The sequence below is a fragment of the Trematomus bernacchii genome, unplaced genomic scaffold (assembly GCF_902827165.1).
Source record: "Trematomus bernacchii unplaced genomic scaffold, fTreBer1.1, whole genome shotgun sequence".
In the NCBI taxonomy this organism is placed as follows: Eukaryota; Metazoa; Chordata; class Actinopteri; order Perciformes; family Nototheniidae; genus Trematomus; species Trematomus bernacchii.
The window spans coordinates 35,741-107,663 of NW_022987313.1; the positions used below are offsets into that span (position 1 = coordinate 35,741).

The 71,923-nt window shown below is 39.4% G+C and overlaps 4 protein-coding genes across 4 annotated transcripts; 2 read left to right on the forward strand and 2 right to left on the reverse strand.

Annotated features, from left to right (window-relative positions):
* Positions 1-2,575: 2,575 nt before the first annotated feature.
* On the forward strand, positions 2,576-22,348 carry sfxn5a (sideroflexin 5a). Its single transcript, XM_034126107.1, has 14 exons — positions 2,576-2,718; positions 4,344-4,412; positions 6,030-6,107; positions 6,405-6,431; positions 7,129-7,183; positions 7,955-7,980; positions 8,144-8,197; positions 9,097-9,153; positions 9,278-9,343; positions 10,617-10,707; positions 13,667-13,782; positions 13,930-14,015; positions 19,555-19,672; positions 20,994-22,348. Exons 1-14 carry the CDS (start codon positions 2,671-2,673, stop codon positions 21,069-21,071), a joined length of 969 nt encoding a protein of 322 aa, XP_033981998.1. The 5' UTR covers positions 2,576-2,670; the 3' UTR covers positions 21,072-22,348.
* A 2,899-nt stretch (positions 22,349-25,247) lies between these two features.
* Positions 25,248-30,971, reverse strand: emx1 (empty spiracles homeobox 1). Its single transcript, XM_034123819.1, has 3 exons — positions 30,449-30,971; positions 28,373-28,557; positions 25,248-26,197 (listed from the first exon to the last, which is right to left on the reverse strand). The coding sequence occupies exons 1-3, from the start codon at positions 30,795-30,797 to the stop codon at positions 26,030-26,032; spliced, it is 702 nt and encodes a 233-aa protein (XP_033979710.1). The 5' UTR covers positions 30,798-30,971; the 3' UTR covers positions 25,248-26,029.
* An 8,708-nt stretch (positions 30,972-39,679) lies between these two features.
* On the reverse strand, positions 39,680-40,658 carry noto (notochord homeobox). The gene is made up of 3 exons (XM_034144680.1): positions 40,268-40,658; positions 39,985-40,172; positions 39,680-39,871 (listed from the first exon to the last, which is right to left on the reverse strand). Exons 1-3 carry the CDS (start codon positions 40,656-40,658, stop codon positions 39,680-39,682), a joined length of 771 nt encoding a protein of 256 aa, XP_034000571.1.
* Positions 40,659-62,751: 22,093 nt separating this feature from the next.
* cdc25b (cell division cycle 25B) lies at positions 62,752-70,752 on the forward strand. Its single transcript, XM_034124744.1, has 15 exons — positions 62,752-63,260; positions 63,422-63,504; positions 64,041-64,092; positions 65,419-65,466; positions 65,585-65,618; positions 65,999-66,133; positions 66,655-66,765; positions 66,852-66,989; positions 67,133-67,210; positions 67,370-67,561; positions 68,109-68,213; positions 68,302-68,364; positions 68,467-68,556; positions 68,921-69,166; positions 69,755-70,752. The coding sequence occupies exons 1-15, from the start codon at positions 63,046-63,048 to the stop codon at positions 69,893-69,895; spliced, it is 1,731 nt and encodes a 576-aa protein (XP_033980635.1). The 5' UTR covers positions 62,752-63,045; the 3' UTR covers positions 69,896-70,752.
* The last annotated feature ends 1,171 nt before the right edge of the window (positions 70,753-71,923 follow it).

Consider the following 71,923-nt stretch of genomic DNA (forward strand, 5'->3'; position numbering starts at 1 on the left):
GTGTTGCAAAGGGATATACAGTGCATTTTACAGCATATATGCCGTATTGAAATGCCAAATGCTGCCTTATTTTTGTTCTGTTTTGAAAATCTAGCACTTCATTTGAGGCAGGTTTTGAAGAAGATAAGCCATCTGTTCACTGACTGTTAGCTTTTTTTGTTTTACTTCTGTTAATGCTTTGTTACAATATTGTTTAGATCACTGCACAATATTAAATTGTATGCATACGAATAGAAAATGAGCAGATTTTTCTGTGTAATACCAAAAAAAAGCCTTGAAACTAAATCTATAGAGCAGATTGAGACACCATAAAGTATTCTGATATGATGCCACGTTTAACAGCGTTTATGGATGTTCTTGCACTACTTAATCGTCAGAACATTACTGTACCTGTCTGTTGATATCGGTATAGTTAGATCTACTTTACACCATACTGCACTTTCTAATCGCTCTGTGATTTAAGCACTAGGCCAATTTGACACCCACATCCTTGATTTTTGCCACTGAGCTTCAAGCAACAAAAAAAACATCCAAAAACCGTCTCTGGTCATCTCAGTTCTCCTGTGTGATCGCAATAGGAAGTGTGCAGATGACTGTAGAGACATATTAAAAAATGTGACTCTGCACTTATGAAGCGCAAGAATAACGTCCTCTTCCCATGTCTTCCATTTTAATTTAAGTTTCAACTGATTGTATTTTTGTCCTTTTGAGTGTGTAGCCGGTGGAATGTTCTTAAGGTAATATTTGAGATTGGAAAGTTTACAATTCGTGATGCAATTCTGTTTCACAAATTTTGTATATTTAATAAAGAATATTTTGTGTTTCTTGCTCACCGTATGTTTGGTTGTAAATCTTTATTTGGGGTGTATTTGTTTGTTTTTTCCACTGAGCTGATTATAATCTTGGTTTACAGGGTGGTTCTCTGTTTATTTAAGATAACTAGCTCCATTTTCTATTTGGCTGTCATTAGGTAAAAAAAACCTAGATTATGTTCAGCATTTTTCTTATTAGCAAAAATAAATGTTTATAAATATTTAGTCAATAGCTAAAGTCAGTAGCTGCTTGTTTGCTTTTCATGTCGGTCTTTTGGTTTCATGGAATAACTTATATATTTTGTATTTATTTATCTATTGTCAAACCCTAGATTTTAAAATGTACACATTGTACCAATCACAGTCATCATTTGCGCTGGGGACGCTTGTCCCCACCACTTTTTGAAATGGCCAATTTTGTCCCCACCACACAATTACCACAGCCTCGTTAGTTCCATTAGATTGAGATGGAATCCAAACACAGACCTTCAGGTTTCTAGACATCCATTTAACAAGGCCACCTGTAGAGGTTTCATCAAAATCTTAACATGTTGGTTTCTACATCTAAAGATCATCATCTGTGTTGCTTTTTAACAAAACCCGTTACAATATCTCAACTGCGAACTAAAGAAGCAAAGCAGACACGTACATTTGTTTAAAACATGTCTCTCCAAAATTCACTCCGCCATGCTGGGAATCAAACCACCAACCATCTTTTGTCTTCTGCTATGCTGATGTTAAAGGTGGGGTAGGTAAGTTTGAGAAACCGGCTCGAGATACACTTTTTGTTATATTCCATGGAATGCTCTTAACATCCCGATAGCAATGAATATCTTAAGTGCTTTGACAAAAATCTATTAAATGTCATCTGTGGAAGCCGTAATACTGTAAAAGTAACGACCAATCATTTTAGCCGGCTCGGCTAAAATAACTGGATGGCCGACCTGCCTGTCAGCCTTCCATTTGTGCACACACTTATCTCGTGCCCTCATTGGTCATGTGCGCGTTCGTGTGTGTTGGAGGGGCTCTGTAAGGAAGTGGCAGATTTTCTCCGGTCGTGTATTTTCAAATTCTAGCGATCTCGAGCTGGTTTCTCCAAAATTACCTACCCCACCTTTAAATCTGGAGAAATAGTTTTCTTCACTGCTTCACAAAGTGACGCCCATGGTACCAATTGTATATTCAATATTGTATTTATTATTTATGTAAAAATTAATAGTCAATGTTAAAGAAATACAATGCAAACAAGGGAGACATTAATAACAAACAAAAAAACATATAGTCATATCAAAAGTGATATATCTAGCTCCATTGGTGTTTAACACATGTTTTATTTAAATAAATACAATCCCTATAGTTATATTTATGTTCAGTTCTTCAGTGAGAAGAAACAATCAAAAATAAAAGAATAATGTGAATGTTTTCCTTCCTTCCTTTCCAAAATCTTTGATCATTGCTTCTGACTTTTTTTTTTTTACAAAACCACCACTAGAGGGCTATGTTATACTCTAAACTCAAAAACCTTCCTTCAATGATACCACCAGATTTCTCTTTTTAGTATTTGCTGTACTTTACACTCTGATATTAAACTTTCACCCCGTTAACTTCCTTATTAAGTCACCGTAAACAAAGCATGTATCCTGGGAAGTGTAGTCCGCTAACAAACGGTTAAAACGAAATCCTTCCTGAGCAAATCACCCTGGAAAACTACATTTCCCATCATGCAACATGGCCACTGAACAGCTGGATATTAACTGCTCAGCCCTGCAGCAGCTACAGGTTCATGAAGTGTTGGTGAAACTGTTTGAATTATTATCGAAAAGAAGAAAAAGATACACCTGTGTGTTAAAACTGCAACATGTCTGAATATGAGACATTTCAACATGGCAAGCCTCGTTTCGACCAGGTACATTTATTTTTAACACGATTCAAGTTTACCACATGCACTTTACGTCGTTTGTGCACCTGGCAGTTACATGTCATATTAGATACATTAAATAGTTTACCTCTGCGTTAACAGACTTTTACATATTTGAGTGTAAAAGCATAGTTTTCCTCTGCTTTAGCATTCAATCAGCTAGCTAAGTTGCACTGTCAACATTAGCAAACATGGTGTTCAGTAGTTTGAGACAGTCATTCTAGAAGTAAGTTAATAAAGTAAACTTGTATTATAGCTCTTGTTATAAAACTTGCACTTTGTCCATATTATTGTGTCTTGGTCAACTAAGTCCACTTTTGACCCTTGAACGCAACGCGAGGAGTAATGCAATCATTACACATTCACTATAAATACAGTTGATAGCTTACCATTTTGATAGCCAACAACTAAGCTAACAATTTGTTACCCTACATTTTATGGGGGTCACAATGGAGTATTCAAAACACAGTATGTTTTAATTCAGAATCCTCTTTATTGGCTAGGTTTGTTTGGCATATCTGACTCATTTACATTAGATCTTATTGTACATACACATATGCAATGGTGAAATATAACAAAAAAGCTGTAGCTACTCATGTAATGCATTTTGGTTGAAAACATTTTGAGATACATTGCTACACTAAAATGTTACTTATGATTCTTTTTTTAATGGTGGAATTTGTGTTCAATTTGTTCCAAAAGAGATTGTTTTTGTGTTTTAGCAGTATACTAGTATAGCAGCAGAAAGGCAGAACTGTGTACACTTTTAATATATTTGTATTCAGCAGAAGTTATAATGTGATATTCACCAATGTTATTATACATTACATATTTTCCTCATATTGTGCAGCCCTAAATGAAAGTACTAAAATCAGACCGAAATAATGTAATAGTAGATTATGTGAACAAATACCTGGTGGGAAATCTCACAGAATACATTGCAACACCAATGAGTACAAGTAAAATAACCCCTCTCTCGTACACTGCTTCTCATTTCTAGTAATTGAATTATAGATATTTAAAAACCACTCCCCCATGCGGTGTTCTACCAACCATCCATATGTTCAGAAAGTCACAAAGCGTGAGTCAGATACCAGATTTTCATCTAAATTAGCAGTTAGTGTAATTAAACTGAAGTTAGGGAGTGATGGTCGCCTCTCAACACTGCGTGGTGTGTTCCTGTATCTCAGAAATGATTCCTTATGCTCAGTTATGAATAAATGATCGAAAGGTTTTTCCTGGCACTTTGACAATTATAGAAATTAATTGTAAATGTGGTGTGAGTGGATTCGGGGTCCCTAAAAGATGCAGATCGGAAACAGTCTGTCGGAGGGATTAATGAGGAGGCTCCACCTGGTGTGTTAAAACATCTGCCACACTTCAATGTTTATTCGGAAACAGCTGGAACATCTCTGCCTCTGGTTGCTTTAAGGAAAAACACAGAATCAGATTTGTCTGCCTTCTTTCGAGCAAAAGTTTAGATTTATTTTACTTGTACAGAAATTAAGATTTTAGGCATTTTCTTATCCTGACCTATATTCCATTGATAACACGTTAAAAATGCAAACAATATGCAAGATAATGTTTCTATGATGTATTTCTTCTTCTCTTAGAACACATTTTCTGGGCGGTTCAGGCACTTCCTGGATGTGATCGACCCCAGCACACTCTTCACTTCAGAGGTACTTGAGCTGACAGGAATAACATGCGCTTTTTAATGGCAGCAGGTATCTTGTAGTCTAAGGAATGTATCTTTGTCAGAGTTCTGCTTTTTTGAACCATTTAAGTATATTTTGTTTGCATTTTGTTTTTATTGTAGCAAGACTGAGGCAGTGCTTCTTCGACATGTGCAAATCCACCCATTTGGGAGCATTTTTCATGAAATGACGCCTCATTGGTTATAAAGTTCTGTTGATTGCAGGTGACTGTAAGAGCTGAGGTTTTGTTGGGGAGTTTTCTGTGTTATAGTAAGGTAATTCAGGATTTCAGTCTCATTTTCAGTTTTTATTTGAGCTTTCATTTAAAGGAATACTTCACTCACAAAATGAAATATTTAAAGTTTTATCTGCAATGCCTCCACATTGTACAAAGAGTCAAAGAACAAAGAAAATGCTTGATGATTGAAGTAAAAGCGGATGCGAAACACACGCATTTCATTAAGAGTTTTTATTTTATTTTTTGTTCTACGTGGAAGCATGCGAGCAAAACTACATTTTCTTTAGTAATACAAGGTAACCCAGGTCCATGATTGAAGTATTCCTGAAACCTAGAGTAATCTATTCCACAGTGTAAGCACAATAATGTTATGTGAAACAACACAGAGCCTGCATTTACTGGAAACAAATGTCAAAGGCATTGAATTTGACTTGCTAATCACAGTTCTTAATTAATGTCCTTGACCTTGTTATGAAAATCATTGTTAGATGACTAATGTATTATCACACTCAAGGGTTCTCCGGAAGAAGAAAAACATGTTCAACCTTCTCGGCCACAGACCATTATGGTATTATTTCTCCAGGTCCTTGTTGTGTTTTGGTAATTTTTGTTCATGGAGTCATCAGTGCTCCGGTGCCTCTGGGTAATGAAGCTGTTAGAGGGCTCTTTGGTGACAGTAATAGCAGCAGTAGCTCCTGGGATGTGATGAGGTGTGGACATGTGGGGCAGCTGTGAGGGAGGAGAGTGTATGTTCTCACACACACACACACACACACACACACACACACACACACACACACACACACACACACACACACACACACACACACACCACACACACACACACACACACACACACACACACACACACACACACACACACACACACACACACACACACACACACACACACACACACACACACACCATGCACCATGCTGGGCCAGGCGTAGCCTCAACTTGCCCCTAATGACGAGAGTGGAACAAAGATCGCTGTGCAATCACACACACATGACCTCATATGCGCACATGCAGAAGTGTACACCTAACACTATCACACACACACGCAGTGAAAGAAACGGGAACACACACACATGCAGGCAAGCTCATTAGAACAAATTGGGCCACATGACCTTGTATTTTGCTCCGAATTAGACACTGATCACACCACAGAAAGCTGTTCATTACTCTTTAGGAAACTCATTTGTCAACTGCAAATCAGCATGAGAGTTTTAGTGAAGCACAATTATCTTGTGCGTTGAACTGTGTGGCTTGAAAAGTGGAATATAAAAAAAACATCCAGGGTAAGCTGTGCTCATTTAATTTTGTATTTTACTGATTTATTATCAATTTTTTCAATTTAGAAACGTCTGCAGGAGTCTGTGGAGCTGCTCGACCGTTTTAAACAAGGAACTCTGCCTCCAGGAGTTACTGATGCTCAGGTACATTCACAAAAAACCTAAGTTCACATTGAAATGTTCATTGTGTGTTAAAACAGGTGAAGTGAAGCATTTACACGTCAGCTTGTGTTTGTACGCTACTTATTTGAAAAAATGTTTGTATGTTTAGCCATAGACTTTGGCTGTTATGTGGGTTATCTACCATCTCTTTTAAGGGTAAAATACATGTTTAAGCTGTATAAAATAATTAAAATTAAGGTAAGGCAGTTACTAACAGAAAAACGTGTGAGGCTGTTTAGTCCATCATCATCTCATTGAAAATATGTTATGTCTCTTCAGCTTTGGCAAGCTCAGAAAATAAAGCAGGTAAGATTTTTCTCTTTTATTTACTTGTCTCATTCACTAACACAGATCACTATCTATTATCATCTCCAGTTGTTATGGTATGGCTTCAGTGGATTTCAAACAAAACATACTGCAGTCTTTACACTTAAAGGTAGGGTAGGTAAGAATGGAGAAACCAGCTCGAGTGCGCTAGAATTTGAAAGTACACAGCCAAAGAAAATCTGCCCCTTCCTTCAGACTTCCTTACAGAGCCCCTCCTCCAACACACAAGAACGCGCACATGACCATTGAGGGCACGAGATAAGTTTGTGCACAGATGGAAGGCTGACAGGCAGGTAGGCCATCCAGTTATTTTAGCGGCTAAAATAATTGGTCGTGCTTTTTACAGCGCCACGGCTTCCACAGATTACATTTTTTTATGTATTTTACTGTCAAAGCATTTAATGTATTCATTGCTATCGGGATGTTAAGAGCATTCCATGGAATGTAACAAAAAGTGTTTCTGAAGTGAATTACCTACCCCACCTTTAAGCGCAACACTTACCTGATTAAAAACATACAGCAAAGTAAGTCATTTCATTGTATTAATTAAATAGTTTTTCAAACAGTTAAAACTTTCCCTCATTCTTTTCATCCCACAGCAAATCTCTCTCCCTAATTCATTTGATCTGAACTATCCCTGTACTAATTATCCGGGTCATTATACTTCCTCTAACAGGCCATCATCCACCCTGACACGGGGGAGAAGATCCTCATGCCCTTTCGGATGTCAGGTACAGCGGCTTGGTGTGGGAGTCTAAAGGGAAGTGAGATGGAGGGGCTTGTTATGTGGTCCAACATGCAGGCGTCGTTCTCTCTGGGAAAGTGTCACGGCTCCACGGGGCTCTTCAGGTTGTCTCAGGCCAGAAAAAGGTCACACTCAGCTGGGCGCTGATTAAAACCTCTCTCCCACGGTGACCGAGAAGTTCTCGAGCTTCTCTGAAGGAGCAAATATTTTGGTTCAGACTCAAAGCACCATTTTAGCAAAGGGACTTTTAAGTGAGGGAGGGGTGGACCAATGAGGGAGGAGGAGACACCGACTATTAATATGTGAGGACCAATATATGTCAAAAGAATGGGAGTAAGCTGCAGAATCTTTTTGCCCTGCCTACCTGTGCAGACTAGACTGGTGTTTCTCAAACTCTCGTTGATAATTTCCCCTCTTTTGGAATATTTTTGAATAACTTTTTTGGTAGGAGAATAAATGCATTGGTTAGTAGCAGCATTCAGATCTTGTGACTAAAAACACTTAAACAATGCATTAAGAATCCCTCACTAAATTCATGTCAAAGCATTTCTTTGTCATGCATTATATTAAGACTGTATTGTGGTTACTTTAAACTGTGTGTCTTCGATAGTTCGCACTAACAATTAGGTGTGAAAATGTGTCCATTTCAACAACACATCAAGTTTTTTGCTTCTTCACAGTACTTACGAGTGCATTGACAATAGGGATATTTATTATAATGTCTGTTTTCTGGAGTTAAATGTTTCTCTTTTAACAGGTTTTATCCCATTTGGCACACCAGTGGTAAGACTTTTTTGCATATATTTCTTTTAATGAATCCATATTTTGAAGGCTACATGTCATACAATGATATTATCTTGTTTAGACTCAGATTGATCCTCCAATATATCATGCAGGCTCTGTTTTCTGATAATCTATTTGTAAAAGGGTTTTTATCTTTGTGTAGGTGGTTGGCCTCCTTCTCCCAAATCAAACGTTAGTGTCCACTATCTTCTGGCAGGTAAGAACCTACATCATCACCTGAAAAACTCTGAGTTAAATAACATAATCAAGAGCTCTTTTTAGATAGAATTTGAAGATGAAACCCTCTTTATTTGTCACACATTTTCATGCACACAGCACACACAGTGACATTTTGTCTCTGCTTTTAACCCATCCTAGTACTAGGAGGGGTGGGGGGTGTCCGGTGCGTTGCTCAAGGGCACCATGACAGGGCCCCGGAGTTGAACTGAGACCTCTCCAAGTACAAGTCCACACTCCATATTTTAGGTCTGTTTGGTATGGTCGACTTGAACCAGCGACCCTACGGCTGAGCCACTGCCGGACATTTTAGTTTCACGTAACTCATTTAATAAGACAACACATTAATCAACATTACTGTAAATGTTACAGTATTTTCTAGGCATACAATTTCCCGCTGCAGTCCTGTCAAGACGAAGTAAAAGTAAGGAAGTAACAGGTTGAGCAAAACAAACACCTGACGGGAAGACGCAACAGTAGACAGAAGCGCCAACAATGGAACACAAATTGCATACTAACAAATTATAAAACATCCACTTTGAACACACTTGAGTTGTCAAGCTTATGCTAAACGCAGTAAACAAAAGGTCACCATTTGGAAGTTATCAAGAAGTGACGTTTGTGTGTTCTTTTTATTTATAGAAACGTATATAAATTCCACTGCTAATCCGAAAAGGAGATGAACCTCTGTGTCTTTCCCCCAATCAGTGATGGGAAATGTTCCTGAACATACATACCAGATTCCCTTTAGGTCGAATGCCTTTGTGTTTGTCTTTTGCTGTTGTATTTTGTACTTTAAATCCACCGTAACATCAGTACATTTACTTAAAATGAACTCACTTCTTCTTCTTTCTATATGCCTCCCTTCTTCCCTTACAGGGGTTAAACCAGAGTCACAATGCCTGTGTGAACTATTCCAACCGCAACGCCTCCAAGGTACTGTATCAGTTAAGTGACTCAGTCCCATTTAGACCGATACTGTACTAACTTCATATAAAAACCTGTGCACAAGTTGCATAAAATGCTTTCATATTTTAATCTCACTTATTTTCCACTTCAGCCGGCTCCAGCCTCTAAATTCTTCCAGGGATACCTCGGAGCGGTGACCAGCGCAGTCTCCATCGCTGTGAGTTCCCACAATGCCTGGCTGGATCTCAACACACACACTATCTGAGCCACTTATTGATCCTTTTTGCATTTAAACCATGGGCATACAAATAAATCAGCATTATGATGGACTTTTGTCAGCTGCATATCGAACTGGATATTTCTTTATGTCTATAAAGTTTCTAAAATATCATGAGATTATTTCCATTTGCAGACCTATTTGTCTAGCATTCACTGCTAAGTAGGGATAAGCGATTCATCAGGTTTTCATAGAAAATTGCACTAGAATCCAAATTGCAGGAGGGGCATTATTTGTAAAAGCACATTTTGTTTATTTGAAGCGGAAAAAATCGGCATTTTTCTTGTTGTCCTGAGTTTCTATCATTGTTTATTGCACTTACTGTTAGTCGCTTTGGATAAAAGGTCAGCTAAATTAAATATAAAGTACTTCAATTAATTAATGGTCATAAATCTGGGCTTCAGTGCAGAGTTCAAAGGTTTACTGGTTGTTGTGAAGCGCTAAATCATTTGAATTGTTATGACAGGAAAATTGTCAAATGGTCAAAAGTAGAATATCAGCCTAACCCTCTGAATACCAGCCATCATAATACCCTTAGCAGTTCAACTCTTTGAACTCCTTTTTCCCCTACCTTTATGTCTTCTAAAGACTCCCATGTCAAAAGCCTATGACACACGTTCACACACCTGCCTCACACAGCCTTCAGTGTGGACACAGGGCTCAAACCGAGCCAATTACTGACCCTGCTGGGCGCTCATCCGGCTGCTGCCCTCAGGCTTCTGCACGGCAGCGAGCACAGAACAAAATCGTGGGGTGTCTGGAGGGCGGACCGGCGGCCGTGTGGGGGGGGGGGGCAGGAGCTCTCCAATTAAAGGTCCGCTCTGGTGACGACCCCCCGCCGAGTGTGTTATCTGAGAGCTCATAGACTTTTGACGACAGCCCTGTAGTGTGGTGAAATACAGAAGTGTTTTTGGTTGTTTATGAACAGTGCCAGGCATTTTTGTCACTTCAGAGCTGTCTAAATCTGAGTGCTACAGCCAAATAGCAGTAGGCGTAATATTTGTATAGGGCAAAATATATGTCAAAATATTCTGATTGAAGTTAAGTAGTGCTGCAGAGATTTCCTAGCTTACTCATCATTTTATATATTCAATTAAAATGTTTATAATTTGTATTTTATTATATATAACATTGTTGACACCTTTCGATTCATTTTTCATATTCAGTGTGTGTGTAGTATTGTCTGTATAATTTGTGCCTTGTTTTTCTTCAGGTGGGGTTGAACGTGTTGATCCAGAAATCGAGCCGCTTCAGCCCGACCACCAGGCTGCTTGTGCAGAGGTTCATCCCCTTCCCAGCAGTGGGTGAGTTCAAAGGGCTCAGGGAAACAACTATGGGATGGATGGATAGGGGTCAGGGGTCAATATTTCAAAAATAGTTTGGTAATAAGTGTAAGGGTCTCTTTGGTATGGAACACAGAAGTTAATAAAAGAGTAAAGGTCCATCGCAGTCTTATATAAAAAATGTCAAGAGCATTCACTCAGGTTGTTATTTAATGGAACGCATGTACAAGCATTTTTTGTACGTTTGTCGAGTTTGCAATGTAGATTATGTCGAGTATTGTTCTCACTGACGAGAGTAGGATATTGTTTCCAGACTTAAGTGGGTGTACAGGCGGGTTTAAGTGGAAAATATGTACATTTCTTTTCCCCGTATTTCATTAATTGAATAAGTCAGTTTTTTATGTTATGTTTTATGTTCCATGTGCATTTTCTGCACTGCAAAATATTTGTTATTAATTGATAAATTGTCTATTGAAATAGTTCTTGATTGTTTTATCTGACGAATAATCCGTGCAGCTTTCGTTACAGAATGAACAGACTCTTAACCTTTAATATTAATAACACCTTTATTACACCTATGTGACCATCATAAATGGCTTTTTTTTAGTCAAACCACTTCTGATTTGTTTCTGGTCCCCTCAATGTGTTCTCTCTGCGGGATACGGAGGTGTTGTGAGCTCGCTCCTTCAGACGTGTGTGGAGCCACAAAGCTGATTTTCATGCCACTCTCCCCCGCAAACACACACCCAGGGGGAAAGACCAATGTCCCAGAATGCTGCTGGCTCATAATTAAATTGTTTGCCCCTCACTCTCCCCCTCCCCTTATAACATGGCGGCTCTTTTAATTAAATCAACAGGTTTCTACAGCGCAGCCTTTGCCTGGTAATTGGCTGCTTGTTAGAACTCTGCTGCGGCAAACAAATTGGATAATTACCCCTAAAGTGGCGTCTATGGCAAGGCCTCATTTACCTGATTTATGTTTGGTTCATTGTTGTTGCTGCCGTTGTTATGCTTGGCTCATATATAAGGTAATTAAAATGGTTAATTGAAGCGAGCGAAAGTAAAGTGCTGTTTGAATTTTCACCTGCTTAATTTTGTTTGCTTACTTAAGGCTACATTTATTTGTAATAACCTAATCAAGTAGCGGCCTGTCATTCAATTAGATTATGAAGACTTTAACTGGAGGGAAAGACTGGCAAAAAAAAACATATTGGATTAATTAATTTGCTGTCTTTTTAGAAAATATTCATCAATATTTAATTATTATTAATTATCAAGTAATTATGTGAAAAGCTCTATAGTGCACTGCCACCACTAGTTATTAGATGACAATTAGAATGTACATAAATGTAATTATTTCACCTAATTACAAATATGAGCCAAATATTTCAGGATTGGGCTGTGGAGACTTTCCAATCATTTATTTTATAATTACTTTGATGCCTTTTATCAATTTATTTGCAAACGTTTTTTTGAGAATTTGATCCTTTTGCTGTGTTTTTATTCTTATTCCATGCCAAATTCCCACTATCTGTCCCTCTGTTAATTGGTCTGGATAATAAAAATCCCTTGTAGGTAGAAAGAGCTATTTGCTCAGTCAATTGAATTCCCCTCACAAAGCGCCCTGCGTGGCCTGCAGCCGTCAGTAAAGATAACTCTGAACGCTGTTGTCTTAAATTAAAAAGGCTTGCGGCGCCACCACTAAACTCTCTAAAATGACTTTTTCTTATTCCTATTAGAGTCAAGGAGAAAGGTCTGTCTATATTAACATACATTTGTGTTCATTTTGGCTTTCGTGAATAAATCACAGGGTAACGACATGGCTGTTTGTCGACCTTGGTCACGGTGTTTGTTGGTTATTTGACACACACACACACACACACACACACACACACACACACACACACACACACACACACACACACACGGGCGTAGCATTACGTTTGATGGATTATGACATGGCTGTGATGTGCTGATTTGGGTTTTTTAGTCAATAAAGCATGCCAGAATTCAGTGTCTAACAGAAGGACACTTAATGACAGGTGTACCACTTTTATCACAGTATTATTATTTTATATAATTAAAGGGGCCCTATATGCTTCTATGGGTTTCCCCTTTCCTGTAGTGTGTTATATAGGTTTTTGGGCATGTAAATGGGCTAAAATCCCAAAGTGCCCACCAGAAGGAGTCCCCCCCCCTGAACCTCTCCCTGCTGCACTGTTACTTCACAGGCTGCCTGATCTTTAAAGGTCACCTATTATGCAAAATGCACTTTTCGATGTCTTTTATACATAAATATGTGTCCCTGGTGACTCACAAAGTGTCAGAAAATACAACCCTCTCTCTTTTCTTCGTTACCCACATCTCTAAAAACGGGGGTACAACGGAGCTGATCCAGAGTTGCTGCGGTCATGACGACATTACTAAAATGTGGGCTGGCTTTACGTTGACCTCCTGGCATCAAAAACGTCACTTTATCAGAAACAATGCGCAACGTGTTTTGGATGTAATATGGTCTTTGTTTACATTAGCAAGCACGCTAACACTCAGAGCTAACGCTGTACTGGAGAGAGTATGTATAAAAAAGCAGGTAATAAAAAAAGGAACTCACCTTGTGGTAAACCTGCAAGAGAAAAAGCGTTTGAGCTCCATACTGTTTCAGAAATAATCCAGCAGCAGCTCGGGTTTGAAGTTACTGACCCAGAATCAGCACTTTAGTAACAGGGCTGAAATATAGGGGTATGAGGCATGGCTACAATGCATGATCTGTTTGGTATTTTTGAGCAAAACACTTCAGAGACATGTTTTTTATATATCGGAAACCTATAATATATGCCGAACATGTTTACAATAGGAGACCTTTAAACCAGAGTCACAGTGATGAAAAGACAATTCATTTCATTTTTGAACTCGTATATGTCGAATCCATAGATGTCTGATACCTCTTTTCATATTTAAAAACCTTCTCGCTTCCCTACAGCCACTGCAAACGTCTGCAACGTGGTTCTCATGAGGCACTCGGAGCTGTCGGAGGGCATCAGCGTGCTCGACGACAAGGGGAACGTGGTGGGAACCTCAAAAGTGGCTGCCAAACACGTAGGTTACTTTTTATCCAACGTCAACTCTTCATATGCAGCTTTTATATGGGATTGATGTAATGTCTGTCTTTTATTTTTTAAATAGTTGATTTTTCTTTCTGGCTTTCTTATTTAATGTCTTTATGTCTTCTTTTGTTTGTGACAGGCACTTTTAGAAACAGCTCTGACCAGAGTGGTCATGCCGATGCCAATTCTGATGCTGCCTCCCATCATCATGGCTGCACTGGAGAAGTAAGAGGATGTTTTATTAATATCAGCTTTTTTGGCTTCTCCTAAGAGATAAATGGGCTCTATAATGCCCATTTTTATAATGCATTACAAACAAAATGTGCTTATTGCGCTGAATAATTAAAGTTATAACCACGCAAAACTATTCATGATGCACATAATAATACACATAATAATCCATGTAATAAGTAACCTAAAGTATTGATTGTTTACTTTAAATGCAGTAAGTGTTATATAAAATAATCTATAGGATTACAACTAGTGGATTTACACACATACACTATGATCCTTACAAAATAAAAGCGCTAGTGTTATGATACTTGACCTGGTATTAAACACATTATCGCTAATCAAATCATCTTGAATTATTAGCAAAAACGTCAGTTTCGGATTCCTCTACCCCTACGACCTTCCATTGAAATCCATGAACCTTCTCCCTCACTGGGATTGCCAGCGTTGTGTGATGTGACTGTAATGATGTCTTAATGATGCAATTTGTTTATACGGATGTTTGGTGATCGATGGCCTGGCTGAGGAATGCGGCCATCTTTGTAAATCCCTGACAGCACTTGTCCCGACCGCTGCGAGCAGGCGGGCAGCCCAGGTGTGTTTGGGATTCCTGGCAGCTGCATGACTGCACGGGAAAAGAGAGTGAGAGAGTGTGTGAGAGTGAGCAGAGGGTGTGAGGTGGACTGAGGCTCAGCTATCCTCTGTCAGCTCGCCTTCACTGGCTCTCAATGGAGCGAGAACAAGGGGACAGAGACCCTGCGAGGCCCCTTCATGATGGATGACTCCGCTGAGAGCACATTTTGGTGACAGCCGGTTCTGTCCTGCATGTGCTTCGCTAGCTGTGAGAGGCTCCAGAGCAATACGTATTTTTAAATATGTATTTGTTTTTGTGAGTTTTAGGCTATGTTACGTACACAGCTACGTAGGGCCTTTATCATGTGCTACTCTGATATTAGAAGAGTACATTCAGTATTTTCCGAACAGGCTACATCTACCTGTGCTGAGTATCCTTTGGCTTATACTGTGATGTGTAGAAAAACTGCACATACAGTACAAGAAAAAGTGTTGCAAAAAGTGTACCTTTTTCATTTGAATTAAGTTGAATTAATTGCATTCAAGCCTAAACTTTGGCATTCTTGCTGTCATCATCTTGGTTTAACGCCGTGGCCATGTTGTTGTTTTGCAACCAGAAGTACAACCAAACGCTAGAGGTCTTAGTTGGTCCAAATGTTCAAAGTTAATTTCAAGAACTGAAAATACAGAAAATATTAATTTACAATATTAATATCTGAATGTACTGTATTGAATAAGACATGAAACTAGTGATTGCCACAATACAATTGTCAGGAAACTGTTTACTGAGGTAAAAAGTCAGGGCATTTCCTTATAGACTTCAATACAATGTAACCAGTGAAATCACCCCCTGTTGGATATAAGAAAGAATGCAGACACTTACGTATTATAGATATTATTCACTTTTCTGACAGAGCCTGAGGTTTCGGCTGGACCTTGCTATGTTATCTTTACAGATTTCTCCAAATATTCCACAATTTCATTTAAAGAACTTGATTAAACTGTATCTTACAGTCGAGTTGTGGTAGTGTCAGAAACTGGTTATAAAACTAAGGATCATTGCATTTGGACTAATTTGGTGTGTTGAACCTCTAATTTTACATGTAATTGTTTGGTTTCTCCCCTATTTTTATACAAATATCACCGTATTAATGATAATAGAACAAATCCTAAGTACAAAAGCTGTACATTTAAAATGTTCAGCTATTGGAGAAAAACAAATCTGTACCACAGCAGAATTAAAACACAAGCTTCTTCCGCTGCTGACACTGAAACATTTTCTATAATTCCGCTGCGTGTTCATCATCACCTCGCCGTGTTTGTTTAGTGTTGAAATTAGAAACCCATTATTGTTCCTGTTAACATACCTCTGTATACCCAGAACAGCAGGCGCAGCAGGACTAGAAAGTAACTCAACCAAAGGTGTTTGTTCAGAATACACAACATTCTTTATTTCGCTCAAATGTATTTAGGCCCTTAATGCAAACAGACTCACATTGAGCAAATATCTTGAATTATACATTCTTTAAATCAGGAAAATAAAATTGTCCTAAGTAGAACCTAAGCGACTACTGATGCTTTTTGAATTCATAAAAGTAGTGTTTTGTCCCAGACATTAAAGGTAGGGTAGGTAATTCACTTCAGAAACACTTTTTGTTATATTCCATGGAATGCTCTTAACATCCCGATAGCAATGAATACATTAAATGCTTTGACAATAAATACATTTAAAAAAATCCTCTGTGGAAGCCGTGGTACTGTAAAAAGCACGACCAATCATCTGAGCCGGCCCGGCTTAAATAACTGGATGGCCTACCTGCCTGTCAGCCTTCCATCTGTGCACAAACTTATCTCGTGCCCTCATTGGTCATGTGCGCGTTCGTGTGTGTTGGAGGAGGGGCTCTGTAAGGAAGTCTGAAGGAAGGGGCAGATTTCTTTCGGCTGCGTACTTTCAAATTCTAGCGCACTCGAACTGGTTTCTCCATTCTTACCTACCCTACCTTTAAGGAACAACATGACATTTTCTGATTGATATATTTAAATGATCATTTTGTGAAATCCTTTTTGTCAGTCTTCAATAGTTTGTGCATTCTTGCTTCTGTGAAATGTATGTGTTAAAATGCACTCCAAATAATTGTTTGAGGTACAGCTGCAACCATAGAGTGTGTATATATAAAGCCTGCAGCTAATGCAATAAAAGTAGAATTAAATACATCCCTAATGTCTTTGTAATACACTTCTCTCGTTCCTTTGCATAAGGCTAAGTGAAATTATTCCAAAGGGACCTACATGAGGTTGTCTCCAAAATATGTTCTATCTTTTAAAGGTCTTTGGCTGAAAAACAATTGCGAACCTCCGACATATTGTTGTTTCTCTCTTTGGCACTGTGTGTGTGTGTGTGTGTGTGTGTGTGTGTGTGTGTGTGTGTGTGTGTGTGTGTGTGTGTGTGTGTGTGTGTGTGTGTGTGTGTGTGTGTGTGTGTGTGTGTGTGTGTGTGTGTGTGTGATGTGTGTGTGTGTGTGTGTGTGTGTGTGTGTGTGTGTGTGTGTGTGTGTGTGTGTGTGTGTGTGTGTGTGTGTGTGTGTGTGTGTGTGTGTGTGTGTGTGTGTGTGTGTGTGTGTGTGTGTGTGTGTGTGTGTGTGTGTGTGTGTGTGTGTGTGTGTGTGTGTGTGTGTGTGTGTGTGTGTGTGTGTGTGTGTGTGTGTGTGTGTGTCCTAATTAAAGCATGGAAGCCATATGTGTTAATGAGCTCCCTCATTAAGCGGCAGCTCTCCTCGTTAGGGGGAGAGGCGTCGCTGGTGGAGGAGAGAGGGAGCGGCTCTCTCTCGAGCTCCTGCTGAGTTCACTGTCCTACGCTGAAGAGGGGATTATCGTACGGAGGGGAAGCGAGGAGACATTTTGGCGAGAAAATGTATTTCTGGAGATAGGTCTTTAAAGCGTCATTAAAAATAAAAGTGTGTTTTCTGAAGATTGACAAAAGGGTTTTCAAACTGTTACAATACATTTATCTTAGATTATTTAGGTTAACACAACAAACCAATCACCTTTCAGAATGTCAAACTAAGGACAATAAAAGCAAAGATTGACTGTAAACGTCAAATGAATGGCAAACTTAGAAATGCTGTTTTTATCACTGAAGCATTATTTTCAAATACAACAAAACAGGGTAATGTGAATAAAAAGATGCTATTGAAACTTTAATTGAACAGCTAACTTGTTAACTTAAAAAACGACTTCCTGTTCACCTTCTGGTCGTCAGTAAATGTACCATTCACACTTCGAAATTGAGCCTCTACGTGTACCATCTTTCTCACTATAGGTTGATCAGATGAAAACATTATGGCTCTGACATAGTGGATGTGGTGTTCCTGAGTCTGTTTAGCTGCACAGAGATCCTGAATAAAATACAGATCTTTGATTTAGACATTAGACATTAGACATTGCTGCGTCTTTGCTCAAATGAGTTGCACCATTTGTATAGATTTGCACTTCATTAGAAGATGTTTTCTGCCAGTAATTGGCCACATCTGATTCCAAAAATAGTTTTAGGCAAATAGGACAAATTGCCTTTGTTTACTGCTTAACTGTACTGCTTTTAAACATTTTGAGATGTTTTTGGTATCCATTCTTGCACAAAAATATCCTTCATTATAGTTGTTACTGGAAATGTGTATTTCCACATGTATATGTTCCACATGTATATATATTTTGTAATTGTTATTTTATATTCTTTAACTTTTTTAATTTTTTATGATATTTTGGACCGTTTATTTCTTGTGTCTTAATTTCTCTCATGTACATTGCCTTGTGTTTTTTATGCTGCTGCAACGCAAAAATGTCCCAAATTGGGATCAATAAAGTACCTATCTCTCAAATCAAATCAAGTTTTATTTTTATAGCACATTTTTAAAACAATTTTTGGTCGAGCCAAAGTACTGTACATATAATAATTACCTTACAGTAAGGATCTCTATCTATCTATCTATCTATCTATCTAATGGCGCATTTCCACTACAGCGCGGTTTAAGCGTGCCGTGCCCGGCCCGTTTTTGGTTGCGTTTCCACTAGGGGTAGTTCCGGCTAGCGGGTACTTTTTCACAGTTTTTCTGGCTCTCCAAAATCGAGGTTCTTTCCGGGCCAACAACAGGGCTGAGTTTGCTAAACTAGAGAGAGAATCGCTGGCAAGGGGGCTACAACTACAACAAAATGAACATATTTTACCGTGATTTAATTGTAATACACGTTTAAAAAATGATGCCGAAGTAACAACATACTGATACCGGTTAGTAACAACCGTGAATTAATGCTTTGACAAGTCTGCAGACAGACGGCAGGCGAAACACCTTTTAAAATGCGTGTTTTCTAAATGGAGATTGGCTAAGCTAACGCAGTATATGCTCCGACCCTCCACACTCACAACAACGGCCTACAGACATAAATAAACCAGCGACTGTATTCGCCATGACACAGGCAGTCTGTGGTTTGTACTTGTTTAACTTTTGTCTAGTTTCTGAACATATATGAGGAGCTGTGAGCTCTGAGGGCTAACAGCTAACGGCTGATGTTGGTTTTGTGTTTCGCATTGAAGATGACGTCATGGCTCCGCCTACACTGCGTTACTATAGATACTACCCCAGTTCCTAAACTGTAATGGAAATGCAGCATAAAGTGAGCCTGGCCTAACAAGGCCTAACGAGGCCTAGCCATACCGTACTAAGCCGAGCGAGGCCCTGCAGTGGAAAAGCGCCATAATTGGTTTGGCAAATAGGACAAATTGCCACTGTTTACTTACGCTTTACTGTACTGCTTTTAAACATTTTGAGATGATTGTGGTATTGCTAAACAAATCCAGTATAAATTGTATTCCACTGCTGTCACTTAACCATGTAATGAGTTGGTTATTGTGTTTCTCTCTATATGAACTGTGAGATGAAACAGTGTCGATGTTTTCCCCCTGCAGGCTTCCTCTCCTGCAGAGGCGCCGGCGGCTCGTCCTCCCTGTCCACAGCCTGGTGTGCCTCGCCGCCTTCGGCCTCGCTCTGCCTCTCGCCATCAGCCTCTTCCCGCAGATGTCCCAGGTACGTCATCCCAAAATAACTTCATCCTATGCAAAGGAATATGTCTTTGTCCTAAAATATAATAGATTGTGTTTTTGAAGTTGTTTTTTAACACCAATTCTTGCTTCTTCACATTCTCTGTGTATTAAATAGCTGCTATGCTCATAATAATGATAATAACACGTTTTTGTTATATAGAACTTCATCTCAGAGACACTTTACAATAAAATAATCCATATGAAAAAACAAGATGCAATGAAATGGAATAGAAATAAACAAACTATCAAAAGGAAAGCGGCCAAATAGGCTAGCTTTTAGGTGGCGGAAGGAGTTTATCAGGAAAGGGGAGTTTTTTGAAGGTCTTGTTGAAGGATCATTCTGTGTTTTACGGTCTGATATGAGGACATTTCTGGAAGGAGGGAACAGCAACCGAGAACAATCCTCATCCTCATGCCTGCCATGACTGATGTTGATGACCGGGGTCTCCTGACCTCTTTATCGTCCCCCATTGAGTTTTACAGAGGCTCTGCTAATGAGGCGTATCCCTCGGAGGCTTAACCCGCTCTGTTATGATCTGCCCACAGTCTCTACTGCCTCCATTCATCGAAGCCATGCAGGTTAAGATCTAACTTGAGCCTTATTGCCTCAGTATGTGTCACACTACTCATTAAATGGCGTTTTGTTTTTCACTCCATGTCTCTATCTTTTTGTCTTGTCTTTGCCAAATGACTCGCTGACACAAGACAAGCAGCCCTGGCTTTAAAATGTTTAGGAATTAATTACCACTGGAAATATCTCAGACAGCCATATGGCACAAAAACTTCAGACATATGTGTTGCTGACAGTCCTGTGAAAAGCTGCCTCCCACTCCACGAAAGGGGCCTGTTTTTCTCTCACAAGTCCCTTTTTTTTTTGCACTTTCGCTAAGATAGCAGGTGAAAAAAACTCCCTAAAAAGCAACATGAATGCCCTGTTCCCCTGGACCCCCTGCCTACTCAATTTGTCCCACTTCCCCATTTCACACCTACCAAGATGTCTGATTAGGATTCTGCCTCCAACTCCAACAGCCATCTGTCTCTGGTTCAAATATTAGGAGCCGCGAACCTCAAATTAGACTTTCCTCTGCCAAATTGGCTCGTTTTACACATTAGCTGTAAATACAGAACATTTGAAGCCTTTAAGAATATATTTAGGTACAAATGAAACTGTTACAAATTTGCTAGTAGAGTTTTATGGATCCATCTACACATACTGTATGTTAGCGTTTTATGTCTGACTGCTATTTAAACGCATTTCTATTTGCACTGATGACCTTCTTTTTTTTCTGCTTTGATTCCCACAGATCAGCGTCAATCAGCTAGAGCCAGAGATCGCCATGGCAACAGATTGTAAGATTGTGACATACAATAAAGGCCTGTGAGTGATCTGCTCTGCCAGACATCTAAAGATAGGAATAAAGTAAGAAGACTGAATTATGCAAAACACTTGGCTGCGTTATCCTGTGAAAAGTAAGAATATGTTTACAGAAAGGATACACGTTGTTTTTGCCAAGACAATATATAATAAATAACACATATCGACACCTTTTAGGAATTACTATCCCTGTTAAAACATGCACACCGACCAACAAAATAACATCATGTGACTGAGCCACAAAAGATATTTATGGAGTAACTCGAATAGCAACTATCAAAAACTATTTTCTATTAGCTTGCCTGGTTTCTTCTTACCTGTAAAAGACATTTTGAGGTTAACTTCAAAACAACTTGACGAATAATTAGTGGATTAGATAGTGATGAACCAAATACTCAAAGTAAAAGTAATATTACCACGGTGAAAAACGCTCTACAAGTGAATTCCTGCATGATGAGAATCTGAATCATCATATTGTCAAGCCCCTCTGAAGTGCAGGAGTAAAGTACCTCCAAATTGTGCATCATTTGAGTAAATGTACTACTGTACTCCAGTCCGAGCCGACCATGTGTTCTGGATTGTAAATGTAAATACTGTAAACGAAATCAGGAAAAATCACTGAAATGCATTTCCTGTGAAATAGTTTTTTGTTCTTGTTTATAATGAAACGACCGACCTTCTCTTGCTTTTTATATAAATCTAATGCCAGTCTTACGACCTGATGTCAGAGGTTGCATGTCTAGAGGGATAATCTAAAAATATTGCTCAAGAAAAAAGCGAATTGTAAAGTCCAAAATATGAACTTCATTTTGTTTTTTTCTGATTTCTTTACCTGGGCAATCATTTTGCAACCCAGCACATTTTTCTCGCGACCCCTTGTAGGGGTGCTGACCCCTATGTTGCGAACCTCCTATGTAATGGTTTCAGCCAACTGGAAAAGTTACTCTGCCTGATTTTGGTATAGTGCGTCTACATCTAAAAACCTTTCTTGTAAACTCGAACTGTGAACTGCAATACGTTTTAAACAAATGTATATCTCATGGAAACCAATGACAATGTGATTTTTTTTTTCACCACAAAAGCCTGTATTGAAAACATTGTAATGTAGTTAAATGATGAATGTAGTTTTTGTAATAAAACAAGTTAATACTTTATATACACATACAAGTCTTAATGTAAAATATGGAGATTTGTATTCCATATTGTTTATTTTTAAATCTCTATTGTAAAATGCTGCTTTGTGTATGTACTTGGACTTGATTTATATAAACTTCCTGTCTACAAGTGTTATCTTTTGTCATGATCTGTGTGATGTGTGAGGGAACGCACGTTGACAAGCAGCCACATGCAGCACCAGCGGAGGATGCTGGCTGTAACTCGGGTAAGACAAATGCAAAACCCAAATAATTATCAATCCTATAGGCTTTTAACTATTATAATGGCTGTTGTGTTTGTAATCACATGTGTGTTTACCCTTAGAAGTTTACTGTAATAATGTAAGTTTTATTGAAATATTACCTGATGGCTTTTAACTCTGACTATATTTCAAGAATGTATTTTATGACTCAATACAAATTATAATTGTTAGTGAGTTTACCTTTTCAGACCAACACATTCCCAAGAATGTTCAAGATATTTTTTATCTACATTTTAAAATGACACATAACTTTATATTTTGGGGAAAAGCACCAATTTTATTTGATCTTTAGCACGCTTAGTTTAATTGCAACTTTCCTTATTGTAATCTCATACGTCAAATTAGATCATATAAGCAGAAATACATTTATTGATGCAATATAAAATGGTGACTAAGCTCCATGCAATTTAAAACCAACAATTAAAGATGTGTCATTTGTTGCTCATAGAAAATAAGGCTTTTTTAATCCTGTCAGAAACCCGGTAATCAGACAGTAATAATCAACCCAGTGCTTGTCTTTCGGGACAGCAGCAGTCTGATGCACCCCCCCCCCCCGCATCTCTCTGGAGAAGCTCTTTGTTTTTCTCTGCTCTCTCCTTCTCTGCTGACTCAGGCGACAGGAGACGCAGCGTTTAGGGAGACAGGCGTGATTTTCCGCCCTAATTGTTTTCCTAACAGGCGAATGAGAGGTGCGGCTCTCGGTAATCGTGCTGACCTTTTACCTAACGGAGACCTTATTGGCCTCGAACACACCTCCTGCTCCACTATTAGGAGCTGGCCGATATGGAGATCATCAAATATCACAATATTTCTGATCAAATATCACAATGTTGATACTGCGACCTATAATGAACGGTTGACTTTTGGTATTCTTTGATAAATAATCATCAGTAATGTGAATATAATGTCTAAGTGGGAAAAAGCGAACAATAGAACAGTCTGGGGGATTTTAAAATTACATCACTTCACTGTAAAGCCTTTAAAAACAGGGAAAGACATATCATATGACGATATTAATTTGATATTGACTTATTGCCAAGCCATAGTATGTTATAGTGCTTTCAGAGTTTAAGTAACTGTCCTGCTTAAAACCCACCTCTGTTGGTGTTTATGAACTTCAGTTATTGTGTATTTGCAGCTGCAGGGAGTATAGGATACCCTGGGAACTCAAAACAAGGCCCCTCTTGCAACTGCAGATGTTTGCAAGACCACTGCAGTTTACCTCCCCTGCCCCCCCCCCCCCCCCCCCCCCCCCCCCCCCCCCTTCCTCTCTCTCTCTCTCTCTGTGTTTCTTAGCTTACAAAACAAGACATCAGGGTCAGACTTTAGGGCTCATCTCTGAAGCCTCGGGGTCATTAGGAGGAGATTCCTTCCGTTTCTTTTGACAGGTGATTACTGAGGCTGTTTGGTGAAAGAGCCGCCGCACAATAGTAACTACTTTCCCTCTTTCTTTCTTTTTCCAGAGGCTGCACCCTGTGGATGGGAACTTTTTCTGTGTCGTCCCCCCCCCCCCTTCTGCTGGAATTCAGAGGACATACCGGTAACACACCTGACACCTGTGCAACTGTCCTGCACCTTTCTGACACCTCGGTCTCCATCAATGAGCCCCAACCTAGAACCGGTGTCATGAAAGATATTTGTACCTGTTGGTGGAATGCAACAGCAAGTTCTTATACTTTACTTTAAAATGTCAATTTAATCATACTTTTTGTTCTACTCCAATACATTTTGAATGCATGATTTTGTACTTTTTTCTCTGCTTGCTACACATTTTTGACTGCTGTAACTATGTTGCAGATTAATCATTAATATAACATATAAATAAAATAATACTGTAAATCATGGTGTATTAGAATAGGTTATCAGCTACCCAGCAATATATGAAAACATTATAGCTAGCCCCACCTTAACAAGCTGCAATATTACAGTGATAAACACATTCATGTATCACTGATAAATAAAGATTGAGATTGATTGTAATACAGAAAAACAATACGATAGTGAAATGGGCCATTCTGCATAATGAGTCTATTTTGGTGATATTACTTTGGAGCTTTGACTTGATTTTGAGTTTGAATGCAGTAGCAAATGTTAGCGGCATACAAACATCATTGGAGAAACACACCCTAATGATTTTTAGCATGACTGTGCATGTTACAATGTTTTTACCGCTTTTAACTTGTGTGTCCATTTGTTTTGGAGAGGAGACTTTGGCTGATTATTTTGCTCGCAGTAAAAACCTCTTAAGCATCTGCATCTTAACAGAGCAACACACTGAGCTCACGTTCCCCTCCATCCTATGTTTGCCAAACTGCAAGGGCAACACTGCAAAAGCTGCAATAACAGCAATAGAAGCCATTTTGTGCGTTTAAGCAAGACCTTTTATTTTTACTTTTTGTTTGGTTGTACGAGTACCCTTTAGCTCTGGTTTAATGCATTAAACAACCTGAACAGGGACAACCCTTGTTGAATTTCACTGATCACAACTTCATGTGCCATAGTAGCCCGAGTGTCAGCAGGGTTTTTGTTCCAATCAAACGCTGCAGCAGCATGTTTCACACTGATTTGCACCTTCACCTTCACCTTCATCCGCAGAGGAACTAATGGGTGAAATCTGCAGCTGCAATCTTGTTGGATAAAAAAATAACAATGCAGTCTTCTTCAGGCTGTTTGACACTATGTAAAAAGTGAGAGCTGAATTACACAAAAACATTACATGTCTCATGAGAATAGCTTTATTTCTAAAACATGTTTTTTTTCTACTCACATGTGCTGCTTGAAAAGTATGTTCTTATATGTTCTGTACTACACTTTAATGAAGTCATCCATCACACCACAAATGACAAATGTGGCATGGCAGAAGACGCACAAAGCTGTGAAAATCCTTTTTAATGTGTGGCACAACTCGCTCCTAACTTCTAAGGTCTCTGCAGCTTCTTGTCTGTCCCAAAGTCACGCACAGCTGGTCGTCAATAGCCTTTTTTGTGCAGAAATGTTCATTATGAAGCAGAGCGGAGCGCAGGAACGGGTCCCAGCATTGACAATAAAATCACGCTGCAAATTGGGATCTTCCTTGAATATTTGGCTCTTCTGGAAAGCCTGTCTTCCGGCTCATTTGGTGGATTAAAACATTTCCTGTCATAGAGGAGAATTTTAAATGAAGTCGGTGCACAGGTGGCCGATTTAATGGGGGGAGCAATGAGGTGTTAATGACCTAAGCAGGTGGTAGAAACAGCTTTAATGAAACAAATAGCCTCTTTCAAAAAACAACCTTTATACGTGGACTATGTACAATATTTAAAAAAAACAGACTATGATAGATGTTGTTTCTCTTCATCTTTGGTCGTCTCACCAAAGATTATTATCCTCATTCAGAGACATTCAGGATGGAAGTCATTAAATAAGATGTTTGTTTTTCTCCAGTGTCACCACGATGAAGAGATGTGCGATGATTTAGTCCTTTTTCTAATGTCTCTAGTTATACTTAATAATATTACATAATAAATAGTGTTGGTCCTCTGGTTTTTAGGGCAGCATTGTGGGAGGTTTTAGTCCTCCGAGGTCACGTCTATGTCCTCGGAGCCTGGCTGCTTGGTGGCCATGCGCCATCTGTTGATGTGGTGGTTCCCCTTCTTCTTCTGCTGGCTGTCCGGGCCCTCCTCCTCCAGCTTCTGTCGCTTGTACTTAGTCCGCCTGTTCTGGAACCACACCTTCACCTGTGCACAAAAACAAACAGTGTCAATGATCATGATGCACTTTTTTTAAAGAGGTGGCACCCCAGGTGAAAAGGGTCAATGATTATCTAATAGATTACACCATGGCCGTTTATGTTTAAACATGCAAATAATCCTTGTCTTATGAATATACAGTTTTGCATATATTTCCAGAACTGAGTCAGAAGATTGGACAATACCAGGTCCAAAATATGTTTTCATTTTGTTGACAGATTAAAAAGAGAACAGTGTCTGTTGACAGCCATAACACACATTCATTCCCATAGCCCTGTTTTTCAGAACAAAAATAAGATGCATGATTTTCTTAATTACATGGGGATGTCTTGAATTCCCTTGAGGCAAACTGTCGAAATACCAATTACAAACAATTGACAATGTTGTGAAACGGACAAAAAGCTGCAAATAATTTTGTTTGAGAGGCTTCAACCTGAAAAGGTTTGGCATTTTTGCTTTAAAAATATTATTCTTCTATCATTCAACTCATTTATGAATTGGGTAATATTTCCAGTTCAACCTGTGATTTTCTAACTGTTAAAATGTCTATGGTTTAATTTTCTTTTCAACATTTAATTACTGCAAACCACTGAACCTTAACATTAAAACTCAAATAAGTAAAACCACTACTTATCACAAAAATGCTTTTCTCCATTTAAATGAAGCTCCGATAACTAACACTTTTGGATTTTGCCAGCATCACTTTTTGCAAAACAACCTCTTCTCTTTGCGTTCATAACTAAGCATGGCATTAGTGCATGAAAGGTCAACGGACAACATATCTTTCTGACTGACTAGAGTTGCTGGTATGACCTTAGAAAATGAGCGCGGCGTAACATGGACGAAGCCATGATGCATTTTTTAAATAGCAACACAAACGCTTCCTTCTCTATTACCTCTTGACTCTAACAAGCTTCGGGCTAACTCTAGTTGTCACTGAAACACTGATGTCTTCTTTCCTAGAGCTGTGAGTATCTTTGTTTATTTGTTTTAAATGGAGGCAGTGCAGAAGACGTTGTTTAAGTGTTAGCCACAGAAAAGCTGTAACAGTATTTTGGCTGCTTTTTATTTTAGCATCCATTAGTTATTCTTCTGACTTATAATAATGCTCATTTAATATAATCCCACCAATAGTCCACATGTTTCTACTGGTGTCCTTGAGTGCTTAATCTAAAGTAACAGCAGATCAAAACTACTTAGAGTAGGTCAATTCATATTCAGTTCAATCTCTTTGTAATTAGCATAATGCAATTTGTGCTTAATTGCAAGCCTCTTATTGACTGACACAAACCCTGCAAGCAGCATGTATCCACAAAGCTGACTCAGGAAACCTCTGGTTATATTGCCTATTAGGCCTAATTGACATCCAGACATTGTGGACTCATTAAACTTAACCATCAATAATATTTACACACCTTATTTCTATAGCACGCATTAATTAAACACCTTTTAAGAGACTCGTTGTCTCATGCTCTAAGAAGGGTATTATTTAAATTGAGTTGCACTGTTTTATGTATTTTTTTTAAAGTTTACAATACAGCTATAGCAAATGAAAGATCATTTCACACTGGAAATAAATGGTTTCCTATTCTTTAACATTGTAGTACCCTGATATTTTGCCACATAAAAGCCTTCATGGACAAAGATGTATCCTGAGCTAAATATATCGGAAATAAAAGTTGACATAACCCCCCTATATATTTAAATATATAACTTTTTAAGAAATATTCTTAATGCATTCATTTTATTGTAGTCTATAATGATGTTGTCGTTAAAATATCGCGATATTGTACGTACTGCGAGAAAACTTAGGTTGGGGTGTAACGGGAAAATATGTTGCCATGGAAATGACTGCTTTCGGTAAACTAACGTGAAATGAGTTAGAAATTATAAAAATGGACCTACTTTAGTGCTTTAAGGTGGGCAACTAATGTTTGTTAACAATTAGAAAGTGATAGTTAGCCGTGTTTCCTTGAAAAATCCATACTTAAAGGCAAAATCCACTTATTCGCATAGTGTTAGCATTAGCACACCTGTGTTTCATACAGCTGTTAGTGTTAGCTTAGCATTAGCTCAACACAGAGCCCTATACTAATATCAATATAGGGCTCTGGCTCAACAGCGTTCCATACAGCTGTAAATGTTAGCTTAGCATTAGCTCACCTGTGTTTCAGATAGATTCAAGTTGTTAGCGAGCTGCTTCCTCTCGGCTCCGACGACGTAGTGATTCTTCTCGAAGGCTCTCTCCAGGCGGAGGAGCTGGGAAGGGGAGAAGGCGGTCCGGATGCGCTTGGGTTTCCTGGCGAAAGGACCGTGGAGGAGCATGCTGTCCTGGGACACATCGTTACCTGACACCGGGGAGGAAGAGAACAACATGGGCCGTCAGTCGGTCAGTAAGGTAACTTTATTATCATTACACCTAATTTTATCTGGGCAGGTAGGTAGGCTGTGCGTCTGTTGAAAACTGTATTAATAGAAAACTGTGAACAGTGGGTCTATTCTACTGCAAAGTGGGACCAAATTATGCTGTTAAAGCAATTGTGTTCAGCAAAACCTTGAATATATAAAGATTTCGATATTATTATTAATTTGGTTTTTTACCTGATTATAATAATATACATTATAAATCATAATACAAATAGATAATTTCTAACAATTAGCATAATAACAAGGTAATCAAATATTTGCTGCTATAAATTATGGCCTATTGGAAACAGTTGTATATCAAATTCATTTTTAGTATATGACCAGCTGTTTTTAGAAAGAGACCATTTTGCTTCCATGTAAAGTTGTCTTTTTATTGCTTTCATTTTATATATTAGACCTATTGGAAAATCATTCATTTTAAGTGTGTAATTTAACGCACATTTAAGGCATAACAACTCATTTATACATATGGGCACGGACGGAGAACATTTTCAAATAGGCTCTCATAATGCTGAACAAACCTGATAAAGAAAAATCATTATGAGCCTAAAACCGTATTTATTGTTGACCAATTAATTTTTTTAATCATTCAAAAGAGTTGAATAAAATATAATCAAACATATAGGACGCCGTATGGTTTTCAAAAGAGAAATTAAACATTAGATGCATGGCCTATAATGAATTGTAATGTCTTAATAATAATATACAATTGTATTCTTCTGATTGAATTACATTTCCTGACAGCAAACGAAATAAGGTGTTTGATCACTTGGTGTGATTATTTTGACAGAGAATTGTGGTTAATTGATCTGTAGCCCATTTAGCTTTCCCCGTTTTACACTTCCTATATATTGAGTCAGGACGTTGTAACCGAAATCGAAAATATTCTAAAATTAGATGTTTATTGTTGTCAAACACTTAGATTTTTGAAGTCGTTTGTATTTGTTATATGCTAATATGTTTTTTTATATTGTATCGTAATAGCCCTAATTAAAGTTAATTATGGGATATTAACAAATGAGCATAAATTCAATTATATTAATTTCCTTAATAAATCATGTTAATTGTAATGCTTTGCATCGTTCTATTATATAAAATACATTTTCTCCCCGGAACTTTTTGAATGTAATAAAAAGTGATATGAAAATAAAGGTTGTCTTAAACTATATTAGATAGATGGATACAGGGTTAATTAATTTGTTTGGGTTTGTTGATCTGAGGTTAAGTTAATCACTGCAGGCTGTGTTCAAATAATTTGCTGTTAAACCTGCAGTTTTGTTCCTTTCTTTTCCTATTATATTTAAATTACTCTCTTCGATTTTTATCATTTTTGTCAGCCGTGCTGTTGTGTTTAAATGAAATGAGCCTAACCTCAGGCTAGATTTTCTTGTATGGAAAAGAAAATCTAGATCAGAGCTTATCTACTCCTGGCTATGGCTTCCTGAGAGTATAGCTGCAGGGCGACTGAGAGTGGAAACATGAGGGCAGCCTGCTGCTAGCGCCGTGGCCTTGTTCGGTTTATGGCTATCTGTGCCGGCAAGTTATCGTCCAACTAAGATATGTTCAATGTTGACAACAGTGTACATCCAAGAAAAATAAAAGATTAAAGCGATTTATAACCTGAAATAGTGGTTTAATTTGTTGTTCACACAGGTAACCCATGCACACACAGAAATCCGAATTTTTGTGCAGAAAATAGTTTATTTTAGGATGATAATTCATGCCTAAATAATTGCACCCATGGAAAAAGCTTGTATAATGTTTTGGTTGAATACAATATTGCGTAATTTGCATCATCCCCACTTCACTCACCTTGAAATCTGTGTCCGAAAAACCTGTTCCGTAGCACCCAGGGGTAGAAGTTGAGCGGGTCTCGGTGTTGCGAGCCGAAGAAGTGCGGATGCTGCAGGTGGTGCGAGCCTCCCAGCTGGTGAGGGGCCACGGTGAGGGAGGGGTGGTTCACCGTGTCCGGGAACACCAGCTCAGGGCTCTGGTATAGGGTCCGGCCCGCTGGATGCTGGTAACTGTTCATTAAGGCATCTGTCGTCGGGTTGGAGTAACTTAAAGCCGTGGGGCGGATGGGCTCCTCGGACATCAGAGGATTCTCTTTAGCGACCAGAGACTCTATCGTGAAGCAGCGCTTTCCTGCAGTCGAAAACATCGTCTTCTTGTAGAAATAGGAACCAAGAAGAAAATATGAAGTGTTCTTCCTCTTGCTGGAAAATAAGTCTCAAAGATGCACCATGACCAAAGAGTGTTTTTAAGCTCGTGCAGTAGAGATGCTGCTGCAAAACTCAACAGTGCTGCTGCTGCTGCAAATTGCCCTGATCCAAGAAGTCTGCGCGCTCTGAGGGTTTCAGTGCGCCAAGTAACGCGCCTGCAACCTTCAATGTGTCTTGACGCTGCGCAGGGAGGCATCTGATTGGACCAGAGCACCTGCCAATACTTCTGCTCTCCTCAAGTACCTGCTCTATGGATCACACAGGACCCGGCCGCTTAGTTACAGAGACACGCTGAGAAAACATGCGCGCCCCAATTAAGAGCTCATTGTGGGTCCTATTGGGCGTAATATGTCGTTTTTCTTCAGGGACACAGTGGAGGGTGGAGACGTTTCCAACCGATTCGGTGCAGGTTCAATCATCCAGGAATTCTCTAGTGATATATAGCGTTAAGGAAATTAAACTTCATCTGTAATTTGACTATATGCAGGAAAGAGAGTTTTAATAATTTATAGCAGTGTTTTACCCTCATTATCATGTTTAATCTGTGCTGAACATAAGCTTTAGCTGTCTGAAATAGTCTTTAAAACACAAGCTGTAAAGGTCACACATGCAATTTCTATTAATAGTGTTCTGCAACATCATGCTACTGAAGTCAATTTAACTCATATTCTCCATTGAATTGGATTTACATTCAGGTTAACGTGCACACTGAATTAGCATTGTGTCCGTCCAGCATCAATAGGCCCATGCAAAGTCCCAGCAAAAAGCACAATTTACTGTCTTTATTGGCATTTTTCATTCTTAATTTCTAATTTATTTTTCCTGTGGGAATTACGTTGAACTAAACGTGCACTGTGAACAAAAAGTATCGTTGAACTACCGGATAAATGTGTTTTTACTGCAATAATAATAACAATAATAATGTTCTTTAATATTATTTATTTGTCCTTTTATTTAATGAATTGATACATTATTTATGATATCGTGGTGGGTAAAGGTGTTTAAATTACGCATTAGATTTGTTCAAATAATGTTATGTTTGTAGCCTACATGTTATTTAAAAAACGAACAATAACAAGATATTGAGATAATTAAATAACACGAAAATAGTTTCTAGATGTTTTGGGGTTTTAACCTAAACATTTTCTCCACTGTTAGGGAGACTAACACCAAAAAGCACCCAGTGTGTCCTCTGAGAACAATCAGAGCCTGTAATTGTGTTTGCAGCTCACCGGCTTCCTTAGTTCTCCCTCTCACGCTCCGCTTCATGGTGCACTAACCAAGTTAATAATTATCCTCCTAATACAGTCGTTTGCTTGGAGGTTGCATTAGAAAATCATTACCGATGGAAATTATGAGGTAAAACAAGTTGTTGATTGGGCTTTTAGAGCTAAAGGCTCCTAAAGACGGCAGCAGGTGACTCGGTCTCCAAAAAGCAAAAACATTTTATCCACCAGTGAATTTTGTGTGTGTGTTACATGTTAACATCTTTATTTATTTACTGGGTGAGGCCTGAACTCTTTGATACAGTTTTACTGGAAATGTATTTCCTTATACTTGCATGACTCAGAAGAGCCACTGTTTAACTTCCCATTGAAATCGTATTAAAAAGCGTATTTATGTTGATTATGATCACCGAATTTAAATGAATGCCATACCAGACAGTTTCATGTTGTTCTGTGGAGTTATTTTGCTTCAGGATACAAATATACTCATTTAATCTACATTTTCCGTTTAAAAGTATTATGTTTTGGTGCAAGGTTACAGGATAAATATAAAGGTCACATGACTATGTATTGCACGATGTTATATTTGAACTGTCTTTGTGCAGCAGCAGGAACTCACGGGCTGAAAGAGCCGGTTGGGTTTAATGATGAAACCCTGCGCGCCTTTACGCACTGACCCTGATCGCTGCTGGTTAATAGATGTCCAAATCGCTCTGCATTAACAAAAACAAAGCAGAGCAGTCTACCTTTGTTCCGTACCTACTGTTTATCCCCCCCCCCCCCCCCCCCCCCCAGGCTCCGGAGGAGAGTCTGAGCAAAGAGAGGAAAGTGAGCAGTGCAGTGGAAATACCTTTATAGGTTTATAGTGACATTCCTCTAGTTTAATATCCCTGAGATATTTAACTGCGTGTGCGACAATTACGCGAGAATATCTTCTGTATCAAACTCGATGACATAATGTCTTCAGATTATTTATTAATTTACGGATTACAGCATGTTACACATTGGCCAATAAATAATCTAAAATATAGAATATAAAAGATCATAAAAAGCAGGTCACATTTTTTTTATGTGCACCAGTTCAACATAGTTCCAGTATTTGTGAAATATTTCTAAGCATTTTAATGAACTATTTATCAAGTGTTAATTCACCCTAGCTTTACCATGTTTTCCCATAAACGTGTATTATCTGGGAAAGAAATCTACAGAGAAACATTTAAACACCACAACTTGTTAATACATAAAGAACGAGAAACAATATTTAACGTAACAACCTTTATATTAAATATCTGACTGAAAATATTAGCAAATAAAGGACATCATTCTGGAAACATCATGACTGTAATTTAAAACTATTCAATTTTTATTAAAAATACCAAATTATGTAGTTGTAAATTATTAAAATGTAATTAACTGTATTATTTCTATTTATTTCACCAGTATAATCACAATACTACAATAGCGTAAAGACCATTTCAAGAATTATAAAGGGTTACAAATGACTTTGATCTAAACAGACCAAATAGTTATTGCAAAAAGTGTCTTGTGTACATCTTTAAAGTCTGCTCTTATAAATATAAAAATTCAATTATAACATTGTCCAAACATTTTGCACATGAACTAAATATCACTGCTCAAGATATTCTACTTGTTAATGTTAATGGGGGTCATGGTAAAAGGGGGGACAAAGACGAAGAGAAGGCAGATGGCGCGATTTCATACTAGTGCTGCCCTCTAGTGGCCTACAAAGGAAAAGGGTTGAGAAAATGTGACTTTTGCAGACACCTGCCTTCATTACATTACATTACATTACATTGCATTTAGCTGACTTCATAAATGAATAAATTGTATAATTATAGTATGATTGAGTTTGGCCCATATACTTTACTTTATGACAGTTTTAAATATGTATTACTAAAATCATATTAAAATAAGTTTAAAATGCATTATGGTAAAGAAAACATACCAAAGGACCAACGTGAACATGCAAACATTGTTAACCTTTTTTCCAATTACAAAGGTCTGTAGCAAGGAATTTGATAAAGTACATTAAAATACACTTTTTGTAGAAACAAATGTATATTTTTCTCCATCAGCATGTATACATAATACCTCCAGAGAGGAGCTCTCTCATCAGTCTCCTGATTCACGGTGTTGTTGTTTTTAGAGCAATGCTGCCATCCAGTGGTGGAAAGGAGTCAGAGCAGGTTTTTAAATTAAAGATTTCCTTCAGAGGTCAACTGGAGCCTTTGACCTAAGCAGGTTTCAATTTAGTTACCAATCCCGGTTGTTTCAGTTGAAAATGAGCAGTATTACCCTGATTTGACATAAGTTCAAACCTTGGAGGTTAAAACGTTTTCAGTCTTAGTAAGTCTTACAAGTATACAGAACCCATGTGAACTCAACATAGGGGCACTTTAGATGTCAATGTTAAATACTTCAGAACAGAGACAGAAATTAAGCTTTCCAGAAAAAATTAATATATTCTACAAAGTAAAGGGGGCGCTTAATAAACGAAACAATCCAAACTCATTTTAAATGTTTTAATCTCGAAATGTATTCAACAATTCTCCACATTAATTCCCCTCCTTTACTGTGGTATAAGACAACTTTTTACAAGGTATATATGTGATCAACTTTAGACATGTATCCTCAAGACATGAATGAATCATCATTTAAAAACCATTTGGCTCGTAGATAAAATGATTCTCTCTTCCTCTTCTTGAGGATGCAGATTGAAGCGTCAGAGACCAGCCGAGGTTTCCCCTCTCACCTCCTGCGTTCATTAATAAACTAATTGGCCATTTTGTTTCGCATTAGCGTTGTGTGTTCAGCTAATCTGGTCCACTTAAATACTTGGAAAATTTCACCCCGTTATAACGAGATGGGAAAAGTAGCACGTCACTGCGTTTGTGCCACCTGCACGAGAAGTGCGGTCGTTTAGCCACCTGTACCGGGCTGCTCTGCTGCTCAGCATAGACAAACATTACACCTTCAACCGGCCTGGAGAACAACGTGTTCATATCGAGAAAAGGCATTTATCGCTTTTTATTTCGCTTAATCAATGTGTTTCATATCTTAAAGTAGATTTTTAACCATTTTATAACCATGGCGTGAATATCATCAAGTGCAAAAAGTGTGAAATGTACATTTTAACTCCACTAAAGCAGAATAAAATACACCTATGATTGTAATATGAACATTTTGGCGAAGCTTTACGGCAGTTGTTTTGTAGCGATTTATAAAGAAATAAAATCACTGATCAAATGTATGATGGTATTTTCTGATGTGTATGTATCGTTAACACAATGTAATCCTGCTTGCATATTGGAGATATGATCCAACAGTTTTTCCGCATTTTTTCATGGGGTATGTTGTGCGTAAAAGGCACACGTTGGATACATTACGCATTATTTTAAATCCAGCTGAATCCGGATTCCTATTTTCAATGTTGCTCTTTAACTGGTCTTCACGGTGTTCTCTGTCGCTGAACGCGGACAGGAACGGCTATTTCCTGAGAGAAAGCAGTCGGTCCTCCACACATCGGGAGGATGAGGAGCTCCTCTTGTCGGTGCCCAGAAGTCATTGTGCGCCTCAAATGCGGACCTTTCAGCGCGAGACAAAGGGCAGCTTCTACTTCAAACGTTTGTAATGAAAGCTAATGACTATTAGATGGAGTAGAAGGGCCCTCGCCTTTGCAAATACAATGCAAAGGAGATTTTTTTTACAATCGCCTACCCTAATTCAAATGAAGTGCACTCTGCTATTGGAGCTGCAGGGTTATTGCTCTCCATGAGAACTTTCACACCTTACATCCGAGCTGAGTCATGAGACCAAGGGTGTTTAAATTCAGGGAGGAGAAATGTTTTAGGTGTTTAAAGATATAGAGAAACAGGGTGATGATAAAGACTCCATTTTGACTGTTATCATTTAATGTGCATTTGCTTGATGGATTCAAGTGATAACAAAGAGATAACACCTTACACTTCAATAGTATTAAAAAAGTGGAAAAATGCAAAAGAAATCCCTTGTTTCAGCTTTTAAAATATGACTATTTGTAGCGTTCCTTTGTCACACACTGCAGTAAACTGATCATGTTGTTTGGACAAACACATTCATTTAAAAATATGTAGACATATTTAACAATGAATCAATATTGACAATAAGCATTACATTACAATACATCTATACAATTTACATTTCATGTTACTGTTGTTACAGCCTGTGCAACATGTTTGATCAATGAATTGCTTAATATCACTATTCTGGCTGTTCATAGTTGCTATCTTTTGCTTTGCAGTTACACTGAACAGGAGGTATGGTGACTTCACATCAAGCGCTGGTGAGTTTCAGATTATAATATTTACTATAGTTTTTACTCTAAATCCACTAGTCACTGCAGTCAGTAATGTCCCAGAGGTGATTCGAAGTAGCTTGTTTTGCTCAACCAACAGACATATCTAACTTGTTATTAAATAGTTATAAAGATATATATATTCAAATTGAATAACCAGAAGTTATCTTATAGAGTACACTATACTTTTAATATGATTATTTAAGGAGATCCACCCAGACTCACCATGAGCAAGCTCTTGTAAAAACTCCTTTTAAACGAAAAACCTCAACAATGTTGCAGATTACATTTCATCCCCTTAACTAATTGTTTCAGCTCTATAAGATAGCGTACAGGCTATAAAGAGACAATATGTTCTGAAAATGCAGTGTGGATAAACCTGTTGTTATTGTCAGTAAGACAAACAGTTGCAAAGGGAATAAGAGCAACAAGTCAGGAGGTAAATGAAGATGTGACAGTTTCTTTTCATAAGGAGCTTCAGAGCCTGCAGTGAGTCTTAAGAAGCCCAGGCAGTGCGGCATGTTTCCAGCCGTTAAGGTGCCTTGTGCTAATTGGGACGATGAGCCCCGGGGCCCCCCGCTCCCCCCCCCCCCCCCCTCCTCCTCCTCCTCCTCCTCCTCCCCAGGACTCTCCAGGTTTTCCCAGGCCTCTGACTGCTTCTTTCTTCCCCTCAATGGGATTACGTTGGGCTGTGGAGAGCGGAGGGGAGGGGGAGCTCTGATTCCCGGCTGATCACATCAGAAACGGCTCTCTGGGGTTTTTACACAAATTCTGCTCTAATCACAGCAAGCAGAAACACCAGGAGAGGCAGGGGGGTTTATTAAACTTCTCTCTTTGATACTGTTACCTGACCTCTCACAGCACCTCTGCTGCAAACATCCAGGGTGTGCTGGGGTTATATGTGTCTTTGAAGCATTTACATATTCAAAACAGGCCAATAGAGGTCAGCATGTACAAAACCATTTCTACATTAGGATAAGGGCCACATGTGAAATTACTTTTGACACCTGGACCAAAGGTTAAACGGTACATTTTTCTCAGAATTGTGACGTTTTTCCTGCAGAATTTGGACTAACATCAGAATTAGAAAAACAAAATTCACTCTTGGTCAGATCTCAAACATTTTAAACTGTTTATTAGTTGAGTATTGAGAAATGGCTGCAGAAACTACTTCATCTTCTATCTATATTGTCCAAACTGAAAGCCATAATACCTGAGATTAGACATTAAAAGTAGATATTTTCAGGGTCACAAGCAAACAAAACTACTACTACTTGATTACTTTCTACTTCTGAGGAACAGTGTATTACCAGTAAGTCAAATAGCAGCCTGTAATATAAGTATTAACACAATTTAGGGATTAAAAGTGTTGGAAACCAGTATGTGTTCCCAGTTGGATGTCTTTGTTTAATTTGCTGGAGTTATCCACAGGACAGGTCTTTCAGCTTCACCTCCCCAATTAGCTGCTCTGATGGACTCGTTTGCTGCATCCCAATCCTTTCTGCACGCTGTCCTCTCTCGTGTTTCATCCTTCATGTCTGCCAGGCAGGCTTCAGCACACAGCAGGACTCCCTTTCCACCTGGAAGCCAAGACGTGGAGTTTCTATAGAGCAGAGACAGGACACCTGCCGAGGTGGGGTGGGGGGGGGGGGGGGGGGAGGCATGTGTGTGAGAACAGCCGTAGTGACCGTTTAAACAGATTAGACAGTGAGGCGCAGCTCTCTCCTGCCCGAGACAGACTGACCCTACCACCCCGGGTTACACATATCCACAACTAATCCCAGAGCTGGTTATTTATTTGCTTGGCTTAAAGCAGAGGGGAACCTGAGTCCATCCCCACATTTTAACTTGGATCAAACCAAGGAGGAAATGTCTCGCCATGTCTCCGTCATCTTTCCACCAGGCGCAGAGTGAGATGAGAGGACCAATAAGGAGAGGTCAAAGGGCATTGGGGTGGTCAGTTAAATCAGTTTATGATACTAATGTGCAGATTAAAAAACCCTCGCAAAATGACCCCTAATAAAACATTTCTCCTATTGAAATTGAAATTGAAATGTTGGTGCTCTTTTGGTAGGGAACACAAAAGTAAAAATTAGATGAAAGGTCTAAGGCACTATTTAGTAAAAACATTTGCTTATTAGGCTATTCTGTAAATTATTTCATGTTGTGATTTGAGGCAAATGGCGGATTCAATATTCAATATTATTTCAATGAGTGATATCAGAAGAGCATGACCTGATTGGTGCAGGTGGGTATTTAAGAGTGTCTCTGAGGAAGGTCTGTGTACAGAAGCTTCATTATGAAGAGAACAGTGCTTAGAAGTATTTCTTTGGCGAACAAAACCCAAAAGCTGGAAATAGTCTATCTATTTTATTGCTAAGCAGCTCTGTCTTGTACCCAAGCGCTATACCTACAAATATACACGTATGGGTTTTGAATTTCATAATGAGCTAAGCATCTGGCAACATTTAAAACATATTTTTTTGCAGGAAGACTACCTTGGGGGTTTCCTCTTTATCTGTTAATTCAACCAAATTATAAGTATCAGTTCCTCTGATATTTATACAGACCTGTTTTTATTTCAAACCCATTGAAAAGCTTTTTTCAGTATTTCCCTTAAACATGAAACACACTACATTTGTGTATTTAGACTAAATGAGACTAAATCAAAGTGAACATTTGGAAAACTCATCTTGTTTTGTAAATGTTTTTACCCTCAAAATTGCAATTTGCTGACAGTAGCATAAAAAAATCCAAAACGTGATCAGATGTTGATAAAAGTTTGTAACATCTTAATGGAAGTGTAGAATGTCTCCTGTTCCCAAATAATTGCCCGGCCAACTGAAAGAGCAGGGATCATTTCAAATCTCTTATGAGACATCAACTCTTCTAATTTTGGTAGATCTCAGATGTATCAGTTCAACTGTGTTACATTTGCAAATACTAAATAAGGATTTAGGTTTTTTTATTTTTTTTAAGTCCAATTAAACTTCTGGAAATGTTTCAAACACATGGCTCAATAAGAAGGAATGAACAGGACAAGGTTGCAATTGATGTCATAAAATATATTTCTGAAAAATGTCATTCAAATGTAAAAAACATTTCAAGTGAACTAATCAAAGAGCAAGACAATTAAATATATAACTATACATCTAATAAATATTCATATTTGGAGACACATTCCTCCTTTCTCAGCAGTATGTACAAAAGTCTTAGTCTCATAAAGTCCAGTGTTGTTCGGTCAGCAGTGGTCAGTGGAGTCATCAGACACCACGTCCAGGTCGGAGAACTCCTCATCCTCATCATCTCCGTGGCCCTGAGATCCGGGGCTTTTGGGCGGAGCTGCCAGGCCCAGTTTGGCCAGCTTGGCCTGCTGCTGCTCCAGACTCTGTTTGCGCCACTTGATGCGTCTGTTCTGGAACCACACTTTGACCTGGAAACAGGAATAGCGTCCATGTTAGAAATATTGCCTGACACATTTAAAATATAAGTTTGAGGCTATATTTTAAATGCATAAATTCTGATTTGCAAGTCTTTATTTCTCACCTGAGCTTCTGTGAGCTGTAGAGCCGAAGCCAGGAGGAATCTCTCGGATCCGACCATGTACTGCTGCCGGGCAAACTCCTTCTCCAGCCGGGAGAGCTGCTCGCTGGTGAAACTGGTGCGCATGCGCTTAGACTTCCCACCTTTGGTTTTGAACAAGTGAAGCCCTGCGTTCACTTTGGACATAGAGGCTGAAAAGAAGATATGACACGTTTAATCACACTGCCCCATTGCAATAGTTAAAGTAATCATTATGCTCAGTAATAAATGCAACACTCGTGTTTACCTTGTGCGTAAAATGCTCCCCGACACGATGACTGGTAGGTGAAAGGCGGGTAGCAGTACACTGAATATCCAGGCTGTGAGTGGAGCGCAGAGTGCAACATGTTGGGAGAGTAACCGTAAGGTGCTGCTGCCATCGGTAAGCCTACGTGTCCATTAAAGGGCAGAGCTGGGGCTGCTGGGTGATATTTCTCTCCGCACTGAGTGGGGCTGGCCCTGCAGTTTCTGCTTTCCTCCGGCTTGGCGAGCAAAGCATCAATAGTGAACGATTTCCCACTCTGAGGCTTCGTTATCGATGTGCACTGGCTCCCCTGGTACTGCGGGTAAAGCGACGCTGGTGCGTAATTACGCATAGGGTATCCATAAGCTCCCATTGGTCTGTTCGGCACCTGCATTCTGTCAGATGTTAAGAAAAATTAGAAAAATATCGAAGGTCTTGGTAGTAGGTGATGTTGCTCCGAGTGCAGCAGGAGAGTGAATGCTGCTTCACCCCGCAGACCCCTCTTTTATACTCGGGCCGGACGCAGAGGTGTCAACAGCCCCCCATCGGTCCTTTGTCTTTCTAAGTAGCAGATGAGAGAAACGAACATCCCGACAACGTATCCAATTAATTGGTGGAGTAGTACAAACTGGGATTGTCAAACATCCTAACCCTTTGAATGACAAGGCTTTTGAAGAGTGCTGGGGGCAGGGACCTCAGGAGATTTACTGGGCTACAAATTCTTGCATGGATCTTAAGTCCAAATGTAATCATTACCGCTGGGAAAGCCTTGATGTTACCAAATCATCTTATTTGAAGCCTTTTAAGTCCCGGCTGGCCGACAGATGCTTTAAGCAGCGTAACAAGTCGATTCACAATTTGAGGTTTAACTAAGTTACAGAGAATCTACTGTTACATTTTTTTAATCTTCCACACTTTTTCCCAACCCTCTAAATTAGGAATATTCAATACTTTAATTTGCGTTTATCACAAGTAGCTGTAAATCAAGAATCACTCCTGTATGTAAACAGTCCATGATCTTTTTCCTGTATAAAATGAATGTGCGCTATTTCCAGAGTGTGCTTTTTAACAGCAGTGGTGTCGCTCCTAACATTGGAAAAGTGCCTTTGCGTAATTGAGGCGTCAAATTCGGCAGGTCGGGTGTGGAGACAGAGTGCTGCTGGGTTTACAGAACTGCACTCTGCTAATCTCAGACACTGCGTTAATCCACAGGTTGATCCATCCCATCCTTTTAATGTCAGACTTGGAAAGGCTTCTGTTGAATCCTAAAACAATCCACAATGGTTTAAATCCTTAAATCTAAGCAGGGTGGTTTAATTTATTTCGTTTAACCACAAATTATTTTATGGATTAAAGAAAGTCAAGTTGTAAAAAGATGCCTTCATTCTGAAATATATTTTGGCCCGGAAATAATATCCACAAAGTGCTTTGTTTTATCGGTTTCTCATTAAAGGCTTGAAGATAAAGCGGTTCCTTTGAAGCGAGTGATTTGCTTTCTTACACTGCCTTAGCACAAAGGCTTCCTCTCTTTCAACTTGGATTATTGCCAGCTCTGCAAACTTTCCCGGCTCATTTCCATCATTTGAAGGTGGCAGAGAGTTTCTCCGCAGCCTTAAGTAACTGTTAAAAACACATTTAAAACACCGAGGCGAGCCGCTGCTTCCCTTTGACCTCGCAGCCTTCTATTTATTCTGTTTCACTGACACTAGAATGTCTAATGAAGAGAGCAAACACAGACTTTCTCGACCTGGCCTGAACAATAAGGGGGCTTCTTCAGATGCCTCTGCGCGCGGACCACCCACCCCAATGACCGACCCCAGTCTGTTGCAGAAACCCTCCTGACAAATCACTTCATTTAAAATGGGTTTAAAATCTTTATTCAACATAAAAGCTTACATTTGCATTAAACGATTTCAGATGTTTTTCCAAGTTTATTAAAAAGAATAAAAAAAGGTTATAGTGAGACATGAGATTAATTTTAAATGAGATAAAAATAATCAGAACAAGTGGAAATAACCTTTCATTTAAAAAGAATATAGCTTTTCAGATTGAATATGTCAGATACAATCTAGTTCTGGAAACCTGTTGCAGAGTGAAAATATTAGTCAATTATATATTTTAAACCAAAACAATAAATACATTTAAACTATTTGATAATTCATTTAATATTCCAGTAAAAAGGCAAAAAAACTGATGATTCACGTTTGGGAAAAGTTATTTTTTTACGGGAGCCTATATCTCTTGGTTCTAAGTTGGAAAAATAAACCAAGACATTTGAAGGTATCACCTTGTTCTTGGGAACCTATGATGGACATTTTTTCACTGTTTTCTGGATATTTAATAGAATCAAAAAGTCAATGTTAATGAAAACATCATTAGTTGCAACTGAAACTGCTACATCAAGAGGGAAAACGAATTTCCATTTGCAGCCCGGTGCTCCTTTAATATTCTGTCTCCACACATCCCTCTCTGACATCAGCATTGAACCTCTGTCCTGTAGTGATGTAGTGAAGGATACATGTCCTCTTGTGTATTGGAGCCAGACAAGGAATACACGGACCTTTGTCACAGAGAATCCTCTTTTCATAGTCATGGCCTGAGAGGAGAAAGAAGCTGAAGAGCTGCTCTCTAATAGCTCTATGGGTCATCCTTCACAAATGAGGCTCTCAGCAAAAGCTTGAAACTCCTCATCAGCGCTCTTTCGTTCAGTATCTGCTGCTGGTGGCACAATTCAAACTGGATGCTCATTTCTTCTCTCAACTTTTAAGGATTTGTTTTTTTCTTTTGGAAATGGTTGACTGATGACATTTTACATGCAACTATTTCCATTTTCCAATTCTCACCTTTCAAACTATTATAAAATATTTTTTTTTAGATATATTAGATGGTTGACTGTTGGTAACAGACACTTGAATACTGTAATATCCAGTATAAATGAATAAAACATATTTTTAGCTTGTCTTAGTTATTAACATGTGCATTATGCAACACCTCTAGTGCTATGAGAGATGTACTGTTGCTCACAATAAAACACAACTCTCATACGCGCTGAAAGATGACTTTTAAGAGACAACAATTAAGCTTAACATTTTATTTTTATTTTAACAAGAGACTACATCTGTCTCTTAATGTAAAGCAACATTTCCCTGTCAAATGCCGTGGAGTATAAATGACATCACATATATTACTATTTAAGTTGGTTGACGTTGTCTATGGCGAAACATTCCCAATAAATATAAATGTTTTGGTTGTGTCTAGGGCGGTGGTGGCGAAGTCCATAGGGACTTGGCTTTGCAACTGGAAGGTCACCAGTTCAAGTCCCGGAAAGACCAAGTGCTACCGAGGTGCCCCTGAGCAAGGCACCATTCCCAACACTGCTCCCCGGGCACCGTACATAATGGCAGCCCACTGCTCCTAACATTAGGATGGGTTAAATGCAGAGAAACCGTTTCGTTACATAGTACCTGTACTACGTAATGACAATAAGTTGAATCTTATCTTAAATATTAAACTCTTTTTGCATATGCAAAGAATGATTTTTAACCTTCTGCTCTTATCTAGTGCAAAGCTATGTGAGCGACTTATTGTGAGATTCAAAGATCAAAGTCATGATGATGAGCCCCCAAACAATGGATGCTAAAAATTATTAATATATGATATGTGACAGATTAGAGGGATCTGACAGAAATGCGTGTCAGAGGAGAAACTGCTGCTCTGTTCGGTCTCACCTTCCAGCTCAGTTCACACATGATTGAATGAAACAAAAGCATGGAGAAACACTGTCATCATTATTATTATTGAGGTGAAAGGGGATCGTTTTCTCACCTGCCCGACACATTTAACAGCCACTGTAATCTGGGCCTTTCCTGTCCAAGCACATCCATTGCTAATGACTTTATGAAGCCATTCACAGGCAGATCCAGGGCCGCCTGCCTCTGGCACATTGCTGCCGGGCTGAGGGCTCATTACTGGGTCCTGCTGGGCCTGGCCCTCACCTTGACTATGAATGGGAGTGCAGTAAAAGGCCAGGTACGCTCCGTCTGGCTCTAATACACATCCTGGCTCTGCTGAGGGCCGATATACACGGTGGTGTCTTCAGCAAGAGGAACAGGATTTGATGTGAAGTTACAACCAAAACACCTGCTCTGAATCTGAAAACACACATCATCTATTTCTTTAGATAAGTCTCCCACTTAATTCAGCTTAACTCGTGTTTTGCTGCAGACAACTTGCTGAGAACTGAAGGTGAATACTGTGGCCAAAGAAAAAAGGCATTCTAACAACCTTATTAAGAAAAAGTGATTACCGTTTTTCAATTTAGAAATATAATATTTTTCAAGGTTCATTTAACAAATTGATTACTCAACTTTCATCCTTCTGTCTGGCTAGCCATTGTACACCAATGGGACACGAAAGAAACATGAACAATACCAACTTTAAACATTCCGTTGTGGATTGATTTTACAATGCTTATGTTTAATGATGTTTAACTAAATATTTGAATAATAGAGCCTTACATCCTTAATCTACATTCTTCTATAAGTTACCAAGCAAAAACCTAGGAATGTTTAACTATGCAAGGCAGTCAAGTCCATATTTTAAACTCAAACTACAAAAGTGGTCTACAAAGTAAGAATTCCAACTTTATTAACACCAATAATTTGTATATCTCGTTATCAGTCATTACATTAACGCCATCAGCTAAATGCTTAAAATGTGAAATGAACTGACTAATTCCTGCGTTAATGCTGCCTCTGCTTGCAGTGTCACTATGCAGATAGTGTGTGTTTTTCATTTACACGTGTGGCAGAAGGGAGGACCTCCAGTCCCTGCAGCTTGGTTCTCCTGCTGACCATTAGCATTAGCATTAGCATTGACACCAGCACTGTGAACTGCTACTGTACGAGCTGCTCTCCTATGGGCTAATAGTGGCCATTTAAGACATCCATTGAGAGAAATGACCGTCCATGTCATTACCAACTTAATGAGGGATTAACTTTCTCGCTGAACGGTATCTGTTTTTACTGAGAGAACGGTCCTGTGCTGGGAATGGAGGATGTGTGTATTGGATATGTCTGACACTCCATGCAGTCACTACACCACTGGGCAGAGGGGAATCCTGCAGAAAAAGTAGAGTTTTTGAAATGAACTGAAATAGATATTGTTTTGTTAATGTGTCATTTTGTTATAATGCTTCAGCACCATGCCCATTAAGAGACAAAACAGTCTTGAAGAATTGAAGTAAATAATGGTTGCATTAATAACAACAAAACATCTGTTTACAAACTCTCACACAGCTCCAGCAGTACAACCCAATGGTCACTAATCCAGTATGCGCACTGCTCCACTCTTTATACAACTTTATACTGAAAACACACTCTAAAGTTGGCTCAGTCGTCAACGCGTCCGAACACGTCCAAAGTACAATAAACAAGGTTTTAGCCAAAATGCAAGTGCAGCCAACACAGGATGAGAAATTGAAATACAAATAATTATTTTGAGGGTGATTTATTCCTTAAAGGCTTACACGCTAAACTCTGACTTTGTAAATAGAAATGATACAAGCTGAACATCAGCACGTTAGCATTTAGCTCAAACAGCCGCGCCAAGTTCAGCCTCACAGAGCTGCTACATGGCATAGACTCGTAGATGTTATCACATGCCTGTAATATATAATGCTGTTTGTTTACTTATGTCAAACTTTTACTTTGCTCTCTCAGATGATTTAGTAAATAATAGGAAGTTTAGATTCCAAAGGGTTGAACATCAATCTATATTTATGTGGCTGAGAGTAGTAACAGTGAGAAGCATCTGCACACAGCTAATATACTTGATCAGACTATCAGGAACAGATTAAATCCTTCGCCAAGCAAAGAGATAGTGTCCGAATGTTGCTGCTATTCCCTTCCACTAAGTTCTATCAAAATGCTCATAGTTGTTCCATTATCATGCAAACAAACCGGACTGAAAGCATTTTACACTTTTATTTTGCAAGATTTAAACAAGCAGAATATTGTTATATTGTGTGGTCGAAGCACAGAGTGCAAGGTGCACAGGAGGAGAGATGCAAACAGATGACAGGTGGGCTGCTGTTGCTCCATATGAACCATACAGATGTAAATGAATGGATTCAATATTTTTAGAAAGAAAGCCAGTGAGCACATTTTTTTATAACATGTAAACCTTAAAGTCTAATCTAATTCAATGTTCAATGTCCGATCCCAGTTCCTCCAAGTTATTTGAAGTTTTCTTTACATAGCCTTTTCTAATACACTTTTTTTTTTCTTTTTAGGTTAACATTTTAGAAGACTATCAATTGTTTCATTCTTAAGTTTGTGCATCAAACATGTTTACTGAAAGCTGCTCTCTGTCAAAACTAAAAACTGCCGTTGGTTTCTTAATAAATGCATAAAATGTAAATGTCCTGTAGACATTTCACATGTTTGCTGATTTGTAAAGCTCCTTTATGAAACCAATCCCTGCAGTGTTTTAGAGGGGCCCCTTCCCAGGTGCTTTGAGGGCTCTGTGGAGACCCCCCCCCCCCCTCGGCCCTCTTTAATGGAGGTGAGAATTGGCGGGTTGGACTTTAACACTTGACCTCTGTTTACACTTCCTGTGGGTGTCCGGCCTCCATAAAGCGCTGCTAGCAGGACTCTGCATTGAAAGAGAGCGCGCTGCTCTGTTGCTCCGGGCTGTGAGGATCAGGACAGCCATTTCCTCTCTTCACATTCTCTGTTTGCTTATATTACTGCCACACTTCCTCGACCCCCCACACTCACCTCCTCAGGCCTTTTATAGGAAAATGATGACAAACCTGCATATTCAACATGACTTCTCAGCCTCCGCCGGCTCCATAATGGGGATTTAATGGATTTTTAATCAGGAACGGAGAATCTAGTTTATTTTTGACGATTAAGACTATTCATTGCTGTAGGGCTGTTACTAGTGTTAACTCTTGAATAATCTAGAAATCCTTTGGTCTATTTATCATCACAGTTTCTTCAATTCCAAATTACACATCTTCAATTATTTAGTTTTGTCTGACCAACAGTCTGAAACCAAAGACAAGTAAGAGCAAATCCTATTTGAGAATCTATACTGACTTTTTAAAATTGAAAAAATAACATTAAACCTAAACAAACAAACACAAATTAATCAATTAACTACCAGATACATCCTGTTAGTAGCTGTCTCAATTTCGCACAGTTAGTTTACAAATTATTCGTTTTGAGTAAATGTAGAGACCTGTGTTAGCACCTGTTTAACACTTTCACTTTCTCCAACCCACATAACATCACATTTCAGTTTTTATGGGTTAAGACTTGTCTGAACTCGCAACCCTGTGGCACCTTGAATTTAAAAAAAAGACGTTTAAGAAACAAATGTCACATGGGATAAGTAGTTCAATACAAATTGTCATTTTGTGGTTGATTTGTTTCTGTTAAAAGATTGCCTTCAGTTAACTCCATGCACTGATCAGTAAGTCATATCCTGATATGTGTATCAGGTAAAAGCTTTGTTCTGGTCTCTTGGAATTGACAATGGAGGCCTAAGACGTTTTTCTTGTTGGAACATGATCCTAGAAAGTGTCTGAGCTCTCAGCTGTGTGGATTTGTTGTGACATATAACCTCAGTGTAGGAATAAGACTAACCTAGTCTGCACTATGCTTGGTATATCAGATTATACAAGTGTCATTCAAAGGCACAAAGAGTTAGCAAAACATATAAATTACACAACAAAAAAGACAGGGGATATACATTTTCTTTATTTTTGTCAAAAAATGCAATTTCTGTGTCTCTCAGCCCTGAGCCCATTAATTCCTACTAAAGTTAATTTAAAATATATAAAAGGAATAATGTCATTTAAGAACGCGGTACTGTAATTGTGCATTTCTTGGGGACAATTTCCACCGGCAAATGAATGGTGTTTTTGGGGCAGCAATAAAGTGAATGTGGGATTCCAAGTCAAAAATGAGTTTGTTCATATAATGAAGAAACATGTGCAACGGCGTGTGGCGCAGTGGATAGAGCGTTGGTGTTCGGATCAGGGGGTCACAGGTTCAAACCCCACTGCAGTCAGCATGTCGTTGTGTCCCTGGGCAAGACACTTCACCCCAAATTGCTCCTGTGGGGGTTGTCCACAGTATTAAGTATGTAAGTTGCTTTGGATAAAAGTAACAAGTAACATGTAATGTGGCTCATTGATGTGGTTTAATAGAACATTTGATTTAGTGTTCAGTCAAAAAAAGTGAATCTCTTTTGCTTTTGGATTGAACCTGTAAGGTGTTCTTTAATGGTTCTCTATTTAGATTACATGTATTACATTTGTGCGACTTTTCTTTAAATGTGAGCGTTCTTTGCGTAGACTGCAGAGATAGAGGCCTGTGTGTCAGCGTTCCCTCCTCTCTGTATTGATGTAGGTTTACAGTTGTCACACCTCAGGTTGTAGTCCATTGTGTGTGTCCATGTAACTTTGAGCTGAACAGTGGATCAAAGCAGCGTCTCCATAGAGAAACACCAAACAAAGAAAGATATGCTCAGTGTGGGCCGTGATGGACTTAATGATGACAGCCCACCTAAAGGCACATTACACCTCACTTCCCTGTCCTTTCACTTGTGCAATGAGTGAAGGTCATTGTGGCTAATTTAGTGTTTTTACAAGAGCTCACTGAACACTTCAAACAAGACCACACACACACACACACACACACACACACACGGGCTGACAGGTACACAGCACATCTGTGGTGACATCTGGTGGGCGTGAGAGAATAAAGCACTTAGAGTGAGGGAAAGTCTAAACAGGCAACAGTTCATTTTGTTATGTCTTCATCCAAAGATGCTCAAATATTTAATACATGTTTTAATAATTAACAATAAATGAAACACAAAAAGAATAGTAATTGCCCACTAATGAAGTTATTTTCCTGTGCTGGCAAGCCTATAGTTGTGTTTGCTCCACTATCATTATTTCACAGTTTAATATGTCAGACTTGTTGCCATTCTTGTATTGGTCGAATTCACTTAATCTTACCATGTTTATTTGGACTAATTATGTTGTTTATGCAAACACATTTCAATACCCCTCAATCCGTGTGATTTCCCAGAGCAGCCCCAACACGGCCTCCATGTGGACATTATACAAAACAGCAGCTTTTGCCAAATCAAGGCTGCATAATATTATATTTATTCTTTATAGTTGTCTGTTTCTAGTTTTGCACACTTACATGCTTAACACTTTAAATCATTGCATAATAAATCATTATTTGTCAACTTGCTTCAAATAAATAATAACTTCATTTTTTAAATGTATGTATAGGCATGCTCTTTTTATTTCATTTTTTACTATATTATATAAATACATTTATTATGTATTACTTTTTTTGCACTAATGAGCTTCTTGCTATTTTCATACACACAATCATTACTGAATAACTGCGTACTTCCTTAAGAATCCTCTGGATGGTGCACAAGTGGCAGAGTTAACCACCATGTTTGTAGTCCAGAGTTTGTTGTAGTCCCATTTTTAATTGAGCCCTACCTGCAGTCCCTCAAATAACCAACAGGTGGCACCATGCTGTAAATAATGATCATCATGAAGGGTATTCATTCCAGCTGCTGATTTAGTGTTGAATTACAAAATGAAAATAAAAAGCAGTTTCAATAACAAAGTCAATGTAGATTTTTGAAATAAATAGATAGCCAAAATATGTTATGGGTTAAGGTTTACCAGATCATATTGAAGAACAGAACATTTGTATGTTTAAACATGAGAATAACAACAAATATGTTGCATGTTTGAGGACTTTTAGAACGTTTAATCTAAAGATGCCTAAAGACAATGAGTTGGTGCATTATTTCATGACATGGGTGAATGTGAATTATATTGATGAGGTCATATCTGAACGGCAACCAACTCAGTGAAGGAGTGTCGTCTTAATGCCCAGAGGAAATGTTCTTCTCTGACCTTTCATTTTCCGCTGGGGCTCTTTTACATATTATATGTAAAGTAAGTATGTCCTCTGAAGGTTGTCTGACCCCTGCAGGGAAGAACAACATCCCACCCAATTATCCATAAAGAATCAGTCAGTTGGGACATAAGATTCACAGGCTGCTAATTGTTGAGTTTATGAGCATTTAATACCGTTACCTTTGATACTTGTTGCACTTAACTTTTAATCCCTGACCTCATGCATGATTAATAACTCTCTGTCTGATCCTTTTCTTAAATGAGGCCCCGGCACAGCCTCCGACAGATGGACCAACTGCTGCCAACTGCTCACCATGAAATATTCAGAATGTATGTAACACACAGACATATATACACACACACACACACACACACACACACACACACACACACACACACACACACACACACACACACACACACACACACACACACACACACACACACACACACACACACACACACACACGCGCACACACACACACACACACACACACACACACACACACACACACCACGCCACACACGCGTGCCCGTCACTCTTATTAGCAGTCAAACAAAGGGCAAGTCTCACTTCTGCACAGGATAAAACTCCTTTCTATCAGACATCATTAACATAAGAAAAGCAAGCAGGTATAATAGAGAGGAAACTACTTAAGGTCGGTTTATCAGACATTAAACTTCAGACACTCAATAATAATAAATCAAATTAGCTTTATTGTTGAAATGACTTCTGAATTTGGTTTCAATTGAAACTTGAGAGTTATCTAACTGGAATTTTCCCACTGCTTGATTATAATAAATTCAAGTAAAGTTAATCTCTTTGTCACTTTTTTACCAATTAACAGTTTCACCAGGATGTTTTTTGTACTTTAAAGTAAGTGAAGTCATGTCTCAAGGATTTATCAAACCGTAATACATTTATACTTAAAACATTTTCGCCTTAAGACCACTTCAATATTACACTATAGTCCAGATGCCAGCATAGTGAACCCTGAAAAGTTGGGTACACACGTTTTATGTGAGGAATGTACAGGTCCCCAGCACATAGAAACTGCCGGATGCTAACTTTCATATTGTGTGTCATTTGCACAATTGGCTTAAGTTGTGTTAATTAAAATGAATGGCATTATACCCTATAGTTAGAAAATGGCCTGGCCGAGTTTGAACATTTTGGAGTGGTTTTGGGGGTTATTGAGGATGCTGAATCAATTTCTGACATTTTCAGGATCAAAAAAGGCAGTTTTAACCAAGTGGCAATTTTCTTACTCTTGTTGGGCTGATTTTGACTACCATGAGTATGTTGCAACCATTGAACAATGAAAATGTGTATCTCTACTTTGGACAATTATCTTTCAAATAAATAGGCAATCTGTCCAATCCATATGATCCAGAGCCCCTAAATCTTTAAAATCGACCAAAAAGTTATCAAGATCAGCCCATAGAGTACAAATATTGGCATTTTCTGTTTAAAACTGGCATTTTTGATACTGCAAATGTCAGGAATTGACTCAGCATCCTCAATAACCCTCAAAACCACTCGAAAACTGTAAAAATCGGCCAAATCATCATTTAACTATTGTCCACATACGCTGGTAATTACTGCTAATTATCACCACATGTGCAAATTACACAACATATGCAAGTAGATACTAGATTAGATTAGATCTGATTTACAAATACAACGTACAATGAAACACAGATCCATTTTCAAACCTGTCTCTGATAACTTTATAACACACTTTCTCATGTATCATTAAATAAAAAGAAGCTTTGTTAAAGGTCCCATGTCATGGCCATTTCTACTGATCATAATTCCATTGTTGAGGTCTACTAAAATAAATGTATATTGTGCAATTTTCCAAACTCACATTGGTTTCTCATACAGCATCTCTGTATAGTATGTGTATTCACTCTCTGTCCTAAACGGCTTGTTGGAGCTCCTTGCCCCTCCCTGTGAGCCTAGTGGCCGTCTGCGAGACAGCGAGACACAGCGAAACACACACACACACGCAGCCTGGCTGGGAGTTTGTGTGTGTGCCCAGGCTGAGTTCCGCGGTGTCTCGCTGTCTCGCCGACCCCACACTAGTGAGCCAGCTCACAGTGTCCCGCTCCTCGCAGCAGCGAGCCTCGCAACGTCCCACCGAGTGTGTGTGTGAGAAAGTCCGCGGATTGGTCCAAACGTAACGGCTCCACGGACGTAACGTAACGGCTCCGCGGATTGGTCCATTTGATTTGATTTAGACCAATCTGCGGAGCCGTTACGTTACGTCACTATACCCGAAATACGTCACTATACCCAATAAGTAAACAATTGAAAAAGAGAAATCTCCAACGAGGCGTTCTGGGGCAGCATAGACAGGTCTTTTCTGTGTTAGAGTTTTACTCGCTACAGGGTGTACTTTGAGGGTTTGTGACTCTGCAGACCGTTTACATGCATAAAAAGCTAAATAACACACAAGGGGACGGGTAATAACCAGGAAATCAAATCAAATCAAGTTTTATTTATAAAGCACATTTAAAAGCGATTTTTGGTCGAGCCAAAGTGCTGTACATGTAATAAAAACACATTACTACAATCACAATAAAAGACAATAAATTACAACAGATATATATAAAAAATAAAAATAAAACACAAGGAAAAGTCAGGAGTCGTACTCCGCTTTAACTAGAAGGCCAGAGAGAAGAAGTGTGTTTTTAGTGTAGATTTAAAAACCCCTAGGGTCTGGGCTGACCTCACATGGAGGGGCAGAGTGTTCCAGAGCCTAGGGCCAGCTGCTGCGAAGGCTCGGTGCCCTCGGGTTTTAAGCCTGGTCTTGGGCACTACCAGCAGCAGCTGGTCAGCAGACCTTAAAGCTCTGGCTGGGGTGTAGCGCTGGAGGAGTTCAGCTATATAGGCCGGAGCCAGCCCATTTAGGGCTTTAAAAACAAATAAAAGGATTTTAAAATCAATTCTGAACCGAACTGGAAGCCAGTGTAGTGAGGCCAGAATTGGGGTGATGTGGTCACGCTTTTTGTAGCCAGTCAGCAAACGTGCAGCTGCGTTTTGGACTAGCTGCAGGCGTTTAATTGAGGCCTGGTCCATACCCACATACAGAGCGTTGCAATAGTCCAGTCTTGAGGTAACAAAGGCGTTAATAACCCTTTCTAAGTCATTAAAAGATAAATACGACTTGGTTTTGGCCAATAGTCTTATTTTAAAAAAGCAGGATTTGACTACAGTGCTGACCTGCTTGTCGAATTTAAAAGTGCTAGTGAAGGTCACTCCAAGGTTCATGACCGAGGGGAGGATGTTTTTTTTTAAAGAGCCCAGAATATCAACCGGAGAGGCTGGAGGTTGGGGTCCAAAAAAGATGACCTCAGTCTTGCTCTCGTTGAGGTTGAGAACGTTTTTGCTCAGCCAGGATTTTATCTCTGTTAAGCAGTCCATCAACTGCTGTAGTGAGTGTTTGACATTTGCTTTTAGAGGCAGATATATCTGTACATCGTCTGCGTAGCAGTGGAAGGGAATATTATGTTTTGTGAGAATTGAACCTAGGGGCAGTATGTATAGTAGAAAAAGGATGGGGCCCAGAATCGAGCCTTGGGGAACCCCACAGGTAAGAGGGGCTTTGGCAGAGGAGAAGGCACCTAGCTGTACCGAGAAGCTACGGTCTGTCAGCTAGGACCTGAACCATGCAAGGGCAGAGCCTGTGATGCCAGTGACAGCAGGATGCTATGGTCCACAGTGTCAAAGGCAGCTGTCAGGTCTAACAGCACCAAGACAGCGGAGCTACCTGAGTCGGCGGCTAGGAGCAGATCATTAGAAAACTCTTATGCCCCTTTCACACCGGCGCTTTTCCAGCTCCTGCTCGGAGCTGGAGCTGGAAAAGCGCCGGTTTTTCCTGTTCAAACCGCAGCGGCGGCGCGTCATAGCTCCGGAATGCGGTTCACTTCCAGCTCCAAAAAATTGTCGGTCCAGAGGCAAGAGCTTCGGAGCTATGACGCGGCGTCGCTTACGTCTCTTACGTCGAGGCGTGCAGGAAACCTTACTTTGACCATCCGTTCGCTGTTATTGATCATTGTGGAGATACATGGGCTGTACAGGTTGTCATGTCCGACTATCACAAGTAGAATCATAATGAAAAATACGCCGGTAAAATGTGCCTGTAGAAAACGGCTTAGCAAGTAGTCAGTTTAGCTTCGGTTGCTATGCTAACATCACCCATGTTATACCAGAGAAACTTTCATAACAGCGTTGTGATGCCAAACAGCGTCAATTCAGACTGACACACATTCACTTAAGGGGAACTGGGGATATGTATCAGCTGCTTGTGTGACAGTCAGACAGTGAATACTTTAGAGCCGTGTGAGCTAACCCGGAGCTAACGGGAGAATAAACTCCCGTGGAAGTGCAGCCAGCACTGCAGCGGTCGGTAAATGCTGCTTAAACACATTAATAAACAATGAACCACGGCACTCTGGAGAAAAGTATAAGGTTAGAGAAGTCGTTATTTAATTTAATCTGGCTTCGTATGATTAAAAGCAACACGATCATCGACCCGACGCAGTCCCCGGCCCGTTGTTGTTGTGGGAGAAAATCAGCGACGTAAACTGTGACGTCATGACGCAGCAGCGGCAGCTCTGGGCAGTGTGAACAGAGCGGGAGCTGAAAAGGGAAACCGGAGCTGAACCAGAAAAGCTCTCGCTAGGAGCTAGAAAGGGAAAAGCGCTGGTGTGAAAGCCGCATTAAAAGGGCTGTTTCAGTGCTGTGCATGAGTTTGAAGCCAGACTGAAACTTTTCATGGAAAGCATGACATGGGACCTTTAAAGTGTGGTTAAAATATAAATAATTTATATTATAGAAAGTTTATAATGATTGACAAATGCATTAAATACATTAACACTTAAAATGTCCTAATTAAATTATAACGTGTTAAAAAGTGTTTGTGTGCTGCTTATAAATGCAAGATTATATAGGGGTGTTAAAATAAAGTGTTGGGAAGTTGTTCCATTATTTTTATGTATTTTTGTTTTATTTCAAAAGAGAAATACTGAAAACTCAACAAAGCAAAAGTTATATATGTTATGTATCGGTTAATGAAAGACAATTTTGGTTTAAATCCTAAAACTGTGTATCTGTCTGTTGAGATCTTCTGTAAAGTTGCATGGCCCCTCAGAGCTGCAGCCCCCGACCCTCACAGCCTGCATAGATTAACATCAGCTAATTAAAGGCTCTAAACTGCCGAGTATTCACACACAAATTCTCCCACTGAGCCTGTGAGTGTTTTTCAGTTAGCTGCAGCAGGAATCAACAGACAGACACTTAACGAGCCGCTCAACATATTCACCAGCCCCTGTCTCACATTTGTTCATTTGAGGCAGAACGAGCTGAGCGGAGATCCCCCTACACATGTACATCTGAAGAGAGATGAAACAACCATGGAGTTGTTTGCAGAGCTTAAAATCTGCATTCATTGAGTGGGGGGTTTGGGGGTCGTCCTGCAAGACCATTGTACCGTGTTCGACTTAAAACAGGGGATGTCATGTTGAACAATTATAATTATCCTTAGACAAACATGTGAAAAAGCTGGAGCAGATAACTCACGAGAGCCTAGGAAACATGTTGACTTTACTGGTACTATCTAAAACCATATAGGACAATTAATGAAGTTTATTTGTATGCACTGATTTTAAAATTATTTGTGTTAGTAAGGCTACACTTCTTGGCTGCTACACTGAAGTCTACATATTACATAATTGACCCAAAAGAGATATATTTGTAATAGTGCCAATACTATACCGTACAATTACTGCATCAAAAAGTATGTTAGTATAATCAGGATAATGTACATACAGGTGGAGTAAACATGCACACAAATTCAGAAAAATGGCCCCTGTGAGTGGTCTGCTATTGGAGCTATGTTGAATTAATTTATTCATGTATTTTATTGTATTATCTTTTCATCATTAGACAATTATTACTCATGCATAAATTGATTAGCTACATTTTTCTGTGAAGGTATTATTTGGAACATTTTATTTAATACTGCAACCTTTTATTATGGATTTATATTATACTTGACAGATATGAATGAATGTTATTTAGAAGTGTTTCATTTGATAAAAGAAGCCACATTTCTCAAAAAGCATGCATCTAAATGGGAATTTTTCTTAATATATTATAATTTATTCAGATATTTTCAGATGTAACAAAAAGAGAGAAGACTTTTGGTACTTGACAGTTTTTGATACTTGGGGTCATAGAAACCCAGCTGTTTTTTAAAAATGTTATATGCCATTGGGGTGGGGTGTCCAAACTACGGCACGGGGGCCAAATGCGGCCCGCGGGCCATTTTGAATCGGCCCTCGTCAAATTCTGAATGTATAATCAAATATGTCCGACAAATTTAACTTGTGCTTGTCTTGTACTTCTTAAATATGTAAACATATATTACACAGTATTCATGTTTTAATAAGCCCACTTTTAAAATAAATTCAGTCAATTAAAGTTGAAAACATTTTCGTGACAAGCGTGAAATATACCCTTCATATTTCCCCTAATTAAAAGCAATCTGAGGCTTTTTATTTTAAGGAATGAGCTGCCAACAAATAAAGTAAATCCTCTGGAGAGCTGTGATAGGCTGTTGTGTTTCTTAAAGCATCTTCAAGTAACAAGCATAATTGACCTACATTTGATTGATTTTGCTAACTTAAGACTTAACTTATGAGGCAATAAACCTCTACTGAATGGCCCAGCCCTTCTTATATTTTTCCCTCTGTGAAAAAAGTTTGGACACCCTTGATCTAGATCATCACCATATCTTATGAAAATCAACTTAAAAGCCATGTCAGGATGTGTCACTGCACTCTATAAACCTCCTCCTCCTCTTTCCTCTCTTTGACCCCCACACACAGCCTCCCGTCTTCATCCCCTCCTCATCTTTTGTCTGCCTTTCCCTCCAGAATTCCTGGCCAGAGGCTGGAGCCCGCTCCCCCTGCGCTGCCGTCCATCTGTCGGCTGCGGGCCTCCACTACGGGCAGATGTTAGCTCCTTGTTCCCCGACCTGAGCCTGGAGGTGACGAGGGGGTGGTCGGTGCTGACCTCAACCAGGGGAGAGTCTGCATTGACACCAGTGGGGACAATGAGAGGGAACAATGGTAGGGCTGAGCACCAGGGAGGTAGTGGATGACTGACCGTCTCCATGCAAACACACCACACACTATCATCTGTAGGGAGGTGGGAGAAGTGCTCAGGTCTTTAGCTTAAGTTTAATAAGTAATACCAAAGTGAAGAAATACTCCGTTACAAGTAAAAGTCTTGTATTCTTTTTTTAGTTTAGTAAAAGTAATAAAGTATTAGTATCAAGATATACTTCAAGTACCAAAACCAAAAGTGCTCATGATGCAGATAGACATAGACATTTGAATATTTGATTGCAAGACGTATAAAGTAGCATTAAATGGAAATACTTAAGTACTGTACTTTACAATTGTACTTGAGTTGCTTTCCAACGCTAGTTAAGTGAGTGTGGCGGTGTACAGGAAGAGAATTATGTGTAGTTACAGATTGATGTAGCCTCATTGCAGCAGAGAAAATGATCATACATTGTCATCGTCTCAAATTTAAATCTAATTTCAAGATTTAAAGGTTTGTCATTTGCACAACAGCTATAGCAATGTATTTCCTGTCAATTCATACTAATCCGTACTATACCAATTCAATAAAACATTATTTTGTATCAGTCTCATTCTTAATTTACACACACACAGAAGAAAGTCAGATCAAAGAAACTATGCTACATTATGTGATGTAAACTTTGCATTGGTCCCCCTCTTATTTGTTGGCAACACATCTGCAAAGCCTCAGTTTACACATGCTTATCTTGAAAACCTCTAATCAGAGAAGTCTGCCGGTGGGAAACCACTAAATCCTGTGATAAAGCAAGGAAATCACTGGGACTGTATTTTTAGGTATTTTTTCAAGAATTGTAATTAGAGGAATTGTTTGGTAGTAGATATTCTCCTTAAAGGTTGGATTAGAATATACTACTCTCTTAATTCAAGTGAAGCTACAGCCAGCAGGCAAACAATACCTAAACCACAGCGACAACAGACAAAACCAGACATTACATACCTACTAATACATCTAAGTTTGAACAGTTAACACGTTATATATCTAATTTTCAAAATGTGTCCACATACAGGAATGCAAAACAATATTTTTTTTTCTTTAAGTGAAATCAAGACAGTTAACAACAACATTTGTGATCTGGTAGTTCAAACTGAAAAAGTTAAGGCTATGCACGTTTGTTTGTATGGCACATTTCAAGTCAATTCAAATGTATATATAAAAAAAAACATAATAACAGAGTTAAAAATAAATACATTTCAAACAGTCACAAAAAAGCCAAGAGTAAAGAAGAAACACAAGCTTAAATAGAATAAGACAGGTATATACTATACCACCACATTTACTGTAACTATATCTTGACACTTCTTAGTATTGACTTTAATTTGTTATTACATTATTTGTTTTAATATTAGGGCTGGTTTTAATCTGGGTTGAAAGGTGCTTTATAGAATGGTACTTTACTCACAAGGGTCATCGGGCTTAAACTAATGCCACTGTTATGGGCCACACTTTGGCTGTTGTGTGAGAGGTTTGTCTGTGCTTTTATTTAGTGTAAAACAGAGCTCACATGGGTGTTACTATAGGAAGTCAGTCAGCTGCTGTTGGTCTGGAATGTGTGTTCAAAGCAACATGCTCTTTTGTCAGAAGAACAGATCATAAATAGCTGTGAGGGAAACATATGACTACAGCTGTTGGATGAAGTTTTGAGGCATTTTTCTCGCAAGCTTTCTGCGATGTTAATGAGCTCGAGTGTGATGTCATCGGTAGGTCTCATCAGTCTGATGAGTCTGTGTTAATGGTCTGTTTGCAATAGTGTTAATGTTAATGCTGCTGCTGCAACATTTCCAGATAAGACAAATGCAAACGCTCCAGAAGTGTCCACTCAACTGCTTTTGACGGTTCTCCCATCAGGACCCTGAGCTTCTTTTTTTAGGGTTTTCAAGATTCAAGATTCAAGGCTTTAATTGTCATTCGTACATAGCTACAGTGTAGTTATGTCCATGAAAATCTTAGGTCACAGGCTCCTCCAACAGCGCAACACAATATAACAGATAGAATAGTGCAAGTAAATACAATAAAATAGAATAGAAGTAGTGCCATAAGAGTCTATATACAAGTGATAAATAATTTGTAAGTTGCAAACAGGTGAATGTTATGGATGTTCTTAGTTCAGGTGTTTAACAGTCTTATGGCCTGTGGAATGAAACTGTCCCTGAGTCTGGTGGTTTTAGACCTGATACTGTTTTCTGTCAATTGTGCTGTGTTGTCTGGTAAAAAAAAGTTGATCAAATGCAGTTTTAAGACCGCAATTTGTGTTTGTATGTGTGTGGGTGTAAAGCCCTCCCTTCCTTCTAGCAACACCCTTTTCTCACTGCTGTAAGTAGAGCTCAGGCTGTTGAGTTTCGAGGCTGTCGGTGAGGTAGAATGCATTTTGAGTTTCCCAATTACAGGTTACCACAATCCAACATGACTACCTGCCTGCAGATAGACACACACTGTTTAACTGAGTCACACTGTGAGATAAATACCGATACAAATGGGTTCAGTAATAATACACTACTAAATTCATGAAGCACATTTAGCATTTACAAAAGTGACCTTGTTGCCTTCTGTGTGCAGGTTTTTTGGGCTGGTTAGTAGAACTCCCTCATTTTAAAGAAAGGAAGTTTTATCTCAATTCTGGTATTAACAAACTTTGATATTTAAAAAATGAAATATTTATGTCTTTATAGTATAAATATATGATCATATGTTGTTGGCAGATGTTAGATTCTTGTTTATAAGTTATTCTGGTTGTCTAAACTTTACAGAGCCAAACCTAACATCTTCAAAAGTATATTTTAGTCAGACAATACTCAAAAGGATTTAGCTTAAAATGATATATGACAAAAAAGGGCAGAATCCTCTCATTTCAGAGGCTGGAATCAGAGAATAGTAAACTAGTTTAACTGTTTCTGCTTGAAAAATTAAGGAAATCATCATTTGATTATTAAAATAGTTATAGAACAATGTACTAACCTTTTCCGGTCTGCTGTGAACTATGTTCTGTGCCCAGAATGTCTTCATAAGTAATAAAATAATGAGTCAGCACATTTATTGACAGAGAAAGCAGGCAATTCAGGAAGCACAATAATAAGAGAGGGAATTAAGAGATATAAGATCTGGAGTAAGGTCATTTTGTAAATGCATGAAAGAGAAATCCAAAGTAAATATTGTTGCGTACTTGTTTTGTATTTTATGGAAGCACTGATAGATTTGCTACATCAACAGATTTGACTTGTTATGTGTGTCTGTTAGTGAGAGCTTGTGTAAAGAGGAAATTGTTGGCAGTGGGGAGTCGGTGCAGGTTTGGTGGGAACAGAAGGTGTCGGGAGGGTTGCGGAGGTTTTATGCAGAGTAACTGTCTCACTCCCCCCGCTTGTCTCTTCTTTTCAGATGTAGGGTGGAGAGCCTGGAGTCACAGGCCTCAGCTCTTACCTCTGCAGGGAAGTTCATTAAACTTAATTTACATCCGTGATGCAAATCTCACAGATACTTTATCCCAACAAAGACCATTCCAGTGAACAGTGGTTCTTCCATGGGCCAGAGGTCAGCACTCCCCCCTGCTTACACCAGGTTGGCTAAAATGATACCGAAAAAGCTTCTCGTTGGAATACTAAAGCACTGTTGTTGTGCTAAAATGGGTGCTGCTGAATGTGCAGTTATGTGCCATTTTAAATGGCACATAACTGCACATTCAGTATTGCAAATACAACCAGGACTATGAGAAAGCTGGACTTGTGGTGGGGGAATTTGAGCCAAATCAAACTGAGAGTAGAGATAAAAGCTGAAGAACCACAAACACAAACATCACATAAACCTGAGGCAGAATGAGATCCTTTACTGGTTACATTTGTCCGGTTTTGTTTGTTGGATTGCCTCAGCAGTCTGGTTGAACAAGTTATCAACAGGTGTGTGTCTGTTTGTCAGAAATGTTATGTTATGTTTGACTTTACAGTCATTACACATTGGTCCCTTGTTTCAGGAAAGCTTTCAAAATGGAGTCCTGAAGAGCCACACAGCATGACATGAGGGCCTTATCCAGCAAACATGCACGTCTGTGTGGCGACAAAAAGGGCCTCAGAAACATTAAACTTATATATTATCTGTTACACAATTATAGAGAATATCAATTATTTGAAACCCGTCGAATTCACAAGATTCCTTTTTCATAAAATCAGAGCCACATGCTAAAGATTGAAAAATACTAGAAGAAGCTGTGTGGGGTATTTGCTTCTTTGATTAAACACAACAAATAGAGATTGATGCAGCTTCTCCTTATGTCCATACTGTTTCTCACAGCTTTCCAATCATAAAGTCAGCCAAGTTGGTATTTCAACAATCTAACAATGTAACCCCACCAGCAAACACACATTTCTCCTTTCTACATGATTTTAGAAAATAGAGAATTATGTGTGTGCTGGTGGGGCAAAAAGGAAGTATGTTACATTGGTGAAATACTGATTTGTCTGAGTCACTTTGTGTGGGAGGTGTATGAGCTCCGCTGCTATTACCGGTATGTGAACACACAAATCACAATGTCCTGTACCTTAGTGTTGCAAAGATAAAAGTATGTATTCAAATCTATCTATAGTCTGATATTTAAATCCAGCAGCTATTTAATCTTTTATGGAAAAATATTTGATTTGACTTGCATGGGTCAGGCCGTTGTGGGCAAGACAATTCACCCCAATTTGCTCCTGTGGGTATTGTTGTCCACGGTATTCACTGTTACATGTCCAATATGTGTAATAATATGTAATGTAAAGCGCTTTGAGCACTTGGAAAAGCGCTCTTATAAATGAATTATTATTATGGGTGATTAGTAAGTTAATTTATTGTGTTTTATTTGGTGAAATCTTTAAAGAGGAGATCACACATTCTTCAGTATTTAAACAGAAACAAAAATATATTTACATTATGTTTTAGTTTGTGGACATACAGATATGCAAGGCAGCCATTTTGTAATTCATATTTTTGTTTTTCCTCTTTAAAAAATAATAATTCTATCAGCATCCCATTCAATCCTACTCTAACAATTTCAAATAAAAAAACTAAAAGCAGGTACATTTATCTTTAAAAATATACCCTTTTGAAAGCATTGGTGCATAATTAGAAACCACAGTCAGCAACGCGAGAACAAAAGATATCTGAGAAAAAAGAAGAAAAATGTAAAACCATTGCGATTGTGTCACATCCTCCTTCTTCCTCCCCATCCGGTGCGAGGACAACAGCGGAGACCCGTTCTGTGTACTGATTGGTCAGCTGGATGTAACAACAGCGCTGATTGGCTGAGAGATTGCCGCTCCTGAGCTTCTATTTTGAACATAAATACGAGTAGCTTCAGACTTTTTTCTCACACACCAGGGGCTGTCAGAGAGGGAGTACGCCGTGATGCACCTCTCTGACACAAACAACAACTATGCAGCTGTAGTACTTTAGCAAGACCAAATCAACGCTTCACTTCAATCAGAACCATCGGATCGTATGTTTCGAAAAAATGTTTTCCTAAATTATTGCTACCTAACTTGTTAGCTTCCAGGTTAGCTTGAAGTTTGGACCGTCTTGCTAATTCGTCACTTTTCGACTCGAAATTCAAACGTAATCTACCGCAAAGCAATACCGTCTGCAGGATTATTACACATTGGACTGCTGAAGATGGAGTCTGGAGATCTATTTGGCTGCACCAGTCCTGTTAACACTGTTTTGAAAAGAAGGCCCGACGCGATCCACGGGCTTTCCTCGCTCTCTCTGCCCGAGATGAGCACAAAGAACGCGCACTGCAGGGACCTGTTCTCCCCTGGACCCGCCGCTGTGATGTCGCCTGTTACCAATTTGGCTCTGGACATGAACAATTGGGCTGGACTTGGAAGGTATAATTATTATTAAAGCATTAGGTGTTATTTCGTCTACTTGCCTACACTATGTTCGGCTTCTGTGTTTTAGAAAGCCATTGACAAAACCTTCCTAACATGCATTGTCTGGTTTACTGTTTACATTATTATTTGTAATTCTCATCTTTTCCCATTTGCAGCATATGTGATACCCCGAAAAGGAGAAAGCATGCAACCCTTGAAAAGATTCCCTCCTTTGCCTCTGACGTCTCATCTGATGCTGGTGAGTCCCATAAAAACCTATTGTCTGTTAATTGATGCTGTTAGAATGGATGCCTGAGCCAGTTGCTCCACTTAATGGTTATGTCCTTAAAATGTTGCCATGGGATTATTACTAAAAGGTGGATTTTAGTATAGAAAAGGCCAAACATTACCATGTTTCCCCAATTCTTAGTTTTGAAGATGTGTGGGTTTTCTCTGTCTTATGTGATGGTTCACACAATATCTTTACATTTTGGGATGTTCGGACAAAACAATTGATTTGAGTTTAGTTATTAACTTCAGGTAATTCAGATTGTGATAAATAGATTAATCACTTTAAAAAAAAAAAAAAAGCTTTGTTCTGTTCATTTGCACAGTCACTACATTTTACAAATGCAACTGCTTTACATTGAAAAATAAAATTTAGATTTGCTGTTGACCTGGCTGAATGTGCAAAATTCCCCAGCCACAGTTCTTAATCTAAAGGTATTCCACTGGTTATTGGTGCCAGTTACAACCTGATGTTTATATTGATTTTATATAAATCTCTTCCTTCAGGCCTCGGCATGGATCCCCTGAGTCCCATGGATGCTCAAGGATTGAACGACTCGTAAGTTGCCCTCTCCTTGTCATGTCTGCTCGAATCAATCAGCCTCAGAGTCGTGCCCCTCTGCCTACACCATAACCTGCCCCTCTGCCTACACCATAACCAACCCCCCCCACCTCACTTCCACCCTCTCCTCACTTCCACCCTCTCCTCCCTCCGCCCTGCGCTTGGTCTCAGCTGAGCAAGGCACCATTTCTCATCTGTAGGATTATTGTTTCTACCGTTGGCTTAAAGATGGCAGCTTCATTCGTTTTTTTTACTAAGAAGATTAGCAGATAACGACAAGTGAGCTTAACTTTCTTTAAGTTATTAAGGGGAAAAACCTAGAAGCTCAAGCTTTACATTTGCCTGGTTATCGTGACCAGTTTGTCAGCATACTCTCAGTTTGCTTATCTTGGGTGGCCCTTTATCTTAATTCTGAGTTGGGTGAGTCCCTGCAGACATCTGCCACTGTCTGATGTGCAACTTCCTTTACAGCAGCATTTGGTCCTCAAGACCTCATTCACCCCCTTAACAGCTGCTCAGTTGCTAGGCATATTCCAGGTTGGGGGAGGACATGCCCTGCGCTTGGGTTTAATGATAGCACCCCCTCTGGGTTTTGGCACACTCTCCCTATGCACTGTTATTTCAATAGGAATAGGGGGGCTGGAGCTTTTTCTGCGTCAGGGCCATTGAAATGAGGGCACCCTAGAAAACAACTGCCCCCCCCTCCGCTGGGTCTGCATTGAATGGGACACGCTCTCTCCTCGACAAACAAAGGGCTCTTGCAAATAAGAGGTCGTGGCGTAGGCTCCATCAGGCATATGGTAGATTAGAAGATCTCTGCACCACTTCTCCTGCTCTCCCTCCCCCCTTCACTCTGAGCTCTTCACTCATTTAGCATACAGGTGGGCATTACTCCATTGCAAAGTCCACCTCTCTCCTCGATGCATTCACCCAACTTCCTCTTGTCCAACCGTTCCTCTCTCTTTCTCAATAGACCTCCAGCTTCTTTGTCTTTGTAGTTTATGAGCACAAGGTGTTTTTCTAACTGCCAATGAAGGCCTTTCAGCCCCTTTCCGCAGCAGGTTTGATTTCAAAGACATGTTACTTTTCCCTAGTTTGGAACTCGCTACTTGTTAATTGATTAGTTGATCAACATTAAAATGTCAGGATTATAAAACAAGCAACCATTTTCTATCATTTCATTTTACATTATTGATAATGGTCAAATGATAGTTAATAATATTGATGGTAATTGCAGCTCTCCTTTTCTCTCTTGTACAATATTTGTTTTATTCAAAATATTTTCAACTAATTCTGAATTGTCTGTTATGTTTTCTGTCACAGATTTGAATTTGAGAAGACCATTCAACAGGCGAGCAGAGTCATCAATGAGTAAGTGGCTTTCTAGTATTGAACCTATTTGAACTTTATAATTCAATCTAAAACAGCCTCTGTCTGTTTTTGATTTGTATTGACTGAAATTCCTTAATCTACCTTTTTCCAATAACAGCAGGATGCCAATTCGAAGAATCAACTCTTTGCCGGTGAGTAGATTTAATATTATCTTTGCTGAAAGCCCTGCATGACTTATTTCAATGACTTGTGTTCATCGTGGACAGATGCTGTAAAAATGTATCCTATTTTTTTATTTGTCTTAATTTGGCAGTTGGGCATTTATTTAGCCATAATATTCCCATCATAAAATAGGTCTCAGAGGAATTTAGAGTAGGAAAATTACACACAGGCCTTTTAGCCTCACATTCATTTTGCAGCTGGGTTTGAGTGACATGACTATCTGGAGGGCAGTTTTTCATATTTAACGACTTGGAAAGATCCTCAAGTGAACATCTACCACAGTAAGGCTTGTTTATGTTTGCTGAGCCCTTCTCTAACTTTGCTCCCTCCCCCCCCCCCCCCAAATCAGCTCCAGCTCCAGAGTTGCAGTCCACCAATGAAGAGACAGGAAACAGATTCCCACCGCTATGGAATATTCGGACAACAACCCTCCCAAATGACCGCCTCCTCCTCTCAATGTGACAACAAGGAGAACATGCCGGAGGTCAGTGATGCGGTTACTGTCAGTCTTCACTGAGAACACACATCGGCTGATTTGTTGCCATGGCGAAGGCATTGCATCATTTGTCTTAAAAGCTTGACCATTACTAGCATTTCATTATGACGCTCAAAATACGTTATTCAATTAATATAAATGTTAATATCAGGTGTTTTTAAAGGGATATTTACCTGAGCACTGGAGTTTTCTTTTCCTCCTGTAAGTCAGTGAACTTATTTATTACTTTATAAGATAAGGCTTCAGATGAGCATTGGTATATTCTTTCGTATATCATTTGTAATCTTTTTTTTGTTATTGTGCAATTAACATTTTAACTTAAGGTTATGGTTTGCACAGACAATAATTGCATGCAAAAAAATGGTGTGCAGTTCACCAACAAAATCATTAGTCGCCATTGGGTTAGAAGTGTTGGAAAGGGTTTGCTCAAAAATAATGTGCTGTCAAAAGGCTTCTTAAAGTGTTAAGCTTGGATTTGACTAAATGATGATCCTATTTTTTTTTTGCAGGAGTGCTTTGAATTTAAGAAACCCACCAAGCCGGTGTCCCGGTGTCGTGTGCGCTCCTTGAACAGCGGCCAGGCGTTCTCCCACCGCCCCAGCTCCGCTCCGGCTCTCATGGTGCGTGACTGAAAAACCGCTGTCCACATCTAGTGCCCATACCAGGAGTTATAAGATGCTAACACTCATGTTCTCCCCTTCTCCAGTTTTCCTCACCTCCTCCGATCCAGCAGCTTGACTTCTTTGAGTCCAGCCCCATGTTCCTGAGGCGTACCTCCACCGACTCTCCTCTCAATGACGACGAGGACGACGGCTTCCTGGAAGTAATGGATGACAACATGGAGGTGAGGCACTTGCACACACAGAGTTTCTGCTAAACTACTAAACCCATTCTTTTTTCTTTGGATGTTTCATAAAATCACCCTTTTTTATTTCTCAGTTTAATCTTCATTAAGCTCCCAAAATACTAACTATTTGTCACCTACAGGATGACTCCAGGATGCCGATGGGAATGGCCAGCCTGCTCACGGCCCCGCTGGTGACCGACAGTTCAGGAGAAGATTCTGTACGTTTGTCTGCCATGTGCTCGTTAGTTTACTGTATGTCAGATTTGTTGGAGGAGCCTTGGATATAAAAATCGTATTGCCAACATCTGCACTGTAGCTGCTGTCACAAAAAACCCTTGAGGTCTGATTCTTAAGTTAACATTTTTTCTTTCCTCCAGCCTTTGATCCTCTGCCGGCCCCGCAGCCTGTTCCGCTCCCCCTCCATGCCGAGCCCCCTCCCCTCACGCCCGTGTGCGAAGCGCCCAGACTGTCCTGCAGATGACAACACGCCGGTCCGGGTGAAGAGGCGCCGCAGCGTGGCAGGAACTCAGGTCACCCCCCTGGAACAAAACGCAGAATCACCCAGAACGGTGAGTCCTCACAAGAGCATCATCATTAACTCAAATGAGTTTGAATTAGCCCAGTGTTGAGATGTCAACGTGAACCCTGGTCATAATGTTGACAAAATGGAGGAAGTAGCACCAATCTTAAAAAAAAAAAACCCTGTTGCTACATTCTAAATCACATACTATTTTTGTTAGTGTGTATGTCCTGTTGAAAGCAGTATGAATAGAATGGGCACACGCCATGTTGTGCAGATTGTGGGTCAGTAGTTTACTGGAAAATGCAACGGGATGCTGTAGAACTTCCTGGTATTTTTGGCAATATGCGTTTAACATACTATGTCATGTTGACTTTATTTTTGGGCATGCATTTTAAATAAGTATTGGTGATGCTACAACAGGAATAAGTAGGCCAGCCTGCTCTGTAGTAAACTCTCTTTCCCGTGACCCTCCGCCTCCTCAGTGGAGAAACACTTGCTGAGGCCGACTGGCTTGTTTCCATCTTTACAGACAATCTTTAATTGGCTAGTTTTCTCCATGGCTGCCCCCCTAAATGTTTCCTCCTCTTCTTCAGGGCTGCTCTCTGCTCCAGAGGTCCAAGTCTTGCTGCCAGACGAATATCGAGAAGCTGCTGGACGGCGACGACACCTCTAATGATCTAATAGGAGATTTCACCAAGGTAATGAACTTACCGCCGTGTTCCTTACACTGATAACTTAATGGTGTGAAATCACTCGTCTGATCCAATTTCTTATTTTGTCTTTCAGCCTTTTGTGCTTCCCACAGTGGAAGGCAAACATCAAGACCTCAAGTACATCACCCCAGACACGGTGAGCACAGGCACTCAGGGAAAACTATCATAGTGTTTTCTATCAAGTTAAAGTTATGTGTCAACACTTTAAAAATATTAACTTGTGTTGTCTGTCCTTCAGATGGTGTCGGCTCTCTCCGGTCAGTTTAATCATCTCGTCATCGTCATGGACTGCCGCTACCCCTACGAGTTTGAGGGGGGACACATAAAGGTGAGCAACGATCTCAAAACATGCGTGTTTTCAAAGCATAGACAACTCAATTAATTTATTTTTAAAACAACCAGCTTGACTTGGAAATACTTCCATTTCATGAGTTTTCTTTCAAGTAATAGTTTTAATAAATTGGAGTTTCAGATGTGCAAAAAATCGAAATGTATTCAGTGTCGCATTTCCTCACCACACACTTTAAAGCTTTACTGTATTTAAATTACATATATAGCTTACTGTGTTAATACGTGTAAGAATATCTGTTTTGACTCTCTTTGTCTGACACTGTATTTCAGAGTCTTTGTGCCTCCCTGTCGCTTCCTGTGCTCTATAAATTGAACGGTTGGTTTTGTCTCTTCTCATCCAGGAAGCTCTGAACCTCCACCAGGAGATTCAGGTGGAGGATTACCTCCTGAAAACGCCCATCGTCCCGTCCTGCCCGGACAAACGCGTCGTCATCATCTTCCACTGCGAGTTCTCGTCGGAGCGCGGCCCTCGAATGTGTCGCTTCGTCAGGGAGCGAGACCGCGCCGCCAACGAGTATCCAAATCTCCACTACCCCGAGCTCTACATCCTGAAGGGCGGATACAAAGACTTCTTCCCTCATTACCAGGTCAGTTCCTGCTCTACGTTGCTCTGAAGCTCAGTTTGTCTAACACTCGAGCTTGATGATAAATCCAACTCACCACAGGGTCCAGCCAGTAGCTTTTCAAGAGATTTTAAATGATTTGGCAGGGGGGAAAAAAAACCCACGGTCACATTACTTCACGTCATCACAACTTGGCTAAAGAGACTAATGTTGGCAACCGCTGTTTTTATGAGGCTTGGAAGCTACAGACGTTCACTTTTGGGTTATTTACTGATGTATTTTAGTCATAGAACTTGTCATAAAACGTTTAAATCTCTTAAGCTTTTTGTTAACCAGAGACCTAATGTTAGGCTCTCACAAAAACCCATAAAAAAACATGGCATAATGGAACCAGAAGTGCTAAAACTCAAATCCCAGTTTAAAAAGTAGTTCCTTGAATTGTGATTTTTGTTGTGAAGTCAGATCTCAACTTTCACTGTTGAGCATTTAGTGAGCACTTTAGTGAGCACTTTAGTGAGCATTTAGTGAGCACTTTAGTGAGCACTTTAGTGAGCACTTTAGTGAGCACTTTAGTGACGGCTGAATGTAACCGTTCCTCCTCTTCCTCTGCAGGCACAATGTGAACCTCAGGCCTACAGGCCGATGCACCACGAGGACTTCAAGGAGGACCTGAGGAAGTTTCGCCTGAAGAGCCGCACCTGGGCCGGGGAGCGCAGCAAGAGAGACATGTACAGCCGCCTGAAGAAGCTGTGAGCGCCTCCTAAGAAACACACTGCCCCCCCTCCCCATCAATATACAATGCCCCCCCCAACCAGGAAATACCTTTTTAGGGACTGTGCCAATGGAAGGGTCCCAACATTTTCTCTGTAACTCTAGCAAAGTTAGTTATTTATGCAAATGTAGAGGGGGAAGGTGTGACCTAAAGCTGGCACTGAGGTGCAGTGCACAGATTTCACTGAGAAGCAATGCGATCGTTTTTTAATAACCACTCGGACCTACTGCCTGTTTTTTAAATGTTTTTATTATTTTGCTGCCTTTTGCGGCACAACTTGCAATAACACAACCCACACTGCATAGTCTAAAGTTCTCCAGTCTCCTCACTGGATGTTTTTTTTTTTTGGTCATGTCCCACTTTATCGTAGCACTTAATTTAAATACCTTGAAATGGTGAGGTGCTTTTTTTTATACTGCTTTTTTGTATAATTTGTTTTTGATTCATTGTGTCTACCCCCCCCATTTATATTGATTTGTTTAAAAAATGCCTTTTTCTAGGCATCCCAAAATGCAAATTTGATATTTTTATGACAACTTGTACAGATTGAATGCAGAGTCTTTCCTTTTCTGATCATTTGTTCTGTCAGAAGATACCAAAGCAAACACACTACCTGTTAACTTTGCAGTGAGATTCACCTGATGCTGCAGGCCAGCAAGTGATAGGAGTTCTTCATCTAAGATCCTTCTTTGTTTTGCTTTGTTTCCTTTTACATTTCCAGAGATTAAAATGTCTTCCACTCTGCAGAGCTAATGATGATTTATAATGAACGGGCTTGAAGATTTTGGTACAGGCTTGTGGGGGAGCTGCTGAAATAAAAAGCCTATGTGTGTTCAAATGTGACGTAAAGTTTATTTTTCTAATGCAACTTCCCTCTTGTGCTGTGAATATACTCGTGGGGCCGACACACAATATTGACTTAACACCTATTTTAACTTCCTAACGTTACTTGAGGAATATGTTTTCATGGATGAACACTTGCCACTATGAAACGATGGCTTTAGCCTGCTGGCTTTTTGCTAAAATACCATAATGCAATTCTTAACTTGGTCTAATTTATTTGAATGTTGTACCTCTACTGTGACATGTTCACATGCTTCAGCACCTCTTTTCACCCTCTGTCTGAAACCAGAGCCTAGTCTCCTCTGATTGGTTAGCTGGCAGGCTCTGTTGTGACTGGTCAACCGCTTAGACATGTCCAACCCCTTAACCGATCACAAACAATGTGTTTGAGCATGTGTTACGGAGGTAAACAAATGTATCCAATGGAGACGGGGAGTGTGGGAGAGGAACTGAAATGTTAGCCTCTGTAGACCCTTTACATGCACACAAACTTACATGACACACTACAGGAAAGAGAGCATAACAGGCTCACCTATTGAGTGTTTCATATGCAAGGGATAGAGGAGCTGACATTGTCCTAGAAAGTATATGGCCAAAAATGTTGGTATTATTTACTAGGCAGAAAAGCCAATCAGAGCTTACAGAATCGTCAGTGAGGACATATTTTACTCTTTCATTGGACCAGAGTATATAACAAGAAATAAAACGTGTTAGTTTCAGCCCGACTTTACATATCAGTCCATGTTCCTTATTTAAGACTTTATTTTAAAGTAAAGCTGTAAAGCCTTGGGTGTGCTGGGTTCGTTAAAGTCAAACTAGAATTTCCACTTCTTAAGTCTAAACAAAAGCACGTCCGCCTTTTTGTTTGGGCTTCTCTGCAGCACATGTTTCCAGTGGTTCTTGTTTTTCAAATCTTCCCTCTCTAGCCGACCTTGGGAGTGGCCTCTGCTGCAGCACGTGCCAGTGCGCACACACACACACACATTCCTGTATGCAGAGGGAGAGTCTTGTGTCAAAGCGCCTGGCCGACAGCCGTGTCCTGACAGGAGGATAGAAATCAGCCACCTCGTGCTATAAACACGTGGTGGTTAGTGAAGTGGTCGTAAAGAAACTCCCTCGCTTCTGGCACTTTACCAACGTTTGAAATCGGGCAGTTTCCCAGCGGC

What these genes read in the sequence shown, in the direction of transcription:
- sfxn5a (XM_034126107.1), top strand. Translation starts at nt 2,671, where the DNA reads ATGTCTGAATATGAGACATTTCAACATGGCAAGCCTCGTTTCGACCAG. An exon ending in CATGCCCTTTCGGATGTCAG is followed by an intron (nt 7,184 to 7,954) that starts GTACAGCGGCTT and finishes CTCTTTTAACAG; the next exon opens with GTTTTATCCCATTTGGCACA. An exon ending in CCAACCGCAACGCCTCCAAG is followed by an intron (nt 9,154 to 9,277) that starts GTACTGTATCAG and finishes TTTCCACTTCAG; the next exon opens with CCGGCTCCAGCCTCTAAATT.
- emx1 (XM_034123819.1), bottom strand. Translation starts at nt 30,797, where the DNA reads ATGTTTTCGACTGCAGGAAAGCGCTGCTTCACGATAGAGTCTCTGGTC. An exon ending in TTTCGGACACAGATTTCAAG is followed by an intron (nt 28,558 to 30,448) that starts GTGAGTGAAGTG and finishes CCCCGGTGTCAG; the next exon opens with GTAACGATGTGTCCCAGGAC. An exon ending in TGAATCTATCTGAAACACAG is followed by an intron (nt 26,198 to 28,372) that starts GTGAGCTAATGC and finishes TTTTGTGCACAG; the next exon opens with GTGAAGGTGTGGTTCCAGAA.
- noto (XM_034144680.1), bottom strand. Translation starts at nt 40,658, where the DNA reads ATGCAGGTGCCGAACAGACCAATGGGAGCTTATGGATACCCTATGCGT. An exon ending in GGGAGCATTTTACGCACAAG is followed by an intron (nt 40,173 to 40,267) that starts GTAAACACGAGT and finishes TCTTCTTTTCAG; the next exon opens with CCTCTATGTCCAAAGTGAAC. An exon ending in TACAGCTCACAGAAGCTCAG is followed by an intron (nt 39,872 to 39,984) that starts GTGAGAAATAAA and finishes TCCTGTTTCCAG; the next exon opens with GTCAAAGTGTGGTTCCAGAA.
- cdc25b (XM_034124744.1), top strand. Translation starts at nt 63,046, where the DNA reads ATGGAGTCTGGAGATCTATTTGGCTGCACCAGTCCTGTTAACACTGTT. An exon ending in GCTCAAGGATTGAACGACTC is followed by an intron (nt 64,093 to 65,418) that starts GTAAGTTGCCCT and finishes TTTCTGTCACAG; the next exon opens with ATTTGAATTTGAGAAGACCA. An exon ending in AGTACATCACCCCAGACACG is followed by an intron (nt 68,365 to 68,466) that starts GTGAGCACAGGC and finishes TCTGTCCTTCAG; the next exon opens with ATGGTGTCGGCTCTCTCCGG.